Source organism: Thalia democratica, chromosome 2 (genome assembly GCF_965202585.1).
Source record: "Thalia democratica chromosome 2, ktThaDemo2.hap1.1, whole genome shotgun sequence".
Lineage (NCBI taxonomy): Eukaryota > Metazoa > Chordata > Thaliacea > Salpida > Salpidae > Thalia > Thalia democratica.
The window spans coordinates 9,082,980-9,155,068 of record NC_139166.1 but is presented as its reverse complement, the minus strand read 5'-3'; positions in this window follow the sequence as shown (position 1 = coordinate 9,155,068).

Genomic DNA, 72,089 nt, shown 5'->3' with positions numbered 1-72,089 from the left:
ATCGAAAATAGTGCTCAATCTAAAAAAGTAGCTTAAGCGTTACTTCTTACATAAAAAGCAAATATTAACAACATACTAGCTAGAATGTTAATTTTTTAGACCTAAAAGTGTGTTGATAAGCAATATACAAGTATAATTTTAAGCTTTACAAAACTTCTCAAACATTAAAAATAAAAACGTTTTAACTTTTTGTTTAACTTGTTTTTATAGATTGTTTTTGAACTCAAATTTTTAAGTATTAATCTTTTTGTAATTACAATTAACATGAAAAGTACTAATATCAGTATTAAATTTTTTAAACTCTCACTTTTATTAGTATGCTATTAAATGTTTATAAAGAGTTTACCTTTTCAGTATATAAAAGTCAAAAAGTATTATAAGTATAAAACAATAAATTTTAATTTAATTTTAAAATAAAGTTCAGACAGTTGTAAAGTTTATACAAGTTATTTTAAATAATAAAACTATTTGCGTAAGTCTACTTGTGCTAATTAATATATTGATTTTTATAAAAATAGGTTAATAAGTCATTTATAGATAAATAATCAAAGATTATGTTCTTAAATTTTCAGGTATATTTAAATATTAAAAATTCATTTAAAACTTACTAAAAAAAGATTAAAACTACTTTTTTATGTTTGTGTGAGGCGTATAGTTTTAGTTTAATTTAATAAGCGCTGAAAATTCAAATAAAAAAACCGAAAAAATTTTTACAAAAATTAAAACAATATTAAAAGTATTTAGAAAAAAAAGATAATCATTTAATTAAAACTTATTAACAAATCTAACCACTTTTTTTACTCGTTTATTTGTTACTATTATAAGTTATAACGACTAAAAGCTTTACAACTTCATATACTACAAACTTAAAATTTTTTTCTTCTAATTTATAGCTGACTATGATTTATAAAACCAAAAATATTTTTTACTGACTTTAAAAAATTGTTTTGCATAAAATATTGATTTGTTAAAAGGACTTTTAAGCGCTGAAAATTTATCTTCTATGACGACGGGATGCCCATGAGAATTAGATTAACATACTAAACTTTGTGAAGCTTTACTTTACGTTTGACGTCACTATGAAAGAAAAAATTAAAACTTATTAAGCTGTTATAGTTCTATTTTTAAATAAACTTACTCGCTTGATACTTAAAATTTTATGTAGTTACTGATGTTTTTTTTTAAAGTGAGCTTGAACACCAGGTCATTTGCTTCTTCCGAGCAATGTCTATTTTGATACAAGATAGATGACTGACTACAATTCAGTTTAATTCCAGCTGAAAAACTGTAAAAATTGTTAAAAAAAAGTTATATATTTCTAAAACACTTTGACATAAACGAAATTATATTTTTTTAAATATAAATTTCTGATAAGATTAAACTGTTTATATTTTAATTCTTAAATAAAACATCAAAATTTTTATAGTTTTTTATGTTAAAATTAAGTTTAGTAATTTAGTTTTTTTTTTTAACTAACTAAATTAAAATTTAAGCATCCTAAAAACAGTTTAGCTCAGATGCAAAACTTGTTTTTCAAAATATAGTTTAAAAACATAGTAAACAATGGAATCTAAGTGTTATAAAAAAACCGATTAATTTATTAGTAAGTTAAACTTATACTACAATGTACAAAAAAGTAAATCACAGTTATGTGTATTAGTTTTATTTAATTATTGTCAAACAGTTATAACAAAAACTATTTAAATTAAGAGCTATTTAAAAGTTATATTTTTATTTAATATTTTGTTTCAAATTTTAAAATTAACAACATAATATGCTACTTCTTTAAAAAAAAAACAACTTCAAAAAGCTATTATAATTTAAAGTAAAATTTACAAAGACAAAATATAAACTCTACTTAAACTGAAAAAATATTATAATAGAAATTATTTCACAATAAAAAATTTTTAAAATATTTAAACCTTAAAGAATTTTTTAACAGTTTAGAAATAAATACTTTAAATATTTTTATTAATATGTCTAACTTGTAAATAGTTGTTAAGTAAAAGAGAAAACAAACAAGTTTTTAATTAACTTAAACTTTAAAATAGTTACTTTAAAATTTTGATTTAAAATATTTTTGGTCTTGTTAATTTTGATTTTTTTATAAAGCTGTATAATACGTAAAGTAAAAATTCATCAATAAAATATATGTTCTCAAAAATTTTCTTTTTAAACTAATAAAAAGACTTCAATTTAAGTTTTACATTGTGTCACAATTAAGAATATAACTATTTCAGTAGTTGTTACAAATATTATTGAAGTTTTTAAGTTTGTATCAAATTGTTAAGTAAAATTAAAATAATAAAATAAAAGTACAATAAAGAACGTTTTAATAAAATAAAATGTTTTGAATGTTTTACTTTATTTAGAGTATTAGCTTAATATGTAATAATTAAACCAATAAGTTTTCAATAAATTCTTTTGTTAGTAAATTATTTACGAATTGTTTTTAATTCATAGTGTAAAAATAAATAAGTAAAGCATTTTTATTACACAAAAAAATTTTAAACTAGTTTTTCATTTGAAAATATATTTATTTACACACGATACAATTCATAAAAGTTTATATATTTTTTTTACAAACTATTGATTAATTGTATAATATTTCAGCTTTAACATGCTAAATAAAGTAGAAAACTCTTTGTCAATGTATAAAAATTGTATGTCTTCATTTTGAGAATTTTGAAAGTTTTATTTTACTTTGTATATTTATGCCAATTAGCATTGAATAATAAAATTTATGTTTTTAATTGTACAAAGGCGTGTACAGTTTTACTTATAAGATTTTTTAGATAACAAACTATATAAGTTTACATTTTGTATCTTATTAATAAATAGTCAATTCATAATATAACTGATTAAAAGGTAAAGTTAGTTTCGTAATAACAAAAAAGAAGTACATAATTATTTTCATCATCAAATACGTTAATTATTGATTTTGTTTTACGTTTTCAAACCTTAACTGTAATCGCTCAAAATCTCAAAATTAAAAAAAAAAGTTTAATTATCATAAAGTTCTATAATTATAATTTAGTTTTAATTACAATGATTTTAAATATAATTTGGATTTGAATTCAGATTAGTTAGTTTGTTGCTAAATTTTACATGAAATTAAAAATAGTTTTTTAAGTTAGTTTTTTCAAAGAATGCAGTAAACAATTTTTTTTTTTAAGTTTTGAAAAAAAAAATCTTAAAGTCCATATTTTAAAATAAGTCATGAAGTTAACAATTTGTGTTAGAAATGTTTGATAATAAAAAATAAAAACACCGTTGATGTAACTGAGGTTTACTTATTTGGTTATTTGTATATTAAATATTCTGTTACAAGTTTAAGTTACTACTAACATAATCAATATTTGTATTTCACTTAAGTTTCATTATTTGATCATTTTAAGCATTCTCAATATAAACTATTTTTGCATCTGAACTAAGCTGTTATTTAGGATACTTTAAATTTTTTGTGATAATAAACGATATTTAAGTAACTATAACAAATTGTTTCTATAAAATAATTATACTTAAAATCTAATGTATTTCATAAACATGATAACTTAAAAAAATCTAATGTTATCTGAAATTAAAAGTTTGTAAAAGTAAAACTTAAATTATTTCAAAGTCTTCCAAGAGTATAGAAAGTTGTTTAGTAATCTTTTAAGTTTTTCAGCTAAGGCTATAATGAATTGTAATCATTCGTCTATCTTGTACCAAACTAGACATTGCTCTCAAGAAGGTGATGATGTTTTGTTCAAGTTTGCTTTTGATAGACATAACGTTCAATACCATGGTTGTAGCTTCTTAAGGGTTGATAAATATGTGCTATCAAAACAAGAAAACGTTCAATCTGATTCTAACGACAAATTTTTCTTCAAAGCATGTTTCTGTGATTATTTATCTTCAAAAGGGGTAGTTTTTAAAAACTATCCAAATAACTATTTACACGATGATAAGAGGAGTACTATTTGTTTTTTCATGAAAAATTTGTACACGTTTAGTAATTATGGTATGCAATGTTATAAATACGATTTTAAACTAAACAAATGGTATGATATAGCAAGAATGAACAAAATCAGACGATACGGAGCTTGCACAGTTTTCGAAGGTAAATTATAGATAGTGGAGGTAAAGACAACTATAATTGGGATTTAAAATCAATAGAAGCATATGATCATCATGAAAACAAATGGAATGTCTTACCTGATATGATTAGAAGAAAATGTTGCCATTCTTCAGTGAGTATTGGCAACAAAATGTTTGTAACTGATGGGCTAAATGACAGCACCTGGGGAGTTATTGCTGATAGCTGGGAAGTTTTAGACTACATTACAAGGAACTTCACTTTAATTCGCTGTGAACTTGAAATTGACAAGCCTGCTTTTAGTGAGTATTGTGCATGTTGTTTCGGATATAAAGTTGTATTATTAAATGTCTGTTCGGACAACACTTATCAGCTTATTTTTTATGATACCAAAAATGAAACTTTTAGTTCCAAGAATTTTAAATAACATTGATAAGTTATCGAAGATTTATGTTTGTGACTGTTTACTGTGTAATGTATTTGTTTATAAATATTTCTTGCCAAGTTTTTGTTGTGCTTTAACTTTGTTTAATGAATAAATGTTTTTTATCAAATATAAGTATCTCATACTTTTTTTTATTTTAAGTATATAGTTTTGTAAGTATATAGTAGAATTAGGAATCTACTATATTTAAAATACTAGTAATCAGACAAAAAGAAAATTAATAACTGAATATTTAAATATATTCTAAGTAAACTAAAAATTTAAATTTAGAAAACTAATATTGTTACTATAGTTTTCTAATAAAGTAAGTTATTTATAAAACAAAGTTTTTCATTTTTAGACATGCTTATTTATTGCTTGTTAATAAACGATTTAAAATAGAAAACCACCTTTATCCTTTAACCAAAAAGTAAATTAATTAATTAATAATAAAATCACTCCCGCTTTACCATCAAATAATATTCAATTAGATATAATGTAAACAATTATAGTCCTTTGAAGAAATTTGTAATATTTATTTAATTATTAAATCTGAATAAATTTTTTTGTTTTTTTTTTTCATATGATGATAAAATGTCGTTTTATTATTACAGCTATTTGTTTATAAGTATTAAGCTAATGCAGTTTTTGTCAAAATATTACGTTGAAGACTATAATAATCCCATGGTTTAATTTATATATTAAGTAAATTACTAAATTATTAATATTTATTAATTATAAGTCAATTAAACAAAGTTCCTTTAATTACAGACTAGTTAGGATCTAAAATAAGCATTGTTTTTGCGATCAAAAGCTTTAACATATGCGCTGAATAATTGATAAGTAATGCACTAACATAATTCTTATAATATAGTAGAATTTAAAAGAAAACTGAAGAAACTAACATTTGCATTAACTAGTAACTTAGAAAACTCAAGAAACTATCAGAAACGTCATTAAAAGTTTTCATTTTAACTATATTTTAAAATTTAAAATATAAATTACTTTGTTTTGTTTATAAAGTCTACCGAAAACTATAAATATTCTTTTTATTTAAAGTTTATTCTGTTTAAAATAGTATAGAAGTATTCTTGATTAACGCTTATACTTCGCAAAAGCACAAACATTTAAACTTAAAATTTAACAGACTCTCGAAATTATCAAAAATCTAAACAAAATAAACAATAATATGAAAATAATTGTAAGACTTCATTTGAGCTACATAGTTATGTTTTTAATTTTGCATAACTTTCTAATTTGTTGTAAGTGCTTTTAAGCTTTTACATTAAATTATAGCACACAATGAGATGTTTATAAACGTTCTAATATTACATACAAGTTTGTGAATGTCATTAAGAGTTTTGTTTTTTTGTAAAAAGTTATTTTTTGTTGTTTAAAATTATGTTTAAGAAAAATATGTCATTGTTTATATGTTTCATGTCTTAGGCTTACTAGAAAGCTATGTTTTTATCTGTTTATGCCATTGGCTACTTTACTATAATGTTGATCATATACATTTTTTCATCCATAAATTTTATTCTTAATGTCGTCAACAGTAACTGTATTTAAATTAACTTAACTAATTTTTGTACGACGCCCCTAGCATTTAATACAAATATTTAGTAAACCTAAAGTTTAAGTAATGGGTAACAGATGAAATTTACAAATTTACAATTTTATCATTTTTTTTCTTAGAGCAACTACTGTTAGAATTTTATTTCTAAGGAAACTAGTTTAATGTTTAATGTATATTATACTTTGATTTATAAAATACATTAACTTCAAATTAATAACTTCTAAAGAATATTTATATGTAATGCAAGTAATCTAGTTTAAAATGAATTTAATTACTACATCATTTATAAGTTTGTAGTTACTTTTCTAACAATAGAAAATATTATAAAATATATAAGCTCTTTGTAAATATACGCAATACATTGTTTAAATAACATACTTACCACTTTACTAGTAGTTTTATATAATTTAATTTAATAAATACTTTCGTTAGTGACGTCATGCTAAATATACCTTTTTTTTTTGTTTTACTTGTATTTGTATACAATTACATAAAATTTTATTAAAAAGGGTAGCAATTCTGTTATTAAATTTTCAGTGCTTTAAAGCGCTTACAATTATACGATCTGTTAAGTAAAACTATAAGATTATATAATGAACAAATTTATTCACTACTTTTTAAACTTTTAGTGAAAGTTTTAAAGTACGATTATGTTTAAAAATTATTAAGTTTAGTATTTGTTTTTATAATACTTAAACAAAAAAAATTAGATAGTGACTTATATAAGTGTTCAAAATATTCTATTTTTATCAAAAACTATAAATCGCCAAATGATTCATGCAAACTGTTTTTTTTTTGGAAAAATAAATGACTAATTTAGATAGCTTAGTGTTAGCTATATCTTTTTGTAAATTATTTATGTTTTTTTATATACTTTTGTTAATTGTAAATACATATGTTTTCTTAATTTTCCTTGGAATTTTTATTTCTATCACTTTTGATAGACTATCCTACTGAGTAAATATTATTTTTAGTGCTTTTAGTTCTTGTTATTTCATTGAGTGCATAGTTACTTAATCTCGTTCCGTGTTGGGATATTTTATGCGCAATATAAACACATGCTGAAACTCCTATGAAAACATCACATTATATATTTTTATTTCTAGTAAAAGGCACCTACACAGTAAGTATCTTTTTTACAAAAGTTCTAGTTTTTGCAAAAAAAATTTTTGTTTATTTACGTGGTTGAAATTATTTTAATTTGTTTTAGTACATTTTTTTCTTTAACATAAAACTTATAATTAACAAATTTAAGGTATTTTTTCAATTTAAATGAAAATTGCGTGGTTCGACTAAAAATTGCGTACCATTGCAGTAGGTCGTACTTAAAAAAAGCGTACCTATTTGCTAAGCTACTGTATTTATTGCGTACTTTTTTCAAGCTTGTATCTGTACATTTTTTCCTAGTTTAAACACAAGTCTTATATTTTTCCGTGATTAATATTAAAAAAAATATTTTTAGTTTTTTTTTATACATTAGATTTCATAATGTGAATGACTTTTTTTACTAACATAAAGCTTTTGTTCACTTAAGTTTTAGCACTTTAAATATTGAATTAATACTTTATCTTTTACATCAGTTATAAAAGTGTACTGAAGTCACGTAATAATTGTTTTCTTCACTTTATTGTATATATTTATTTATTTATTTTAAATTAATGAATTAAACGAATTCTAAATTCCTTCATAGATAAAAACGCATTCTCTCAAGTATAATATTCAACTTGTATAAGCAACTAATATTGATAAAAAACATGTTTTACCATCAAAATTGACTTTAAAACTTACATGAACGTTTAACATAATTAAACTAGTGATCTACTGGACTCGGGTTTGACCGAGTTTTAATTTCAATTAATAGTTTCATTATTTGTTGCTTAAATTCGTAGTATTAAGAGAATATATAAAGCTAGACAAAAATGACCATATACGGAAGTAAATTCTTAAGCAGCCAAGTTGGACAAAGAGAAACGAGGTTTAATTACTGATAAAACAAATTCAAAAAAAATCATAAAATTATGTTTATCTAGGTTTACAAAGTGACCAAGAAAAATCGATAAAAAAATCAATATCAAATCTAAGGAGAAAGATTGTAAAATTAAAATAGTTAACATAGTTCTTATACTTAAGATATAAAGAAAAAAAAAATGAACATAACCTTCGGACGTTTAAATTACTTTTTCAATAAATCTAGGTCTCGTATGTATAGCTTATAAGTTTATAAGACTTTATCGAGAAAATTAAATGCTTAATGGATAAGAATTCTTATTGTATAGTTATTATTTTAACTGTCAAAAATATAAGTTTAATCGTTTGATAATAAAAGATTCTAGTGGAATAACTTGAAATAACTGAAATATAAATAAAAACAAATTGTATTAACTTTATATTGAGTTATAATCCTAAAAAAGAGCTCAACTAGAAAGGAGCAAATAAACATTAATTAGACAGTTTTAGATTGAGAGGTTTTTTCAACACGGTGTTTTATGCAAACGCAATGATCACGACCAAAAACTCTATAAAGCCATATATACCAAACAACACTAATCAACACTAATTATTTTTTTATTACAACTGATTAAATTAAATTAAATGAGCTGGAAAGTAAATGCCTTTCCAAAAGTGTTATATACAAAGCCACGGTAACACACAACAACAAAGAACACCATTATATTGGATCTACAGCAAAAAACTTTCAAACAAGATATAACGAGCGTATACACAGTTTTAGAAAGAAAACTCTGAGAGAATCGACAAAACTGAGCTCTTTCATACATGCTGCCAAATTCAGCAAAGAAATGACTAAGGAAAACGTTAAGTGAAACATAATACATAAAATTAATCAACGAAAATCGAGCAAAAATTGCTCACTGTGCAATGAAGAAAGACTTGAAATATCATTTGCCGACAAAAATATCGTCCTTTAACTCCAGAACTGAGTTAATTGGCAAATGCAGACACTTCGCTAAATTTTATCTAAAATAATAATGTTGGCATGTCCACATTTACAAATTTTATTAGTAAAATTTTTAAGTATTTTACACCCGTGCTTGAATTTTATTTTATTTTGTTTTTAATTTATTTATTTTGTTATTATTTTTTTTTATTGTATTATGTTGCATTTGTGTTTTCTAGTTATTTATTTATTTATCTATTTTGTACTTATCTAATAGGTTTTACTTAATTGGCCATTAAGCATTTTGGAATCTTGTTAGTTTAGCAAGCTTATTTAATACATTTCAGTTTAGTTAACTTAACTGTATTTTAGTTTACTTTACTTATTTTAGACTCAATAACTACAAAAATGTTATAGTTTTATAACTGTCGGGTTTAATATTAAGTATTTTACCTATTATTAACTATTATCTGTAGAAATTATCTTATTTTAATGAAAACATATATACACCAACTGTATTCTATGCATCTATTCTTTCATTACAGTAATTGTTTTTTTACAGAACCAAGTTGAAGTGTGTTGATTCGTTAACACACAAAAACATATGTTGGTACAATTTGTTTTTATCATTATTATATTATTACTTTTATATTATTATTATTATTTTTATTATTGTTATTGTTATTGTTATTATTGTTATTATTATTATTATTATTATTGTTATTATTATTATTATTATTATTACTATTATTATTATTATTATTATTATTATTATTATTATTATTATTATTATTATTATTATTATTATTATTATTATTATTATTATTATTATTATTATTATTATTATTATTATTATTATTATTATTATTATTATTATTATTATTATTATTATTATTATTATTATTATTATTATTATTATTATTATTATTATTATTATTATTATTATTATTATTATTATTATTATTATTATTATTATTATTATTATTATTATTATTATTATTATTATTATTATTATTATTATTATTATTATTATTATTATTATTATTATTATTATTATTATTATTATTATTATTATTATTATTATTATTATTATTATTATTATTATTATTATTATTATTATTATTATTATTATTATTATTATTATTATTATTATTATTATTATTATTATTATTATTATTATTATTATTATTATCATTATTATTATTATTATCATTATTATCATTATTATTATTATTATTATTATTATTATTATTATTATTATTATTATTATTATTATTATTATTATTATTATTATTATTATTATTATTATTATTATTATTATTACTATTACTATTACTATTATTATTATTATTATTATTATTATTATTATTATTATTATTATTATTATTATTATTATTATTATTATTATTATTATTATTATTATTATTATTATTATTATTATTATTATTATTATTATTATTATTATTATTATTATTATTATTATTATTATTATTATTATTATTATTATTATTATTATTATTATTATTATTATTATTATTATTATTATTATTATTATTATTATTATTATTATTATTATTATTATTATTATTATTATTATTATTATTATTATTATTATTATTATTATTATTATTATTATTATTATTATTATTATTATTATTATTATTATTATTATTATTATTATTATTATTATTATTATTATTATTATTATTATTATTATTATTATTATTATTATTATTATTATTATTATTATTATTATTATTATTATTATTATCATTGTTATTACTTTTATGAGGCTATAGCGTCCTATCCCACGCTAAGCCCAAATATATAAAAATAATTATCATGTATTAAAGTGTATTTAAATATTGAAACAAAAAAATCCAAACACTTAAAGATAATAAAGTGAAAAAAAAACACAGTTATCAAATAAAAATTTGTTTATCAAGTATTTAATAATAAAACATGAACTACAATATTCATCGTTATCTTTAAAACTTTGCCTCTTTACCTAGTTTGTTTAAACAAAGTTTGTTAAAACAAAGGTAGCTTCGTACAAGAAAAACCCCGAAGATATTTTGTTTCTTCACAAAATTCTTCAAACCATTCATTTTTATCAACATCATAACAAACTACTGATGAACTATCATTTTGAAATATTACAATTTTATTTCCAACAGAAAAAGCTTTGTTTAAGTTGATAAAAGTGCGAGATGGTTTTAGAGCGATAAAAACTTTGCAAACATCATCAAAAACTTCTTTACTGTATGTCTCAAGACCAATAACAAATAAGTTATCTTTGACAGTAACTAAACTATGACTACTATAATTATTTATCGTATTAGGCATTGATGACCATTTATCTGCGAATACATCGTATGATTCTACTGGGTTCAGATCAGCTCTGATATTTTCACCACCAGAAACTACAATACTCCCATGAAAAACTACACAAGCTGCAGATTCTCTTGCTTCTTTTATTCTAGCTATTTTATTCCAACTTAATTCTTTTGCATCGAAGTGTAAACAAGAATTAATTTTTTCACAGTTTTGACGGCTATAACCTCCAAAAACATATATTTTATCCATAAATGAACAAACACAAAAGTATTGACGACTATCAAACATATCAGCTACTTTACTCCATTTATTAGTATAAGGAGAGTATTTTTCAATTTTGTTTTAAACTTTTATTTTATATTATTTTAGTAGTTCCTTTTCCAAGTTTATTTTTGTAGCTTTTGGTTTTGAGTTAACTCTTTAAGTATATCATTGCCAGTAAAAGTTCTTGAAACAATATTTTGAGTGCTTTGTTTATCAAATGTTATTTTTATCGTGAATTTTCTTATCTTTATCATACTAACGCATTTGTTAACAAAAGTTGTAGGAATTTAAATAACTAATTAAAAACTGTTTTATCAATAATTATTAAATTCTATCGACGTCAAGTCACAAATGCTCTTTTAATATTATTCTATATAACAATGCAAAATTTAAAGCTTCACATGTGGTGATGTGATACTGATTTTTTTAGCGCAGTAAAGCGCTTTTATTATATGATAAACAAAATTTATAACAAATTTTCATTCAATAAATTTAATTAATTTACAGATACATGCTTTAATTATAAAGAATAAGTCAAGCAAGGTATTATTACGTAAAACTTAAAATGCTGGTTTTAAAAAGTAAAAATGTCCTAAAGTAAACACCGTAAACAGGTAGTTTAGCAAAGCTTACTAATCTGGACAAAACATTTTCTAAATATTTATAAATAGAAATAAGTATATCAGTTTTTTTCATAGTTTTGATGCTGTTAACTAGTTTAGTCATTAATGATATTACAAAGCTGTACTTAATGTTATAAGAACATAACAAACTAATAAAATGTACAGAAACTTCTTTAAAATACACTTAATTTCAAAATCTAACAAAACTTCTGATTGGTAAATTAAGCAAAAAATAAAAAAATAGTTTAAATACAAAATAAATAAAGAGTGAAGGAAAATTACAAACTATAATAAAGTAATAACAGAGTTTACTGTATAAAAAAAACTTGAAATTATAATCTTTGTTTGTAGAGATTTATAGAGCACATTCAGATATATATATATATTACTTTATGATTTATATATATAACTAAACTTGATACATAGTTTTTATCTGAAACATTTTTAGACATTTACGTTTTCAATTTATTTAAAATTTAAATGTAGTTAACAGGTTACTGACACGAAACTTATAAGCTTAGGAAAAAATTAATTTTGAAATTGATTTGATTAACAATCCTGCTTAAGATAGACAAATATTTCATTAGTTTAATTTTATTAATAAAAATATTAATAAAATAAAATTAAATTTTTTAATGACAAAAACGTTTATAAACTGGTTAAAAATTAGTTTAGTTAAATTTAAATCGAAACTGCATTAAAAAATGAATTCTTGATTTGGTAACCATAAACAGTTATTCCAACAAACTTTACATTTCAGATTAATAGTGCTAAAATATAGATAAAATAGCTATTAGTATACAAGTAGTTATATAAGTAATAAACTGTTTTTTATTAACTTATTTACATAAGATATCAAAAAACTCCATTACTTAATGTAACTATGTCTCAAAAGATATAAATTTTACTTTAAGCGTCTCAATTTGCAATAATAATCAAATGCTAACATTATTTCTTCTTGAACAAAAACAGCAGAGCAGAAGCCTGGACTCTTGTATGCCGTGAGACAAGCTCAACCGTTATTTTATAATGAATACATTTTGGTTAAATTTTCAAAGAAATTGTATAAAAAAAAACAAATGAAATCGTGCAATCGAAAACAAAATTTATTAAAAGCTTTAATTTAAAATAGAATTTATCAGCATATTTGTTATTTCTATGAACTTATTTAAATTTAAGTAATTTTTTTCAATACCATCTTATAAGGAATTGGGTTAACAAAATTGTTTATTTTAAAAAATTATTTAACTTACACTATGTTTATTTTTCAAACTTGTTTAACTTTAGAATTTTCGTAAAATTATTTCAAAGTTTACAAGTACTGAGCTTTGCCATGTAATAAAAAAAAAATTAGTTATTTATTTATAATATAACAAAGTCTTTGTTGTTTTATCTTAACAAACGTATTTATTATAAAATAAAAATTAAATATACTAATGTTTGACTTTACAACTGTAAAAAGATATTAAAGAAAATTGTTAGTTTTAGCCATAGAAGTTTAATAATTTTTTTTGCAGTAGTTTGTCTGTTGATAAAGTTTTGAAAAGATTGTTGGACATCGAATGAAAATTGTATTATATTTTTTTCAATATTTCAAATGTCGGGTTTCTTTTACATAATTTCATTTCAAGTTGTTTTTTTTTTTTTATTAATAACTCTTAAAATTATAAAAACACTTTGGTTATTAAAATCATTATTTTATACTAATTATAACAACCGTTAGTTGACGCATTTTGCTTAATGCATATTAGATTTAACTTCCAATCACGCCGGAGTCATGCTTAAATCAGCATGTAATGATCACAAATCATGCTTTGGCCAGGCGGAATTTTTATGCATTCTAAAGGTTTATAAGCAGCCGAGTGAACGAAAAAACAAATCTTACCGACTTCATGTCAAGAAGAAAGCAGCTCCACGCCACTTAGTATTTAGAGCGTAAGCCGCCATCTTAAAAAAAAACTAATTTATCTACAACAAAATTTTGATAATTGAATATTTATTTGTTTTGTCTAAAGTATTTACTTTGAACTTTACTTTATAAGTCGTAGTTTTTATATCTTAAAAAGTTTATACGAGAGTAGATTATCTAATACTTATTTTTCGGGCTTTCAACTAGATTCAAGTTGTTAACATGCCATAAAGCTTGTATTTTACAAGCATCGGGTACATAACTTAGTTTAATTTGTTAGCGTGTCATACACATAAGCCTACGCATGCTGTAGTTATCACGCTGTCCTCGACAATAAATTCCAGTTTGAGTCAATTGGATCAGTTAAAGTCTTTAAAAGTGAGAACACTTTTTAGCTTAAAGAACATTACATATATTAAAATTAAATTAAGAACGTATTTATGTAAAAGTTTATGGCTGTATCCATAATATAACAAAAACTTCATGACTTACATCTACTGCATAAAACTATTGTAATTTATAAAAATGTTGAAACAATAAGGCTAAAAAAAATTTTATGTGTATGTTATACATTTAATTATGTTACATTAAGTTTTTCAACTAAATTAAAACTGTTATCATATTTTTTATTTTGATATAGGTAGTTTTCAAAATAAGTCATCCAAAAATAACACCTGTTTCAGGTATAATAAATAAAAAAACTTTTATATAATTTATTTTAATTGTACTCAAGTTATTGGGCTCAGTATGGAAAAAAAACCTTAAATTGAATTTATTTTTAATTAAATAACATAAAAAACGACACTAGTATCAGTAGCTTTTAATTTATTGCAGTGAAACTCAATAAAACTAAAATAGACGTCTAGGTTAAATAGCAAGTAAAGAAATAAGTTAAGCTTCAATACACTACATTTAAATAACCATCAAATTTTAAGTAAATCTAGACCAAGAGGTGTAAAAAAATTAAAAGGAACTTTTTTAAACATCAGATTTTTAAGCACTACAAAAAAAGTTTGCGGTTATCAGACTTTACCATCAAATTTTCATTGAACTTCATGAGATCGAACGACTGAGCAGTAAAATTTCCTCTACAACTTGGACAATCTTTCTTGTTACTACCCAGAATATTATCAGCACATTTACAACACAACGGATGTCCACAGGATGGAACTACGATATGAAGGTTTTCATCAACTATCTCTTTGTAATAACTGAGGCAAACAGAACATTTGTTATCTTCAAAAAACTCCATGATTTCACTCTCCTTGTTAACTTTTGTTAACTTTTGTTTCAGTTCACACTGAGAGACTTCGTTTTCTTGTAGATCTTTCATGAAACTATCAACATTTTTCGTTTTACATGAGTAATGGTGTTCAAATTGTTCTGGTAGCAGCGGAATTTCCATAAAATCAGAAACTGTATTTGTTACATTTCTTAAACGCAGCTGTTCAAAACCTTGAACTATTTTTTCCTTGTAGTACTCCGATTTGTACTTTTTAATAAATTTTTTAGCTATTTTACTTACACTTCTTTCTTCAGTTAAACTGTTGCATTTATAAAAGTAAGCACTGTTAGTTGTTTTAACTTTCAGTACTAAATAACTGTACTGACCATTAGAAACTAATCTGAATACTTTTATATTTTCAAATGAAGTTGACATATTAATTGTTAAAGGCTGAAAAATATAAGGTAACAATTTCGTTAAAGTAACAATACTCACATTTAAATATGTAAAGATTATAATTAGTTGTAACTATTTTATATTACTTTTTTAACCAATTTAAAGTAATGTAGCCATCTAGGACAATACCATTTTGGACTGATTTGACTTAATATTCGACTTTAACTGCGAGAAAAATCGACCCGCGTTTTAATTCCACCCGATCATTTTTCCTAATTACTAAATTATTTTATACACTTATAGATATTTTTTGTTAAGTTTTTATTTGTTTTTCACTAATACTGTTATCCTTAACTTTTACTCTCAATCGGTAAGCAATAGCTTAATTTCACTGGGTGTATTTTGATCGTGTGTATTTTGTTCGCGGATAGATTTTGAAGGTGTCCCAAATTAATTAAGTGAACTATGAAATCAAAACAGCAAAAGTATAAAAATATATAAAAAAAATTTAGTATATATTGTCTTAAAGTAAAAAGTAATATACTGGTTAAAACGTTTTATGATTGTACTTATTTAACTGGTACCTTAAAGACTGGTAATTCTTAACCTGAAGGGTGCTATTTATAACCTACAAGAATATGAGGATAATAAAGTAGTCAACTTATATGTTTTTTTGCTATTAACATCCAAACATGTTTTATATCATTAAAAAAAAAATGCTATTTATTAGTGATAGAAGTTTTAATTAGATTAAACAAATTATAAATACTTAATCATAAATTTTACTTTTATGTTAGTTTTACTTTTTACATATCAAAAACCTTTCTGTGTTATTAAATTTTTTATTTTTCTAAAGTGTATATGACTTAAAGTAAGCTATATACTAAAAGAAAATTAAAGGTTGTCTATGATCATTTTTCTTTATGAAGGACTATTTGTAAAGATATTTCAGGTTTCCCACAAAAAAACCTGAGTCAGCCTGAGTTTATACTGTACAAATACTTATAGTAAACATTTATAGTTAATTGTTACTTGAAGACAAAAAATAATTGATTTAAAAACAGGTAATAAAAATTAATATTAACTTCAAAATTCTTCTGATATTGTTAATAGATACTAACTAACAATAAAATTTTTAAAGATAATCAGATGTATTAAGTAAGTAACTACAAGATAATATGTAATAACTTTTTGATAAACTTTTAAAACTATGTTATACCATTTTAAATAGTTTATGTTAAATAGTGAATGTTTAATTGTCGTTTAGTTATATTCAAATAACTTTAAAATATAAAAAAATCATAAAAAGTTTACCTTAAATACTTAATTAAATAAAAACCTCAATAAAATTAAGTTTCACTGTATTAATGTCATGTTGGATTATTTTTAATGACATGGATTAGTCAGTTTATGTAAACTATAACATGAAACCTGAAATATTAAAATGTAGCTAATGATAAAAAGATGGCCTAGTACGAAAAAAAAATTAAGAATTTTCTTTAAAATGAACTAATTTTAAATAAATGTATTTTTTGTATAAACAGAAGCTAACAATAAACAAACTTATTTTTACAACTAAAAACAAAAGTTCACTTTTAATAGCTATGTAACAGGGAGTAAAGCTTTTATTATCATAAAAAAGGTGCATAATATTAATTTAATTACACATACTGCCCATTTTAAAGTTTTCATCCAGTTATAATGCAAATCTATAAATATTTGTGACATTATAACTATTGTTTATGGAATTATTTAAAAAGCTTATAACACTATTATAATGTCCTAAATACTTGAATAATTAACCATCTCATATAAACTGATTCTAACTTGTGTACATCACATAATTAGCTTATTTAATTTTCACGAATTATTTACAGGGTTGCTAAACTTCTGCTATATAAAAAAATACTTTCAGGATTTTATAAGTACACACTTTAGGTCTACTTTTGGTTTAAAACTAAAATTTAGGTTACAAACAATATTTTGTGTTATAAAAACATTAAAAAGATTTTGTGTGTATAATATTTTTTTTTTATTGATACTAAAATAATTTTATATTTATAGTAAAATTTATGTGTCAAATTAGCATTTTAAAATTTAATATGTAAATATATTTTAGAATACCAGATTTTTTTTCAAAATTCCAGGTTTTTTATAGAATTTATCAAATTTATTTTTTTTAAGAATTTTTAGTCTTAATCGTCAAAATCAAGGTTTTTCAAAGGTTTTAGTTTTTTTGGCAACTCTGTAGCTATTATTGTTTTGAAAATTTTTTTTTGTTTATTTTGTGATACTTAGAGTACAAAAACTTAGCAAAACAGCTAAATTAAATAACTAAGTAAAACTTTTTTTAAACAAATAAAGCTTTTAATAAATTTTGGGCTACACAGCTTGATGAAAACTAATCTAAACACGACCCTGCTATTCAGAATCTTCAAAACAATTGTTTTTAATTTTGAAGATACATTTGTTTGTTTTAACTAAAATATTATGCTTGAGTAATTTATGTGGTTTTTTGTTATAAAAATATGCCAATAATGCCGCTGGTTGATTACAAGTTCAATATCAATTCAAGTTTAAAAAACTTGTAATATAAAGTTTTAATTTCTTATATAAATATTTAAGGATGAAAGCTTAAAATTTAAAATATATTTTTCAAAGAAAAGTAGGTTTTTCATAATAATAAAAATAGAAAAGTAAATTAACAGTTTAAAATAATTAGGTTTATTTTAAATAATTATAAAAAGGATCTATAAACTTATAGTTTATAAAATTTACTTAAACAATATCTTAAACTTTTATTCAAACTTTGGAAAAAAGATGTATCCATGTATTAATTAGACTAGAATATATATTAATTTTTCAGTTTTGCCATTTTTAGTTTATTTCTATAAACATAATCTTTTAATTTGAATAGTGTTGCATTGTCCATTAAAATGCAAAGCAAGTAGATTTAAATATGTAAAAAATTAGCTTTAGTACCATAACTTGTTTTTTTCAATTTACAGTTTTAAGTGCAGGTTTAAAAGTTTTAAACAAATTAATATAACAAGTTTTTTTTTTGGTTTTTATTGGTTTAATATTTATCTTAGTTATTTTTTATACGTAAAAACAGCATTATTTAAAATTATATCAGCCAAAAACATGAAAAATTTGAAATTAATATCAGGGTTGCTCCTTTTTTAGCACCATAAGATTTATCTCAAAACTAGCCAAAAATTATAAATAAAAAAAGTGAGTTTGCTTGTTCTTTTTACTATAAGCTTGTATGTATCAGTTTAATCATTAAAAGCATCACTAAAAGTACATGTTTTTATTAACCAAGTTTATAAAAACTTATAACCATACGAAGTTTAGCTATTAAAACTACTTTAATTATGTTTATAAAAAAATATTTGAAATTTAATTAGTTATTGAAAACTATATATTACTAATAATTAACATTTAAGAAATGTAAATCATTAAATTTATTAAAATAATTTACCAGTTGTAAAATTTCACTAAATTTAGGATATATTTCATTTCATTATATATAATCAACTTTACTGGACAATAACAATAAACAAAAATATTTAACATTTCAGCTCAAATGCTTGAATATTAAAACTTTTAAAAAAACTAAACATAAAATATAACTGAAATATTTTGTTGTTATGGACAACTTATATATACAAATTAATAAGTTTTAGTATTATTTTATTTTTTTTAATCATTTGAAATCTAGTCATTATAAACACTAAATAAGCAGCAACACAGTATCATTTCAGAATTTTTATAATTTTAATAGCCTATTTTTTATCTAAGCTATGTTTTGTACTTAAAACATATATGTTTAAATATTTTGAAGAAGACTCAGAAAACGTGGAAGAAATTTTCTTAAACTTCTTAAAAAAGTATCTATCTTTTTTCTATAAATATTTATGTTATAAAAATATTTTTATTTAAAATTAAATGATACTTTTTGTAAGTCATTTTTCTACTATTAGTACTTGAACACAACCAACAACTAAATGCTAACACTAATAAAGCACTTATTCTGATCTAATTTGTTTAAACACATGATTTTTGTTGTTAAATTAGCTAGTAGCTCTATCTATATACTGGGAACGGATCTAAATTGCACAAAAAACAAAATTGCACGAGTTCACAAAATTGCACGAAGCCAAATTCGCACGAAGCCAAATTCGCACGAAGCCAAATTTGTACGAGGGTACAAATCGCACGAGGGAACAAAATTGTAGGAAGAAATTTTTTCACTAAAAGTTTATTTTGCACCAGTTACGTTTTTGCACGAGAAACAACACAAAAAAAAAAACATAAATAAATAAAAATTAGATTCCTAAAAAAAAAAAGTTACTGAACGAGGGTAAGGATTAGAAATTATAGTGATAGAAAAAAAAAATATTTAACTAATAAAAATAACTTAAAAAAAAAACAATCGATAAGAAATCATATAAGCTATTTAACCAGGGTATATGTTGAGGGTAATAGTCATAGTTATAAAAGATAATTTTATTTATAACAAATAAATTTTAAAAAAAAAGTGTAAATAAAACACCAATGGTAAGGGTAAATGGTAAAAGTGATAATGAAAAAATTAAAAATGACTAAAAAATATTAATCTGTGCAAAATTGTCTCCGTGCAAAATTTTCTGCTCGTGCAAAAGTGACCCTTCGTGCAATCTTGTACGCTCGTGCAAATTTGAAATCTAACCCTAATATTATCTATATTATGTATTTTATAGTCTGAAACTCATATGTCTAGTGTTAAGAATTTTTTGTTTGTATTTTTTTAGGAACTTTAAAAATTGTATTTATTTTAGTAATGTAAGTTATTTTATCTTAACGACATACTGGTAAGTAATAATCTTTATAAGTAATAAGTAAAAAAAATATTTGAGACATAATTAGCTAAAAAATTAAAAACTATTAACTAGTAGCTCTATATGAAGTTTATAACTCTAAAATTAGTTTAAATATATTTTTGTTTGTTACTTTAATGGAACTTTTTAACATTTAGTTTTTTAAATTAGTAGTTGCAATGAAATGTTTAGATTTAGATAGTTTTAACTAGGATTTATTATTCAGTTATTCAAGCTGGTAAAAATAAAGCTACCAGAAAAAAATAATTCTGAATAGTCAATACTTGTTAAAGGTGTTTGTTTAATTATAAAGTAACATGCTCGACTAGTTTTTTGTGATACTCTATTTATCATTCATAAATTAGGTTAAAAATAGTTGGTCCTAAACCTTGTGCACGAAAAAACCTTTCGGTTATCGGTACCAACTAACATCTTGTCCTGGAGAAAAACAAGACTTAAATTTTAATTGAAATCTAACATGATTTTTTGAATTTATGACTAGATAAAATTTTAAGAAAAGGAATAAATTATATATTATTTTATTTGAAAAAATTAACAAATCTTAAAATTATCAATGTCTTTTAAATTTTGCTCAAAAATTACAAATGAGGCTATTTTTATTGCACTTAAACAATATAAATTATAGGTTTTAACTTAGCCTAATAAAGAGGTAGCTAAACAAACTTAACTATTATAAGTGATAAAATTTAAACCACAAATTAAAATTTTATAATAATATCAGTATTTGTCTAAAATATAAGTTGTTATAAATTGATATTTTAACTGTAGATACTATGAAGCTGCTTCACTTAATAAAACAATGTTGCAAAACCTATAAATGCAGGAACGTGTATGAATTGCACGAAAACAAATTGCAGGAGGTTACTAAATTGCTCGAGTGTACAATATTGCACAAAGCCATACTTGGACGAGGAAACAAAATTGCTCTAGGCAACAAAATAGCACGAAAACAATTTTGCACCAAGGATCAATTTTGCACGAGTTGCACGAAAGCAAAAATATAAAAATTGAAAATAAAAAATTATTAAAATAAAAAGTTACTGACCGAGGATAAAGGTTAGGCGAAACAGTGATAGTAAAAAAATACATAAAATTTTATTAAATTAAAAAAAAATATTTAAAAAAAATTCAATTTAAAATAATTAAATAAAAAAACCCATGCAAAAATGTCTACGTGCAAAATTGTCTGCTTGTGCAAAAGTGTGCCTTCTTGCAAAAGTATCGTCGTGCATTTTTATCCTTGTTCAATTTTCTCACTAGTGCAAAAGTATCTTCATGCAACTTTATGTACTCGTGCAATGTTGTCTCTCGTGCAATTTAGACAACTACCCATAAAATGAACATTAAGCAGTTTAACATGCATAAAAACTAAAATCTAAATATATTTCTTCTTGATTAATTTTCTAAAGAGCTTAAACAAAAACAATTTAATTAAACTGTAGAATATAAATTGAACTCATTAAGGAGTTTTTATTTTATCACAGTAAACTTTACCAGCAAATATGTTATATCTAAAAAAAATTAAATTAGAGTATATTTTTTAAAGCTATTTCCGTATATTTAGGTTATTTTTTTTTGTTTTAAAAGTTATTTAACTTTCAATGTGTTAATTTTTTAAATTTCTTTCACTAAAAATTTTGTTGACCGATTAAAATGTAAACAAGTCTTACATTTTACCGTAAAAAATTTTAAATAATATATTTAATTTCTTTTTTATCAATAAACTGATATTGTGTAAGTTCATTTCATTCAATTAAAATTTCATTCAATTCATTACTAACTATTTTTTAATAGTTTAATTATCTTATTCTTGCCTTTTATTTACTGACGTCATTCATAGTTGTTCGCTTCACTTTATTGTATATAGTAAGTTTAAGTTTTAAGTATAAACGATAGTCAACGTAATTTAAATTTTCAGTGCAGTAATGCGCTTACTAACAAAAAATAAAGAAAAGTATGAAAAACCAGAAGCTGAAACTCTAGTGATTTTTAAAACTAAGGTAATTATCAACTTTATTATTAATAATCAGATAAACTTTAATTAAAATATAACTTTGAAAGTTATCTGGATCTTGGCTGGTTTTTATTAAACTTATGATATAATCTAGATGTATAGTTCATAATCGTTAGTAACTTCTAAGCAAGAAAATATTGAAACAATAAGTATTCATCTTAAAGAAGTTTAGAGTGAAGGCTTGTTTTTAAATGATATCACTAAAAGTTTATTGATACAATTTTTTCAAAAACTAATGTTCTATAAGTAGATGAGAAAAGTAAATGTCGAACCTATTTGTTTAAGGTAGTTGAAATAAATCTTTAAAAAAGTATAGTATCATTAAGTAATATTTAAAAACGATTACTAAATAACACAATTGCCGATAATTTCTTATACATACCTAGTTTTTTTTATATATTGTCTTAAAACTTTTAAAGACCTTTTTTAGTTAATTAACACATTTTAGGCACTTTTACAAATGCTTAAAACTAGGAACAGGAAAAAAGAGTTTATGAGAAAAAAATTTGTCAACTTATACAAATTATTGAAGTTAAAATTTCAGGTTAATATATAAAACAGTTATCACATACATCTGATTTTTTTTTAGATTTACTGTTTAAAGCTTACATTAGTATTTTCATTTTAATTTTTTGTTTCATTTCTTATCTAAAAGATAAAAAATTATTAACTAAATAAACCATAATAAGTTTCAGACTTTAATAATTGACAAAATAAAATTCAATAAAACTTTAAACCATATTTTTTTGTAAAAACTTCCTTGTTATCTTTAAACTTAATTATGTTTTTATAATGTGTCTAAACTTAGTTAGTTTACTAAAGAACATCATTTCTTATAGAATAAAAATCAAATGTATGTAATTGAAAGTTTGGTAAATGAAAAAAACATTAACAATAAAATTTGCTAGATTTTGCTACGGAAATAAAATAGTGTTTTTATGTAAAAGAACTTCACATTACAACTTATTGTTTCGTCAAACTAAACAATTTTAACGTACAACTCTTGATAAAAGGTTAAAAATCTAAAAGTTAATTGTAAAAGTTGTAAAAGTTAATTATCGTTTAAACGTTTGCTTTAAGAATACTTTATGTACTATTTTGAATTAATTGACGACTGCAAGTTTTTTCAGTTGTTATTGACTGATAAGTCATAATAAGCACGAAACTTTTCTCAGTCTACCGAAAGCTTGTGATTTGATTATTGAACTGGCATAATCAAACCTTTGCTAAACTTGAGCTTTTCTCACGGCAAACGAAAATCCGGGCTTATGCTCTGCAGACTTTCACCGATGTTTTTGTTACTAATGATATGAGTAAAAAACAGTTTCATAGACATTTGGAAGAAATAGCATTAGTTATAACTTTCTTTGTTCAATTTTTAATATTGTACTTTTCTATTTTAAAATGAAATTAGTTATGTCTCTAAATTTCAGTAAATAACACTAAAAAATGCAAGCTTAATCAAAAGTTTTCTTTTATTTAGTCTACTCAAATTAAACAAACACATTTTTTATGCTTAATTAAAGGTAATTTTAATTCTAAATTAATTTTGTTCGTTAGAAAAATATTATCTATCCTTTTTAGTACTTTTAAGCGCTAACTATTGTACAGTAACCTCTCGCATCTTTACGCACTCGTGACGTTACGCACTCTCGTTTAGTTACGCATTTTAGAACTCTAAAAAATTCTAAAATAAAATTTTCAATTTTTTTAATATTGCACAAATTAGGTTTATTGTCTAATTTTAATTTAAAATATGTTTCTCTCTGATCTCTCAATATTTTAGACTTTGTAAACTTCTGTTCCTTGACTAATTGATAAAAATTTAGTTATACCCCAGTATATTAGAAAGTTTGTTAACAATAAGAGATCAAATTAAAACTCTAAATGAAATATGAGTGTGTTAAATAATGAAATAATGAGAGTTTAAAACACAATGAATAATACAGCACTCTTGCCTTATATATGAATAAACATCTACAAATAAGTCTAATGAATTTTCCTAGCAAAAAGTAGCAGTGATACTAAATAAATATAGAGCTTACACTTAACACAAATCTCAATTGTTTTTTAATTAAACATATCAATAATTTTCATTTGACACTTTTTTTTTAGTTTAAGTTATTCTTCTGTAACACTTGCTTTGCACAGCAAGCGTTGAAATTTATCTCAGGTTGCCTTTAATTCTTCTTAGTGCTAACCAGTCACCAACACCCTTTTTTTAATATATGTATAGTTTTATCTTTTGTTTTCATATTCATAAATAAAGTAAACAAATTGTTAAAATTTGGAAAGTCCCCAGTCTACTTTTAACTAGAAGCAACATCAAAAAACAGCCATTATAGTAAGTATATTTAGTACCTCTCGTATCTTTACGAACTCTCATATCTTTACGCACTTTTTCTGTAGACACAATGTACGTAAATAAGTGAGAGGTTACTGTACTAAATATTGTTTGTTATTGAAACAAACTTGTTTTGTTTAAAAGAAATCGCGGCAAAACAGTTGAAAAGGATTAATACAACTGTGGTGCGATAATTTAAACTACTTATAGTAAATACTAACAAAGCGAAAGTGTTAAATATAAATTTATGTTTAAATGGTGGCAATAAAAAGTGAAAAAGAAACTAATTATTCATTTTTTTTTCATATAGTAATAAAACACGCTTTACAGACGCTAAATAAATAATTAATTAAGTTTAGATTGATTTTCGTGTTATTCAAATAATATTTTTAACATTTAATTCGTATATTTCTAAAGAATAAAGCTAACTTTATAATGTAGATATTTTGATAAACGGTTTTTAAAATTTCTAAAGAATTCGAGGAATTTTTTTATTAACTTTAAAAGAAGTTAGATTGTTGATAGTACAACATAAGGAATTTAAAACTACATAGAAGAAAAACATAAAGTAAAAATTAGAAATTATAATTGATTCTATACTACCAATATTTTTTAATACTTCAAATTAACTAATACAATCGTTATATCACATAAAAGATTTTTTTAGAACAATTGATGACTATAAAGACTTTAAAGAAATTGATTATAACCCTAGTGCTAAACTTTTACTACTTTGCTAATTAAAATGCTTTAAAATGTTTTTAAAAACGCTGAAAATTCTTTGTCATACTTAAATATACTAACTTCATACTATTTATAAACTTCTAACAGTCAAACTAATAAAAAGCGCAATTTTATGCGCTGAAAATTTTAGCAATTACAACTTACCAAAGTTTACAACTTGGTTTATTTATATAAAGACTAATGAAGAAAACATTTCTTGGTTGAACTCTATGTAACTTTAATTAACGTTAGTTACCTAATTGATAGTTGATAAATTTATATATTTTTTCTAGTTTTGAGATTTTAATTTTTAATAAAATTTTTATTTGCAATTAACTTAAATTTTATTTTCTGCTGTAAAATTTTAAAGTTATTACTTTATATAAGCTTATGTAATTGTTCTACATAATATATTAAGGTTATATATTTATAAGTTGAGTATGCCTTTTGTTATTAGACTAATAGAAAATAAATATTTTCAAAGATATTTCTACTAAAGCAAACATTTACACCTTTTTTTTGAAACTTGATTTAAGTTTGAATATATCCTTTAAACTACAACAAGCCTTATTGTGAGTTTTTACCGCAAAGCCTTAATTTGATGCTTCAAATATATTAGTTTTGGTTTTCTCCTGTTAAAACTTAGGTATCAAAAGTATGTGGAGTGATCCATTTTAGAATAAATAAATAAAAGCTTATATTTGTCGTTTTTTGTTAATACTTTGTATCGTAACAAATTCAATAATATATAAAAACGATGAAATTAATGTTGTATGAACAAAAGTATTTTTTAGCAGCATTGCTGTTTACTTGTAAATATTTGCTATATCTAGTTTTAAATAATGGTGTGTTTTACAATAAGTTTAGCTGAGAGATAATTGTTAATTCTTTTAATAATTTCTTAAAATTGATATATTTTTTTATATTTTAAACAGTACTATTTTATCAAGATCTGGCCGTATCCTAGCTTGAAAAAATGAGCGGGAATCGAATCAAGTTTGTATATACTTTGCTATCATCGATTACCTTCTTTTCAGTTTTTACTAAAAATTAAGTGTTTAAACATTTCTATTCGTTTTTATATACATGCTTGTTAAACACCAAAATTTCAAAACTCCTTTCACTTATGTTAAATTTTAAAAGCCATTAGTTTTTAAATGTTGAATACAAAAAAGCTATAATAAAGTTTATTTAATTTTTATTTACTGTTTCTATGGTATTAAAGTTTGGACTCAATACTTTATATAGATAACATATCAATTTTATTCTGTAAATTTCAAAAAAATAATACAATAGGTTGTATACTATTATAAAACGCTATAACGCAATATATAAATATTTATTAGTTTAAATTATGCAAGTTACAATTCTAAAATAGAACAATAAAAAAATGAATTCACTTACACTAATGTTGTAATATGTTTTTAAAGTACAACATTATTTTTATAAACAAACTTCATCTGTTTTAAATAGCGTTTATTTGATAGTTTTCATGAAAGTTTAAAATTTACATGACACAAATTAACACTGTTGTTAAATTATTTTTTTGAAACTAGAACAACATTATGTGTAAACTTATGCATAGGTAGTATCTAAAATCATGCTATAAGATTACACAGCACTAGAAAATTTAGCTAAACTTTATAAGTATGAAGTTAGAATTTTATAATTATACAAACAACACAGTTTTGTTAGCATTTAAAAGAGTTTTACAAAATTTAGTTCTGTAAGCGGTTTACAGCGCTTAAAATAAAGGTGGAATAGGCCAATGACTAACATAAAATTATGATATAATATATACAATAAATAAGAAGCTAGGATCTACGACTTTAAGATGGTGTTTTGTGTAAAAATATTCTTTTTTAAAAGTGTTTATGATGTTATAAAAGTTTAGGCCAAAAAAAATGGAAATAATTTTTTTGATAATAAAATTAAATTTGATTTTTCGTAAGTTTTTTGAATTTCCTTAAAAATTGTTTTTTTATACACTTGTTTACTATCGGATAATTTTATAAAACTGATTATATAAGGGTTGCCACACACTCAAGATTTTCAGGATACTCTAAATATTGAAGTTATAGAAATCGTCTGTATGACTAAGTACAGCTCAGGATATTATTGAGCTTTTTTAAATAGTTTTGTTTAATATAAAAAACACAGGACAGTTTTTAGACTATTTAATATTTTTAGGCCATTTTTTCTAGATATTGAGTTAGGTTTAGGTGATTCAGTTGCAAAGTTATAATTTTATTTCCAATTTTGTAAAAAAATAATTTTTTTAGTTTTGAAATAATGGAAGTATTTATTAGGGATTTGTAAAACTTAATAATGATTTATGACCTTAAAGATCACTTAGGACGGCTTTTAATTAACTCAGGACACCTTTTTTGTCTCAAAAAATGGTACCTAGTAAATTTAAGCTTGATTTTTGTTTTCTTATAAAAAAGTATAGAGTAGTTTTTGACAAATTATATACTAATTTTTCATGGTTATCATCTAGAATCTAGATTTTGATAAAACAACTATGAAAAATAGTATCAGTAATATTGTATAGAATGTAGCAAAACTTAAATTAAAAAAAAAAAATTTTTAAGTTTAAAAATATCAAGTTGAAAAATAGCAGACCAACACCAGATGTTTCATTTGCTAAAATAATATGAAATTTGATCTATTCATTTTAGTAAAATATTATCTATTTTATACTTTTCGATCTACAAGTTTTTATAGTTTATTTTTAAACAAAGCTTAAGAAAACTACCTATGAAATAAAAAAAGTCTATTAAAACAAGTTTTTACAAAATTCTTTTCATAAACAATATAAATTTCATTATCTTAAACTTCTTCTTTCATTTAAAAAAAGTTTTTTAATGTTTCTTTTTTAATTATTAATACATTTTAATTTGTAAAGGTTATTTGGCAAACTTTATTTTTGTAAGTTTCCCAGCAGTGAACTATTTTATATATTTGAAACTCAGTCTAACTAAATTTTACTTTTTGATATTTTAGTTTTTATTAGGTTTTCGTTTATTTTGATTTCAAGTTTTTTATATAAGATTAAAATTTAGTTTAAATTAATTTAATTCTTTTAAAGTGTTTTTTTATTATTTTAATTTCTTAGTTTGCAATTAGTGAACTGTTAAACAAATTTCTCTATGTTTATTATGTCTCATCAAAACAAATTCTGCCTAAACTCTGCCTTCTATATTTGAAAACTAGCATCAATACTAACGTAGAATTAACTTGAGAAATGTTCTTTTTTAACCATTTTCAAATAATAGCTACTTTGCTTTTTAGTTAGTTAGGGTTTGTTTTGTATAAAATTTTATGTACTATACGCCTAAAACATTTAAAAATCAAACTTTTGTAATATGTTGGTTCACGCGCATTATACAAAACAATAATTTTGTATGTTACTAACTAGAATTTAAATTGTAACTAATCATTGCATTTAAAGTATTTTACAAATTTATAAAGTTTTAATTATATAAACAGATACTTACTAAAGGGAATATCGGACTGCAAGTTTTTTTGGTTCTTTAAACAAAAGTCCTTAATATATGTTTTATTATTTTTTTATTTTTAAACAAATATAGAATAATAATATTAAAAATTAAAAAAGTATTTAAAATATGGACAAAATTAAGAAAAAAATTAACTGTTTAATTTTCCTTTCTTTTACGAGTTGAAGTTAAAATTAATTTTAAAACTTTTTGTCGTTAAAACACTATTTTCTTAAAAACTTTTAAACTAGACATATGAACAATTTATTTTACATCAGAAAAATGTTTTATCGTACTCAAAACTGAATCTCTTAGACTCAAATTTAAACTAGTTTAGTCAATAATAATGAAAACAATTAACCACTTTAAAGTAAAAGAGTAATAAACAAAAGATGCAATTTGCTGTCCAAGCTACAATATTTAATTTTGAGTTTGCAAACTCTGTATCGCTAAAAATCAGGTACACAACAATTCAAAATTAGACAATTCTGAATCTTACACATTTTAGTTAAAAACCTTAAAAATATAGTTGTTACAAAGTCAAGTTATATGAAAACTTTATGTAAATCATAATTCAAAGTCCTCTGAACTTTTAAATACTGTTATTCTTCAGGATTTAGAGAAACAAATACCTTAATAAAATTATTACCAGAAATTGCTTGTTAAACAAAATTACTCTTAGAAATAATCAAAAAATTTTGAATTTGTTTTAAATCTAAAAAAATTTACAGTATTGGTTAAACGAACAATGCAGTTTAAATTAGAATGTGAATTTTTATTATTAAAGATTTAAAAAATTCTATTTGTTATCGCATGTTGAAAAATAGACTAAAAATACTCAATTAAACTGAATGTGTTTCATATAGAAAGCGCCTTTAACTTCGTTATAATTTTAAGAAATTAAGAATAATTAAATAGTTATTAATTTACAGAATTTTTTGCAATACAATGATGATAAAATTTAAGGGTAATGTCACTAAGAGTTTACCTTTTATCTATTATTTAAATTATAATAATAATAGATATCATTAGTATATATAACTTTGTATAGTAAGCTTTTGATACCTATATTTTTTGTAAATGTTAATTACGTGTACTTGTATGTTAATTGATAAAATAGAATTAAATTTCATTTTTTTGCAAGACTGGAAAAATTAAAATTTAATCTAAATTAAAAACTCTACCTGAAATTAATAGAATATTTTATTAGGCTACCGGTCAAATTCGCACAACCATAAAAAATTGCAGGAGGGGAAAAAATTGCACGAGTGCACAATTATGCACGGAGATACTTTTGCACGAGCAGGTAATTTTGCACGGAGACACTTTTGCACGTGTTGTATATTCTTTTTAAAACAATTTTCATAATTTTTTTAAGTTTGGTTTATTTTTTTTATATAAATGTTACCCTTAACTCTTATCCTCGGTCGGTAACGTGTTATTATTTTTTTAATGGTTTTTTTTATTATCACTGTTACCCCTAACCCTTACCCTTGGTCGGTAGCTTTTTTATCTATTTTAATGTTATTATAATTTTTATTTTAAATTTGTTAATATTTTTTTTTATAAATTTTTCTTATAACAGTTTTTATTAGTATTTTTTTTTTATTTCATTGTAACCTCTAACCTTTACCCTCGGTCAGTAACTTAAATTTATCCTTGGTCTAAAATTATCTTCGTGCAATTTTGTTCCCTCATGCAAATTTTTCTACGTCCAAATATATCTTCATTCAATTTTAGTCCCCTCGTGAATTTTAGTACCCTTGTGCAATTTTGTCTTCATTCATTTTGACCCGTTACCATTTTATTAAATGTAATTTAACCGTACCAGTAGCAAAAATATAAAACACTTATTCTTCTTATTAGTTATATACTACATTATAAAACTTATTAAAAGTTTAATCATCGAACGTTCTAAGAATTAATTATTACTTTGTTACTTTTTATACAGAGCTGAAATTTATTATTTATAATGAAAACAATAAATTAAATAAAAACCAAAATATAAGAATTTCTTTTATTTTTTGTTTTTTTTGACGCCGACATTAGAGTCAGTTAAGTAAGATAGCAAAAAAAAAAATTAAAATATTAATTTTATTAGTAATAACTAATAACTATTAACAAAGCAAGTGTAAAGAAACATCTAAAGAAAATTTCATATTTTTTCACTTTTTTTCTGCAAATTTTTGTCCTTTTAAAGAAACATTGTTTTAAGAAAATTTAGATCGACTTCAAAGCAAAGAAACAACAATTCATTTTATTTAATGAATTTTACAAATATCATCGGACTTTATATTTGTAAGCGCAGCGATGCACTAAAAATTCAAAATTTAAACAAGTATTCGCTCATTTACAATACTACAAGTTTATATATAAATTATTTGAGCAAGCTTTTGTAATTTTTCAGTGACGTCACTAAAAGTATTAAATTTATATAAAATTTAATTTTTAGATATCGTACTAATATAACTACTTATGCATTAGTTCAAATAGAATAACAAAAATGTTAATCCTGCAGTGGTAAGTTTAAAATATGTTTAATATAAATGTTATTATTCTCAAAAATTTATTCTTAAAACTTCCACAGATGGCATGCCTACGTACACCTCTTTACTGTTGGTGTTGATTAATTTACTTTAACACTTAGTTGATTGGTTTTACAAATTTTAAACTTACTAAATATCCTTTTGCAAAGATAAAAAAGTTGATAAAAACTGATATAACACTTTATTAATCTCTCAAATGTAGACAAATGTCTTTTTTAAGCAATTTTTTTTTCTAGAAAAAAAACTGAAAGGCCTTTATTTTTTAAAAGTCTTTATGCTTTAAAGTTAACTGTTCTGTTGTTTAAATTATTTATTTAAACATTACAAACATTTAAGTTTACAAATAAAGTATTAAAAAAAAAGTAGTTTTTATTTTTAAAAAGGCTTTGTAAAATAGCTAGCGCATAAATGCGCTGAAAATTTAAGACATGACCAAAACAGAATTTTTAACAAACAAAATTTTATAAAATCAATTAAATGAAATCAAAGTTTGTTGGTTTTAAAATGGCGTCACAAAAATACTTTTGTTGAAAATATAATTGCATATTTGCTTAATGTTTATAGGTAAGAATTATTTTATTAGAACTTTTAGATTTATTAGTTAAAAAATATTTCGAATATATATAAACTAAACAGAATAGTAGAAGAAAAACAGGTTTTGTTGGCTTTTGGTTCAATAAAAAAAAAAAATTAAAATTATTTTTTTTCAAGGTATTTTAACAGTTATTATTTTTTAACTGACAATTATAATTTTAAAGTGCAAACTTATTTTGAAATTAATGACAGCAAAAACTTTCTAGAAAAATCATCTTTACAACTGTTATTCTTAATATAGTTTCAAATTTACTAAGTTGAAATTTTTACTGAATACAGCATAACTAATTATAAAAATAATAGTTTGTAATTTATATGTAACTTAATAAACATTTTATACAACAAAAGTTAAACCTAAACTAAAATCAATTTGAATTAAACAATATGGCAACTAGTTGATTTATTTTTCGTAAGTATGTAACAAACAAACTTTCTTAGTGTTGTGGTTTTTTAATAAATAAAACATCATAAAACATCTTTAATTTTTTATTCACCTGAAAATTATATTGATAAAAGAAACTTAGTGACGTCACTTTTATCTCGCAAATGTTTACTTTAATAAAATAAATTAATCAAACGTAACTGTAGTAATCAGGTTTTTGTCGTTTCTTTAATTTTTAGCATCTCAAAGATGCAAACGAAAAAAAAGTCAATCAATATATATATTTATACAACAATACATCTCATTTTTATATATGCATCTATTTTATTTAAGTCAATATATTAAAAATCTAAGAAACTATTACTTTTTAAACGAGAAAAAAAAGCAATGCTTTAAAACTTTATAAAAGTAGCGATTAATATGAAAACGATTGTTAAATTATTATTTTCCTTTATGTTTGTAAGTGATAATGTTGCCTGACTTAGGACGATATTTTAAATATAAAAATAGTTATAACATTTTTACAAATGTTCAAAGCGGTAGTACTAAAATAATATATAAAATTCGAGCGCTAAGATCAGTATTAAAGTAAATATATAATTTAAATTGCTTACAAAGCTTAACAAATGATTGAAATTCTCTGTTTAAAAAATAATTATGAAAATTAAAGTTTGTATTTGCTAGCTTTATTTTATATTATGAAGTAATAAAGATTTTTAAAATGCGTAAAAACTTAGAAAACGTTTCTAGAATTTTACTAAAGCGCATATATTTAATAAAACCTGTTTTTAATTGTAATTAGTACTAAAAAGTACTGAGATATAAGTAATTATATATAAAAGTAAGACATATAATACACTCAAATTATTAAAGGACTTTAAACATAGCAATAGCTTAATAACTTATGCTTTAAAAAGTGAGATAAGTCCTACTTTTATTTAAAGGTAAAATTTTGTATTAAGGCTCGTAATCTTAATACTCATAATTTGTTTTCAATACAGAATTTTATAAAAAAATCACAATTATTATTTAAGTTAGCACATAATTTCGTTTATAGAAAGTAGTAACCAGAAAATTTGAAAAGCTTTTCGTTATTTTTATATTAAATTTTCGATAAATATAAAAGTTTAATGACGTCAGGTAAAACTCGCAATTGTTTGCACGACCACAAACTAAATATAAACTAAAGCAGGATAATAACATGTTGCGTGTCCTTCAAAAACTTTTATTTTTAGCGCTGTAAAGCGTTTACAACTAATTTTCATTTTATTAGTTATAAAACCATAAGCTTTACTAGATTAAGGGTTCTATGTATAATATTTAAACGGAAGCTTATTTTGTAGGAAGCTTTATTAAAACTAGTATTTTTTTCTTGAGAATAAACTAAAAGCTGTAAAATATATTAAGTTTTAACTATTATTCTAATTCTTGATAATAACTTATTTTCTATCAAAGAACATTAGTCTAGAGGAGAAACAACAGTTCGCTACACTTTTTTGTATAAAATGAAACAGAACATCTACAAACAGTTATTACAACAAAACACTTAATTTTCAGCTCAGTAAAGCGCTTAAAATTGAAGTTAAAGTATCAGCAAACATAAATTTCTTTATGCTTAAAAGATTAGTGTTCCTGTGTACAATATTTATTTGAAAATTTATTGTAAGAAGCTTAATAAAAATGACAAACTTTCTTGAAATTAAAAAAAATATCAAATTAAAAACGTCTAATTTTTTTAATATTTTCATTCATTTTGGTACTAAATATTTATTAAGTAAACTTTTTTACCGTAACTTAAAATCTATAAAGGCTGGCTTATTTTTGTTCGTATAAGTTTTGATAATTTTGTCTAAAATTACACTAAAAGTAGCCGTTTATAGTGCTTTAAAAACGACATACAAACATAACATAATTAGTCTACGAAATAGTAAATTAAAAAGTACCTTTGACATAATTTTCAATTTTAATCAAAAATAAGATAGAAAAATAAGATAATAAAAGGAAATGTAGATAAGTTTAGTTTTATAGGTTTTTGAGATGTTAATTAATTTTAATTTCAATCAAAATTTCAACAGAAAAATTTTACTGAGCTTTTAAATGGTCATAGTTTTAATTTACAAATGATTTCAGTTAATTAATTAGGACTAAACAACTTAGCAATAAAAATTATAACTAGATGCAAAACATGCTAATTTAACTTCTGATACGTATTTCTAATAATGCTTAAGTATTGTTATATTGAAAAAATTAAAAAAAACTATAAAGTTTTTACAATGTAAACGGATTTTTTAAACAACTGTTTTTTTAAGTTATTTTGAATATTTCGTCTAAAGGTTTTAATTTTATTATTAATATCCTATAAAGAAAATTTGTTTACTAAAAGCTTTAATTAATTTTACATACATTGTCTGAGTGAATTTTTTTTTATACAACGAACAAGTAGCAATATTTAGTAAAAAAAAATCAACGTTTAATACGCTTATAAAATAATTATACTAAATCATTTAATATTGTATTTTATAATGATTTTACAAAAAGATCTTAGTTTTTATACTTAACTAAATCTTGTTATTTGATAATTTTTGTGATGCATTTTTAATAATAGCTTATATTTTGATTAACTTTGTAAACCTTAGTGTGAAAAATAAATTAAAACCTTTTTTTGCCTGTTATGTAACGAAAGTAATTGAAACTTATTTATGACGTCAAAACCCGTAACTGCTCGTTTCTCTTTTTTATTTGTATTAATTAAATGCAACAAAAAATTTATCAGTTTGGTTCAACTAAATATTTTTAGCGCACTCACAATAAGTGCTTATAGAAAATAGAAAAACAAATAGCTAACTGACATAGAAGTAATTTTCATATTTCGTTGTGTATAAACCATTGATGGTATTTTGTAGATAAGAAGTATTTTATTTGTAAATAGTGAAAATTGCTAATCTTATTGTAATAATTAAATCTGTATTAGAAATTTGAAATTCTATTCACAGATCATACAACCAAAACAACGGTTCAAACTTAAATCAATTTTTAAAAGATCGTCAATTGTTAAAATACTTCTAAAAAAGTTGAAAAATATAAGTGTAATGATTTTTTGCGTGACTAACATAATCATTACAGATCTAAACTAATAAAACATTAACACTTTTGAAACTTAATATTAATATCATATCACAGTCAAAGATCATAAACATTTTAAATTAATTTTTCTTGTGTTAAAATTTAAATAAAATAAATAACAGTGATTAATGATTGTTTAAAGTCAAGAAAAACCTAATTAATTTATTTATGCTTCAATTATTTTTTGCTTCTAGTTTCAAAAGAATTACAGTAAAATACCTTAAGACCCTATTTTAAAAACTAAAAATGCAAAAAAAATAGACGACTTACACAATTATAAACTTTTCATACTTATCTTACTTCAAATTTTAATTTAGAACGGAATCATGTATCTGATAACTTTTCAAAATTTCTGAAATTTTCAAAAAAGGCTAAGACATAACTACTTAGAACCATAGATTGTAGTGTGAAAAAAAAGTTTTGGTCAATTAAAAGAAACCCTTTATTTTTTAAAGTGTACTTGTAGTTGTGAGCATTTTTTATGTCTTTTTATTCGAAAGTTTCAGTTTTAATTGACTAATAATTTGAACTAAAACTATTGCACATAGTAAAAATTTAGTTTTTATTGAAAAAGAGGGTTAATTTTTATTGTTAATCGATATAAAAAAACTGAAAAACAATTCTATCTAACATAAGATTTGTGAAATTTAAGAAGAATAAAAAAAGTAAACTTTAGAGTTAAATGCCGACAATGTGCTATCATGTAGTAAAATAATAAATTAAAAAACTAGTCCTGCATGATACTTTATAAGTAAACAAACACCTTTAATAAGTATTCACTATTCAGAAATTTTTTTTTCTGGTAGCCTTTTTTTACCAGCTTGAACAACTGAGAAATAAATCCTAATTAAAACTATTTAAAATTTTCATAGCAACTACTAATTTAAAAAACTAAATCTTTAAAAGTTCTATTAATGTAACAAACAAAAAACTATTAAAATTAATTTTATAGTTATAGATTTTATATAGAGCTACTAGATAATTTTTTTTTTAATTTTCAGCTAATTATGTTTCAAATTTTTTATTTATTTATTACCTATAATGATTATAACTTACCAGTGTGTTCTTAGTATATTCTTAGTATGTTCCAGTATGTTTACAGTAAGATAAGATAATTTTCATAACTTAAAAAAAAAAAAGTGTTTCAAAGTTTTTACAAAAATACAAACAAAAAACTCTCAACATTAGACATATGAGTTCTAAACTTTAGAATGCATAATATAGATGATATATAGGGGTAACTTTCAAATTTGCACGAGCGTACAAAGTTGCACTAAGGGTCTCTTTTGCATGAGCAGTAAATTTTGCACGGAGATAATTTATCAAGGTTTTATTTTTTGATTAATTATTATCTTTTTACTTTCACTGTTACCCTTTACCCTCAATGTTTTATTTAGCTTTTTTTTAATTTTTTGTTTTTATAAAAAAATATTATTTTATTACTATCACTATTACCCTTAACCCGTACCCTCGTTCAGTAGCTTTTATTATTTTTTGTTCACTTATTATTATTTTTTCTTTATTATTTTTATTAGTTTTTTTTTCTACCAATGTTATCCCTAACCCTTACCCTCGGTCAATAACTTTTTTCTTGAAAAATTATTTTTTATCTATTTATACTTTTTTTTGTGTTTTTTCTCGTGCAAAAACGTAACTGAAGCAAAATAGTCTTTTGGTGTAAAAATTTTTTAGTATAATTTTTATTCCCTTGTACAATTTTGTGCCCTCGTACAAATTTGGCTAAGTGCAAATTTGGCTTCGTACAGTTTTGTGCTTTCATGAATTTTTGTTTTCTTGCAATTTAGACCCGTTCTCAGTATATAGATAGAGTTACTAGCTAAGTTTAACAACATAAATCATGTGTTTAAACAAATTAGATTAGAATATGTTGTTTACCAGTGTTAGCATATATAGTTGTTGATTGTGTTCAAGTATTAATAGTAGAAGAACTTGTAATTACTTATAAAAAATATCATTTAACTTTAAATAAAAATATTTTTATAACCTACATCTTTATAATATAAGATAGCTACTTTTTTAAGAAGTTTTAGAAATTTTTTTCCAGGTTTTTTGAGTCTTTTTCAAAATATTTAAAAATATATGTTTCTAGTACAAACATAGCTTAAATAAAAATGTGCTATTAAAATTATAAAATTCTGGAATGATACTGTGTTGCTACTTATTAAGTGTTTATAATGACTTAACTTCAAGTGGTATAAAAACTCATAGTAAAACTAAAACTTATTATTTTGTATAAATAAGTTCTCCATAACAACAATATATTTCAGTTTTTATTTTATATTTAGTTTTTTAAAAAGTTTTAATATTTAAGCTTGATTAATAAACAATCGTACTTTTAGTGATGCTTTTAATGATTAAAATAATACAGAGAAGCTTACAGTAAAAAGAACAAGCTATCTAATTTTTTTTATTTTAAATTTCTGGCTAGATTTGAGACTAATAGTACATATTTTTATAGTGCTAAAAAAGGAGCAACCCTGATATTAATTTAAAATGTTTCATGTTTTTGGCTGTTATAGATTTACGTTATGCTATTTTTATGTATAAATAAGTAACTAATAAAAATATTAAACTAATAAAAACAACTTGTTAAATTAATTTGTATAAATTTTTTAAACCTACACTTAAAACTGCACACAAAAAAAACAAGTTATAGTACTAGAACTAATTTAAAATATACATTACATTTACCTGATTTGCATTTTAATGGACAGTGCACCACTATTTAAATTAAAAGACTGTGTTTATAGAAATAAATTATAAATAGCAAAACTGAAAAGTTAATATTTATTTTAGTCTAATTAATACATGGATATATCTTTTTTTTTCCAAAATTTAAATAAATGTTTATAATATTGTCTAAGTAAATTTTGTAAACTATTAGTTTTCTCATTTTTTCTAAACTATTTAAAATAAACTTAATTATTTTAAACTGTTAGTTTACTTTCATATTTTTATTGTTATGAAGAACCTACATACTTTTCTTTAACAAATATATATTAAATTTGGAGTTTCCACTCTTGAATATTTTTATAAGAAATAAAATCGTCAGATTACAAGTTTTTCAAACTTTGATAGTTATTTAAATTGAAATCAACCAGCGGCATAATTGGCATACTTTTACAACAAAAAGCCACATAAACTACTCGAGCGTAACATTTTAGTTAAAACTAAATTTTTTTTTTGAATTTTTGAAGATTCTGAATAGCAGGGTCGTGTTTAGATTGCTTTCCTTCAGGCTGTGTAGCCCAAAATTTATTTGTTTAAAGAAAGTTTTACTAAGTTCAGTAAATTAAGCTTTTTTGCTAAATTTTTAAACCACTATGTTTAAGTAAAACAAATTAACAAAATAAGTATATAAAAACATGAATAGTTACAGTGTTGCCAAAATACCTAAAATCTTTGAAAAACCTTGATTTTGACGATTAAGACTAAAAAATCTTGAAATAAATGATTTCGAGAATATCTGTAAAAAACCTGGAATTTGAAAAAAAAAAAATTATAAAAAAATCTGCGATTCTAAAACATATTAACACGTTAAAAAGTAAAATTCTAACTTGACACTTAGATTATACAATAAAAATAAAGATTTTTTTTATCTTCAATTTTTTTTTTGTAAAAAAAAATATTATCTTTACAAAATCTTTTCAATGTTTTTTATACTACTAAACATTGTTTTTAACTTAAAATTTAGCTTTAAACGAAAAATTTTTTATTAATAATCACAATTATACTCACTTCACAGTATCTTTTCAATGTTTTTTTACTATTTATACAGTTTCTATATTATTTAGGTATTAACCTAAAACTTAAAATAAACCCAAAATTGTCTACTTTTAAAACCTGGAAGAAACTTGGAAAGCCTGGAAAAAATTTGAAAAAATGAGTGGCAACCATGAAGATGACATTTATGTAAGGACATTTAGATTAATTAAGCTTTTATTTAATTAAGTGTTTAAGGTTAACTTTCTATGATTTTTATTTGTTTTAAAGTTATTTGAATATAACTAAACGACAATTAAATATTCATTATTTAATACAAACTATTTAAAATAATATAACATAGTTTTTTTTGGTTAATCTAGAAATTATTACATATTGTCTTGTAGTTAATTACTTAATACATCTAAATATCTTTACAGATTTTATTATTAGTTAGTATCTATTAACAATGTCAAAAGAATTTTGAAGTTAATCTTTAATTTTTATTACCTGTTTTTAAATCAATTTTTTATAGCCTTTAAGTAACATCCAACTATAAATGTTTACTATAAGTATTTGTACAGTATAAACTCAGGCTGACTTAGGTTTTTTTAGTTGGAAACCTGAAAAAATTTATTCAAACAGTCCTTCAATAAAGAAAAAATGATCATAGCCAACCTTTAATTTCCTTTTAGTATTTTGCTTATTTAAAGTCATATAAAATAAAATCTTGAGATAGCACAGGCATGTTTTAGATAAGTAAAAAGTAAAACTAAAAATTATAAATAAGAATTTATAATTTGTTTAATCCCATCAAAATTTCTATCACTAATTAAAACAAAAAATTTTTTATTTTTATGATAAAAACACTTTTGGATGATAATAGCAAAAAAGCATTTAAGTTAACTATTCAAGTATCCTCATATTCTTGTTGGTTATAGATAGCGCCCTCCAGGTTAGGAATTACCAATCTTTAAGGTACCAGTTAAATAAGTAAAACCATAAAACGTTTTAACCAGTATATTAGTTTTTATTTTTAGGCAGTAAAAACTTATTTTTTATTATATATTTTTATACTTTTGCTGTTTTATTTACATATTTTATTCAATTAATTTGGGACACCTTAAAAATCTATCCGCGAACAAAACACACACGATCAAAATACACCCAGTGAAATTAGGTTATCGCTTACCGATCGGAAGTAAAAGTTAAGGATAACCGTATTAGTTAAAATGAAATTAAAACTAAACGAAAAAAGTGTATAAAATAAAATAGTTATAACGGAAAAATAATCGGGTGGAATTTAAACGCGGGTCAATTTTTCTCGCAGTTGAAGTCGAATATTAAGTCAAATTAGTCCAAAATTGTATTGTCCTAGACGGCTACGTCACTTTAAATTGGTTAAAAACGTTATACAACAAAATTACAACTATTTATAATCTTTACATATTTAAATGTGAGAATAATTGTTTTAAAGAAATTGCTTATATTTTTCAGACTTTAAAAATTAATATGTCAACTTCATTTGAAAATATAAAAGTATTCAGATATGTTTCTAATGGTCAGTACAGTTATTTAGTACTGAAAATTAAAACAAACAACAGTGCTTACTTTTATAAATGCAGTAGTTTAACTGAAGAAAGAAGTGTGAGTAAAATAGCAAAATATTTTGTTAAAAAGTACAAATCGGAGTACTACAAGGAAAAAATTGTTCAAGGTTTCGAACAGCTGCGTTTGAGAAATGTAACAAATACAGTTTCTGATTTTATGGAAATTCCGCTGCTACCAGAACAACATGAACACCATTACTCATGTAAAACGAAAAATGTTGATAGTTTCATGAAAGATCTACAATAAAACGAAGTCTCTCAGAGTGAACTGAAGCGAAAGTTAACAAAAGTTGACAAGGACAGTGAAATCATGAAGTTTTTTGAAGACAACCAATGTTCTGTTTGCCTCAGTAATTACAAAGAGATAGTTGATGAAAACCTTCATATCGTAGTTCCATCCTGTGGACATCAGTTGTGTTGTAAATGCGCTGATAATATTTTAGTTAGTGAGAAGAAAGATTGTCCAAGTTGTAGAGGAAATTTTACTGCTCAGTCGTTCGATTTAAAGAAGTTCAACGAAAATTTGACGGTAAAGTCTGATAACCGCAGACTTTTTTGTAGTTTATAAAAATATTAAAAATAAAAGTTGCTTTTCATTTATTGTATTTATTAGTCAAGATTTACTTTAAATATGATAGTTGTTTAAACGTAGTGTATTGCAGCTTAACTTATTTCTTTACTTGTTAATAAACCTAGACGTCTAATTATTTTTAATGAGTTTCATTGCAATAAATTATAAGCTACTTATACTAGTGTTATTTTTTATGTTATTAAATAAAAAAAAAGTTAACAAAGAGTTATTTTTTATACTTAGCCAAATAACTAAAGTACAATTAAAGTAAATTATATGAAAGTTTTTATTTTATAATACCTGAAACAAGTGTTGTTTTTTGATAAAATTTTTTTGAAAAATACTTAAATCAAAATAAAAAATATCATAATAGTTTTGTTTTAGCTGAAAATTAAATGAAACATAATTAAAGTTTAAACAAATGATAGTAGTTTTAAACTTGCACATAAAAAAAATTTTTAGCCTAAATATTTCGATTTTTTTTTATAAAAAACAATAGTTTTATGCGAAAGATGTAAGTCATGAAGTTGTGGTTATATTATCGATTCAGCCATAAATTTTAATATAAATACGTTTTTAATTTAATTTTAATAGATGTAATGTTTTTTAAGCTAAAACTATCTCTCTTTTTTAAAGACATTGTAAATTAATAGGATTCGGCCGAATATTAATTTTAAATTTAGATGCTCATCCGGTTGGGTCATCCTTAAGAACGACTAGGATTCGGCTAGATACTAAATTTATGGATTCATTATCCACCACTACTTCGAATATATTTTTCTTGTAACCGCTCCGTAGCGGTATAGAGTCGTTTCTATTTAGGTGCTTTTTATGTTTTGTTAATAATTGAATCTTTGTGACGATATGAAATTCAGCCACTCGATTGCCACTCGAATTGTTTTATTTCTAATTTGTTAGTACTTTTTCTGTTGTTCTCTTGTACTGCACAAGCGGTAGAGAGTCGTCTATTTATTTTCTTCTCTTCACTAAAGCTTCCTATAAATTTAACGAACGCGTTTAAGACTGGCTTTTTAGTCGCTTACACTTTAGTTGTTTATAAGTTTTGATGTGACTTAGAAGCCATGGGTTGCGTTTATTAAAGTGTTTCTTTATAAAGTGATGTATTTCCCATCATTACTAGCGTATTGATGGCGACAGTTTTTCATCTTGACTTTTAAGTCAAATTAGTTTATTTTTTGTTATTTTTTAGCAGTTGTTCTATTTTGTCACATTTTTATTTATTGTAAATACAGCTTTTAATTTTTAGACTCGATTTCCTTTTACCAGTAGTTTAATCATTTTAACAATCATTAACATTTAAATAAGTCTAAGTTTAAGTATCTAACTGCTTATTATTACATAGGTATATTTTGTGGTCAGAGCATTCTTTTGAAAACAAAAGTATTTAGTTATTGAAAAAAACACTCAAATTTGTTGTTAAATCAAGTGTTGTGTACTTACTGTTTACCGAAAAGCACAAAAAAATTAAAGATGTTTCTTTACTTTTTAACTAGAAGAAAAGTTAGAAATGAAGTTTTGATCTTATAAACCGAAGTTAGAATATTATTCTTTTCTTCGGTTAAATTTACAAAGCTTAGAATATTCAAGTTATATCGATAATTGTAACGAACGTATTTCATAAGACATAACAATTTAAGACATATTCTTGTAACAATCTCTCCAAGATTAAAATTTTTAATAACAATAAACTATTATAATTTAAAAGGTTATTACAAGTAATATATTAATAAAAAATTAATAAAAGTTAATTGACATAACTAAATAATAAAAAGTTTCGATAAACAGTCATAAAACTCAAATTTCTTCCGAAACTTAAATTTTAGACACAAAAAAGTGTTTAAAATAAAATTTAAAAATTTAAATAATACATTAGGCTCGCTTTGTGAATACGTACGCTTTGCAAATAATCGCTTCATCTTTCTGTATAAAATATTAAAAAAACTATAAAAAAACCTTTACATTGTTCTTTTAACTTTTAAGCACACTTAAGCGCTTACAACTTAATGATTAATAGTTAGATGATTAATAGTTGGTATTTAATTGAATTTATGCTAATCCTATAAGTTAAGTTAACCACGTGATGTATGCAGTAGACAAAATTTAAAGTGTAAAAGAAATGTGTTCTAACAATCATAAATATTTATGCTTTTTTAAAATAACAATTTTGAAGGAAAAAATATTTCAATTGTACTACTTTGTAAAACTTTATTGTTTTAATGGTAGTTATGCTGACTCGTAACTTTATAAGACAAATGTATACTTTATTCTTTGCTTTCAAAACGAATTTGATAATAATGATGATATATATAGATTATAGGATTCTATCATACAAACATACAATTACTTTAACTACTAGGGTTTCAGAAGAATCTTTTGTTAAATTTTTATAAATTTTAGTTAATTTTTCAAATTAAATCATTTTGTTAAGCTATTTAATAACTGAAAAAAATTAACTTGTTTTTTTTCATAATGGCTTTTATTTTAAATTTTAAATCTTTTAATATTAAACCTAATATTTATGTCTAATAGTGAAAAATACGGTAAGGCTTTTATGCACAGAAAATGGAAATAGTAAAAACGTGCTTTTTTTTAACATCTGCTTTACTTTATACTAAAAATTAACAAGTAATTGCTAGGTTAACTTAATGTCTTTAAAGTTTAATTTTTATATGTATTAATATTATATTGTTTATTGTGCAATGTTGGACTCAGGCATCATAACCTGAGCCACTTAAACAGGACACACGAAAAGAGAAAAAGAAAATAAACTTATATTCAAAACTTTAAGATAAATTATATATATATATATATACAAACATAATTTAAATGAAAACACAAAGTTAAACACAATATGATAAACAAATGATCTAAATTGAAAATTCAGTTCAAAAAATTCAAATTTATATATTACTTAGTACACACAGTAAAGAAGTTTGTCTAAAATCATGGCTTATAAAACAAAGTTCATAACTACAAAATATATAAGTAAACTAATAGTTTGTAGGGGAAGGCGTAGGGAAACGAATATTTTTTCTTTTGTTACAGTGGAAAATTAGTGAATTTTACTGGTATTTATCGTATTTAAGTCAAATCTTTTTAGCTTTAAACGAAATTGTTCTTCCCTCTCACAAGATACTATATCCTGAGGTAGTCTGTTCAACATAGTTTTTGCTCTGTGAAAAAATGCGCCTTGCCACTGACTGTTTTGAAAATCATGTTTACATTTTATTTTCAAATTATTTCCTCTTAGTTGATATTAATTATCGGAAAAATTAAAAAATTGGTTAAAAAAACTTATATATTTGCCATTGATAATTTTGTAAAGAATTAATAAATCAAATTCCCATCTTCTATATTCCAGTGATTTCAAGCCAAATGTAATCATTCTATCATTATATGACGTGTAAGATATGTTGCACGACTACAAATATGACGGTATAAAACTGTAAAAATATTGATTTATCTGTTTTGGTATGGAAGCTTTTAAAAATTATTTAATCTTTGCAATAAAAGTTAAACTAAAATACTTTAATTACTTAAAAACAATATTAGTCACAAAATATTAGTTTTATATTAACTACTAATACTACCTAATATCATTGTAATCGATTCACTCGCTGAAACTTACAGTATACTTTTAAATAAAGTCATATTGAAATTTTGTATTATTTTATAAAAAATGATCCGAAGAATTGTTGTCTCTGTATGGCGTCAACAAGTTTTTTTTTTATGAAAATATCATTTACAAATATAGTGTTTTATGTATAACGAATTTTTATTAACATACTCAAGTGTTTACTTCTATAACAAATGAGAAATTTCTTTAAAGTATTTCAATAGAAACCAAATAAGAAGTATCAAAATTACGATCTTTTGTATAATCTTTTTATGTAATAATTAAAGTTAAAATAGGTTTTATATCTATCAAAATAAAAAAAAGATAAATATTTAAATTTTAATTTAAATTACCTGCAATAAATTAAGCACAACAATTCAAAAAAGTTACTTATTTCTTTGCTTGTTATATATTTGTTATTATCTATAACCACTAATGAATTACAGATATATACGTAAGCGCCTTACTGCGTTAAAAATATTTTCGAAAACCAGCTTAGTACCTTTGCAAAGCTTTTCTTTTATATAGCCAAAAAATCTTAAACGAGCAGTTACCTGTTTTTGGCGTCATTAAATATTTTAATAGACAATTACATTTGTAAGTTTGTTTAATAAACACCTCTATGTTTTTAACAATCTAAACTATTACTACTTTAAATTGTTCTTAAAATTTAAATATAATAAATTAAACTCAAAAAAAAAAAAAAAACTAATTTTACTAATCACTAAGTTTTAAACTAATTTTACGTACAAGTATTGTTAAGTTTAATCGAATTGCAAAGCGCTTTACTGCGCTTAAATATTTTGAGAGGAAAAACTGTATTTTTGTCAAAGTTTCTTACCTATAAAAGCAGTAATTGTATAATTCTCTATTTAACATATATTTATAGAAAAGTGCACAAAAAGTATCAATATAAGTTAGCAATAAAAATTAGTATAATCAACTAATAAGGAATTATTATTCATGACTATTAATAAAAAAATTATTTTAGTTTTAGATATTGTTTTAATTTATAATTATACTATTAATTATTTGAGTTAAGTTATATGTTTAACACATTTAAGTTCAGTCATCTTCAACTTTATTAAATATTAGAAACTTAACATTATATATATTTAATTTTATATTATATATTTAATACAGAAATTGTACAAAAATATATTTTTTTATAACTTTACACCTTAAGTGTCGTCACTTACAACTCGTCGTAAACGTTTACTTTACTACATTACAACAATTTCATTAACTTATACTATATTACCACTTTTTACTGATCTAAATTTTAACGCACAACAGTGCTTGCAAAAAAAAAGTTACAAAAATTTTATACTTTAGGTTGTTCAGCTTATTGAATCTTGTTATTCTTTTACTTTTAAATTCTTCAAGGGTTTTTTATTATCTAAACTAGTTTACGTCGTAGTTTAGAAAATTTCAGTGATGATTGCTAAGCAATATTTTATAGATGTATAATAAGTTTGCTAGTGACGTCACTTAAGTTATACTTTGGTATTTTAGGCCTTTTGCTGCAACTAGAATACCCATAAAAAGACTGACCCATTGTAAATTAGCTATTGGCATAAATGAATAAAACTTTCTATTGGAAGAAAAAGATAAAAACATATAAGCTACAATTGCCTTTTCTTCGAAAAATTATCATAACAAATAAAAAACAAATGTCTACTGAAAAAAATTCTTAATGACGTTTTCACACTTGTATACTTTAAAAACATCTGATTTTCTATTATTATTCAATTTTAAAAGCTTTAAAGCTCTTAAGAATAAAATTTAGAATTAAATTAAAAAGTGCTAAGTATCTCCAATTTAGTCAATAGATTAACTTATTTTTGTAACTAATATTTATTTTGCTAAAAACTACGATGAGCTATAGAATCAGTTAATTTTAAAAGATACCTAATTGTGCTTTCTTAAGGTTTAAGCGTTAGTTAAGATTATTTAAATACTATTTTAAACAGAGTAAGGACAAAATGAAACGAATATTTTAAACATTTTGGAAAATGGTGTAAAAATATAAAAAAGTACATTATACATATACAGTTTACTGAACGACAAAAACCCTCAAAATGTTCGGTCCTAGGACCTAGTGCACGAGATAATCTTTTGGTAATCGAGTCGCAAACCACTGATACTTTTTCTTCTAAAGTTTGTTCTCATTCAAAAATTAATATAACTATTGCAGTATCAAGTGTTTCTTGTAATTCTTGGTAAGCCAAATGATCTTAAAAAATTTACCCTCAAGAAAATAAGTTTTTTTGTAGTTGTTTTAATATGATGGTGGTATGTAAATTACTTGCATAAAAAAAATTTTATTAACAAAAGGTATAATGATTTGCTGATTATAGCATTTAAATAATTTTCAGCGCATTTAATAAGAGATAAATAAAAATGTGAACGCTCACAGCTATGGTCAATGGTTTGGTGTTAAGAAAGACCTTTTGGTCATCGAGCCCAAAACTATTTATTTTGTAACTATTTTTGAGCAGTTTTAATTAAAAAAATAAAAAAATAAACTTAAGATCAACAAAAATTAATAATATTGTTGAATAATTTTACGCATTAGCTATTGATGATTAACCATTTAACGCATTTAATTAACCTAAAATAATAATTTCAATTTTTTTAGCGAGGCTTTCAATTTTTATATATGATAGTTTAAAATAATGGTTTCATATTTTTACTCGTAAAAATTTTTGTTAATTAATTTTTGTTCTTGCTTTAAATTTAGAAAGGTTAAAAATCTATCTAAAAGAATTATTTTTTTAATAAAAACCAACCAATATTTAAAAGCTTAACAGGGCTATTTCTTACTTCAAAATATTTGCGATAATTTAAGCATACATCTGATAATTACCTAAACTTTAAAAATCACTAAAGTATTACTTCCTGGTTATTAAAAATATAAATACCAAATAATATTAAGCGTATTACAACGCTGAAAATAATAAAAACACATACTTCCACGTTTAGCTTAAAATCATGCATTATTTTAACAATTTATTAAAGCAAACAGTTATGAAGTGACGTGTGTGTACTTTTATAAATATCGTAAAGACAGCAACAAACTCGAATAATAAACTAGTACAAATTTTGGTTATTTTGACGTTTGTCTAAATAGAAAGATATATAACTTTTACAATATCAATATATAAGTGAACAAAAAACTAAAGACAAAGCTTTTGTAGTTTTACACGGAAATATGTAAGACTTATAAAGCTGTAAACTAGTATAAATTTCAAGTTAAACAAGTTTTGAAATAAAAAACAGTATAAGTTAAACAGTTTCATAAAACAGACAGTGCTAATAATCTCAACATTAAAGAGTTTTAAAACACATTATTAAAGAACTTTTAATTTGATATAACATTTTTCTTAATAAGCTTATGCCTAAATAAAATAAAACTCTTAATAAAAGCATTTCAGATTGCGCAGTTTATTTTTAGGTACTTGTATTCAAACTATCTAAAACCTTAATCCAGCAGAAATGCTGTTAGCTTTTTAAAATTTTATGCTTTTGCTAAAGCACTTAATGCTGAAATCGGCAGGTTGGAAGTAATCGCAGGTCAAATTTCAAATTTGAAGTATGTTTGCGGGCCGCAGTTTTAGTTTGAATCACATATTTAAATTTACTTAGTTTTAGTTTTGATTAGTCCGATATATCAGTCACTCTGAGGGTCTAATATACATATAAGGCTTACTATTAAAAGTTAAAATTACAAATTTCGTCTTAATTAAATAACTATCTGTCTAATAATCTAATACTTTTGTTCATTTAATTTAACTACTTAATTTTCACCTAGCTCTGAAACAAATAAGCAAACTTTTAATTAAACAATAAGTAATCTAAGCTTACTTTGTTTTATTTTTCTTATATTTTTCTTTTTAATAGTTATTTTGTAATTTGGTTATAATCTTATTTTACTTAATATTTCAACAATTTAATATTTGATAAAGCTTAAATTTTTCAAATTAAAATAATAATTTACCTTTTTGATGTCGATCTATCGAGAATAGTCCTGAACTTTTTTTCCTGATTTATCCTGAGTTTGCCGCACAGTTGAGTAAACTTTTAGTTGCATAGTAGGACTAGGTTATAGTTAGACTAGCTAAGAGCTATGAAATGTTTTCAAATATTTTTTAACTGCTTAAAACATAAATCTAACTGGACAAACTGACTTTACACGTACTGAATCTTTTATTTTTTTTTATAAGGCTAAATGTGTAGCAACCTAAAAAAACCTTTTTTTCATTACACAATATAACCGTTTTATATTAAACAATGCATTATAAATAATAAAAGATCATATTTTGTTTTTCTGCTTTAAACTTTTCTTTACTTTATAAAATGACGTACAAAGTCAACCTGCCTATTATAAACTGCTCTATTAAGAAAGGTGTTGCCATTGTCTTGACCATTTTAAAAACTTCTTGTTTATTTTTATTGGCTTTATTTTTTTTATTGATGTCCATTTTTAAAACCTGGTATGTTGAATGTATCAAATTTTTATAACTTATTAATAAAAGTTATAAAAATTGTTAAGCACCTCATCTAAAACAAAAAGTGTTTAGATTAACAAATTTTATAATGTGGTTTAATTTAAAAAATCAAACATAAAAGAACTCTTTTATATTAATGTTCTTAAAAACTTAAAAGTAATTAAACTATCAAAAAACTTCAAAAGTTTTAACAAAAGCTTTTAGTCATACTTTTAATAACATTGTTTAAATATTCAAAAACTGATTTACTTGACATATAAATGTTTTCGATAACTAAACTAGTTTTGAACAAAATTTACATGTAAGTTTTGTAATATTATTAGGTCAAAAGAATGAAAAATATTTCAAAACTTTTCAAATCACTTAAAGTTTTCAAGCAAAATAAAAACTTAAACATTTGTGTCAAGCAAAAATATTTTGTATAGTTTGGTTTTGGTACTGCTTTTTTTCTAAAAAATTTAAACATAAGTCACTTATTGTAAAAAGGTTTATTAATTAATATCATTAAGCTTATCATTAGTATAAGCTTGCTAAAAACTAATAATATTACAGCTAGTATCTAGCTGTTTTGATGATAAATTTCAATGTTGTATTACAAACAACTTCAAGTTTTTAAGTATAATTCAACTTTAATTTAAACATTTTAAACATACTTTTAAGCTTTAAGACGTAACAATTTTTAGTAAAGTATTTTTAAATTACTTTTTAAACTAAATTTACACTATAGTATTATTAGTTTTTAACAAGTTTATTCTGATGATGAGCTAAACTAAATTAATTAACGAACCTTTTTAAAATGAGTGATTTTTGTTTAAATATTTTAGACAAAAATAACTGTGTTTAATATTGAAACTTTTTCAAAATCTTTTCTCGACCGAAACTGTCCGGATAAGTGAGGTCCAGATAAATGAAAAAGCATTGTATAGAAAAACCTTAAAGGCCTACGAAAACATATAAATATCTGCAATGTTCTATATGGCAAATAATCATAATTTTCTAATAAATTATACTAAAAAAAGAACTCACATAATTGTTTATAAAAAAAGAAATAAGTATAACAACAATTTGAAAGAAAACTTATTATATACGGTGTTTCAATTTGTTTTATAGAAAATTATACCACAATTAGACAATTTATAATATTCTATAAATTAATACAGTGTCCCAAATAGTGAGTGCTTACAAAACAAAATTACTATGCTCAAAAATTTATAAGGAAGTAAAAATGAGTTCTTAATAATGCAAATTTTTTCTTTTAAAATCGTTTATAAGGTACAGTAAAAAAATGTTAGAATATATAAACTTACTGTTGAATGAAATAGTTCGTGTGTTTGTAATAACATTATACTTAATTAATGTGCAAAGCTAAAGTTACACTTAAAACTACTAATTTTTGCATTAGTAAACAATCTTAAATTAGTACTAAATCAGTAACTTACAAAATCAAAAAACAACTGTAAGTAGATCAGTATTCTATAGATTTAACTAGTTAATATTCACATATGTTGAAAATATATTTTGATGTTTTAACTGTGGAGAAATACCCATAAATAGTCAATCTGTCTTTTTGATTTTTTAAGCTAAACAGTAAAACTAGTAGAATACTTTTGAAAAGGGACATGAAATAGAATACGTAAAAATACAAAATTTTAACTATAAGAATCTACTCAAAACACAAATAAATTTTAGTCAGATCATCATGCTTGCAGGTCCCAGATCATGCTTGCGGCCCACCTTTCAGGGGCCGCAGTTGGCCCCTTATTTAATATAAAAATTATATTTTGTGCGGCATTGTTATAATAATTTAAGTAGCTTTAATACAATTGCAGTAGTTAAGTTAAACTAGAACAATTTATTTCTCAGACAGGAGCTGATATACTCATATTTATGTCATTAATGGTTTAGATTTTTTAATGTAAAATAGATAAGTTTGCTCAGTTATCTTTTTATTTTTATTTAAAATCTATAATCTATATTTTTACAAAGTAATTAAGTAGCTTTTACTAATCAAAATATTAATTAACTTATAAAATTTTCTATTAATAAGACTAATTTCAGCTATTTAGTTATTTTAAGAAGGAGTTATAAATCAAAAACATTTTGAAGAGAAATAGTCTTGAGCTGAAAAGTTTCGTTAGCTGATAAGGCTAATAAAATTGCTTTAATAAATTGTTATTAATAATTTTTAAGCTAATACATTATAAATTATATTTTAGACATCAGATTCATTGTTGAAACAAAACAATAAAATAACATTATAAAATTATAAAACTACAATCTAATACTTAGCTCTAACTAAAGTTTTTCTTTTTATTTAAGACAATTAGATAAGTTTTTTTATTTAACAGTCTACTATCATATTTACTTAAAATCTGATATACTATCAATACAATTTCTTCGCTTAAGTTTTTTTCATAAATATATATTTTTACTATTTCGGGTAAAATTTTAAATATTATGATAGGTCTAATCTTTAAAATGTAGACAAATGTCTTTTTCAAGCTAGTTTTATCAATTTCATTAGAAAAAATTGACAGGCCTATAAATAAATTTATTTTTAAAGTCTCCATATTTAAAATTTTACTGTTTTTTTGTTTTTATAAATTATTAAAACAAACAAACATTAAAGTTTACAAATAAAGTATTAATATAGCTTTAATTTCTAAAAACATTGTCAAATAGCTAGCGCATAAAGCACTGAAAATTTAAGAGGAAACAATAAAAATATATTTATAAACACAATATTATTACATTAGTAAAATTAAATCGAAGTTTTTGGGTTATAAAGTGGCGTCACAAAAAAAAGTTTTGTAAAAAGTGTAGATGCAGACTTACTTATTGATTATAAGTAAAAAGAAGTTTATTAATATTTTTAAATTTGTAGGTTAAAAATATTTCGAATATATTTGAACTTAACAGAATAGAAAAAGAAAAAAAAGGTTATGTTGGCTTTTGATTCAATAAAAATAAAACAACTAAAATTATTTTTGTAAAACGTATTAATTCAATTTTTATTTTTTTATAAAGTGATAATTATAATTTTAAATAATAAATTTATTTTGAAATTAAAAACAGCAAATAGCTTTCTAGAAAAATCATCTTAATAACTGTCTATCTAAATATAGTTCTAAATTTACTAAATTGAAATTTTTACTAATTACAGCATAACTAACTATAAAAGTAATACTTTGTAATTTATATGTAACTTCAAAAATTTTTTTACAACAAAAATTAAACCTGAATCAAAGTCAAATTGAATTAAAAAATATGGCAACTAGTTAATTTATATTTCGTAAATATATTACAAACAAATTTTTTTTAGCGTTGTGGTTTTTAAATAAATAAAATATCATAAAACTTTTAAATTTTTTATCTACATTTGTATTGTTCTGCAAAACTTGTTTTAGTAGCTTTGTTTAATGAAAATCAAAAAACTTTCTACATAGTTCGGTGTAAAAAGTTAAGTTTACTTAGATTGTCGTTATAAGTTATATGTGATATATATATTATATAGTAGATTAGTTAGCTGTTTTTTATAAAATTTTTATTTACATTTTCAAATAGACTCAAAGTCTTTAGTAATATGTTAAAGAAAATATCGCATATAATTATGTCAAATAGATGTAACATGACTTTTATTTTATAAAATTAAAAACTTTCATCATGTTGTTGTGTTTAGCTTTTTGCTAAACTTTTGAAATTTAAAAGTTAACTCAAGTGTCTTGTTGTAAATTGTCAAATTTAATTTACCACTTTAAAGAAAAAGTAGACTCACCTTTATAATCTTTATAACTTGTATTTGTTTCTCCAACCTATTTAAAGTTATTTTTAATTCATTTCTTACGTATTTATGAAGACAATTTAAAATACATCAATAAATATTAAAAATATACAAAAAAAGTTTACTGTAATTTACTTTTACTCACAATAAGTCATTGCAAATATTTTTATATGTTAGTGCTAGGTTTTAAAAAAAATGGTTAAGAACAGGGTCAGTATTTTCAGCGCTTAAATACGGTTTTTAAAAATTTATGTTATTTTATTTAATTATTAGGAAGTTGAATCATTAAAAACAAAGGATAGTTGTTAAACCAACTAACAACCAAATCAAAATAAGAGTACAATAGAATATCAGAAACTGTTGTCTAAGCCAATAAGTTGATGAAACCATTTTAAAGTGTTTGTTCATGAATAAAGTTATACTCTTATGTTCTTATGAAAATAAAGCAGTTAGAAATAATTTAGAGAACGATAACAAATATTGATGGAATTTGTACATAAAGTTTATAAGTACCTTGGTTTTTTTTTTATGATTCTCTTTACTGTTTATGATTCGTTTAAGCAATACTAAATCGTCTGAAAACAGTACGACGATTAAAATTTTTCAAACACACTTACATTTTTATTAGACGTTTTTTTCTATAACCAAAAACGATTCAATGCTTTTGTTTTAATGTTTTAATAAAAATAGTTTCGCTTTACTTTTCCTTTTATTTGCTTGTTATCAACTCGTAAAAGCATTAAACTCAATCGAACTATTGTTTTAATTACAAAAAGGCTCCTTAAATGTGAATCTCCTTAGCAATTTATTGTTTAAACCTCAAAAAATTGTATTTATATCTTCAAAGATACGATATTAAATAAATTAATTAACCAAAAAATTACCAAGGAACATATTTTTACTTTCTTATAAGATAGTCATAGCAAACATTTTGTACTAGAGAAAATGTTAGTATTACAAAATTTTACTATTAAAAATGTTTCAACAGCTTTCTAAAAAACTTAATTTTATAATTTGGTAATTGTACAACATTTATTTTTTGTTTATTAAATAATAATAAACATGCAAAGTTGTGTTGGAATGTTTCTGAGTTCTATACTTTTATTTTAAAAACGTTTAACTGTTTGATAAATGCAAATAGTTATTGAAACTTATTTTTTAATCTGCTCAAAACTAACTAGTTTAATAGTAAATATAAAATAATCCTTTTTATATAAAAAATGGTGTTTATAGGGATATAGAAATTAGATATGTAGATATACTGAATAAAGATTTTATATAAATTTGTATTAATTTTAAACCCTTATTCCAAATATGAGTTATACTTTTTTGTATTATGCATCTTTAAGACGCTAAAAACTTAATGCTAATATTGTGCAGATTCCTGCATTTATTCCTGGCTAAATCTGTCTTACTAAAGTAAACGTTTGTAAGCAAAAATTACGACAGCACATTGTTATGATTGCTAAGTTTTTTAAACATTTTAAAACAAGTCTCATGTTTTTATGCACAATAAGAAGCAAAAATTTTTTAATTATATGGCCTAATAAACTATCCTTGAAGGTCAAATTGTTCTGTTTCATTGGTTAGTAACTTGTTTAAATAATTTTTGTTATCTTGTTTGAAGAACTAGTATGGCTGGTTTTATTTGCTGATGGTCTAAAACTAGTTGTTTTAAACTGATAATTTTTTTGTGGTTCTGTTTTTTCTCATATTTTCTAGGTCTCCCCCTATAATGTTTATGGTTCCTTAACTTGCAATGACCATTTACAATATAATGGATTTTTCGAGGCCTTTTAAATTGCTTTTTATAGCTTGGCCTTCTGTGCGGGTACTATTTAGAAACCTATACTGTTTTATTAATTGGTCCTTTCACGTTCGCAGCCAGTGGCATGATTTTTATAATCATCACTTCATCAAACTGTTCAATATCATCTTGTGCAAGTGACCTGGTTATTTTTTTAATCCTGTTTGAACTAAGTTACTATTTTAATACATTAATATTTTAATATTTGTGATTGACTAATATGACATTCTTTTTATTTTGTAAAACTTAAGCACACATTTTTTGAAAAAATATATATTTAAATATTTACATATTTGGTTTACTTTTTTTCTAAAATTTTTCTAAAAATTAAGTTTGAGACGTTTAAAAATTCAGAGTTAATTATTAATAAAAATTAAACAAATGTTTGTGTTACTGAATAAACTAGTACTGTAGAAATGGAATAAAAAAAGTTGTATTAATTAGTTTTTGTACAAAAATTGCAAAAATTGCTTTTAGTATATGTTTAAAAAAAGTCATTTCAGCTTTATGTATATTTTGTTGAATATTTAAGACTAGATATTATACTTTAGTGATGTCAACTAAAACATTTGGTTTGAACTTATTCACCTTATGTATGTAAACGATTATTGATAAATGGTTGCATTACTAAACCAACTTCATAGGTTTTTAGTGCAACAAAGCGCTTAATTCGTTTAATTATGTAAGAGATCAATTACAAAGTAAATATTAAAATAAACATATCTATTAATATTTATGATTTAAATAAAAGTTGTTATTTTGATACCATATATACTGTCCGATGAAAAACAGATTTGTAAAGCAGAGTGGTGATAAAATAAATTTTTTTGAATTTAACGGTATTAAGCTATATACTTTTCTTTACTTAAATTCATCAATATATGAAGCATAACGATTTATATAAACAAAGTTGTTATAAAAGTAGTTTTATACAAGCTTTATGTATACTTTTTAAGTTATCCTTTTAGTTCTTATCTATGGCTGTTTCAGCATGATTAAGACAAATTTAAACATTATATCAAAAACAAAGATATAAAAAAGTTTTTAAAACACCTTTTGTACTAACTAATTAAGATACATGTTTCTGTAAAATTATTAATATTTATAACCATCATACCTTATAACTATTTTTATTATTATTATTATTATATCACCATTCAGAGCTATTATTTTGTTATTTTAGTTTAACTAAAAAACAATACTTTTTATGCTACATTAGAGTCAGTTACATAAAGTAGCATAAATATTTCAAAATTCAAATTTTTTTTAGCAGACTGATTACAAAATATAAGGTAAAACATTAGTTTAAAAATTAGAAACAAGTATAATAAGAACAAAGTATATAAACTAAAGTAATTTGTTCATTCTAATGTAAAAGTTTAAATAAAATGAGTTTTTTTTCATAAAAAGTTAATAAAATAAATAGCTACATTGTGTTTAATTACACTTTTCTATTTAAACTACACTATTTTCTACCGTAGTTTCAACTTAATAAATTCTAATTGATAATAAAGTGTTTAGTAACGACTACATGGTAGGGTAATTAAAACTGTCATCTACCCAAGCTTCTAATTAAACAACAAAAATTTTATAAAAAATACGCTTAGAAACATTTTTAGGTAAAATATAATGACCTTAGACGATATATAAATAAGTTAAACAAATTCTATTGAAAAACAGAATAACAAGCTGTTGTTAACTTTTTAATTTATATTAAAGTTTTAATTGTTTGTAAAAATATTAAAAGTATTTGCTTATTCTTAAAAAATAATTAATTTTAGATATTTATGTTTGTAATACTATTGATTTTTTTTTTTCATTCACCATTCTTTAAAACTTAGAATTTTTATATTTTAAATTATAGTAACCGGTGTTATATTGTGAGTCTTTTATTGTGCTGAATATTTAATCTTAAATAAAATCACAGCAGCTCTTGAAAATAAGAATTAAAATTATTATTAAAATAAACAAGCATTTATAATAGTTAAGTAAGTATTATTAAAATATATCAAGTCTTAAAATATTTCTTATAATACTATCATCTTAAAAGTTAACATGTTTGTGAACAAACTTGTATGTTTAGTTAGAAAAATTAAACAAGTTAACATAACATTTCGTACAAAAAAACTACTAAAAGTAACTTTTTGTTTATTCTGAAAAATGTATCTTTATATGATTTAGACTTATAAAATTAGAATATGACAACTTTTTAAGTAATATTTTTTTAATTTATAAAGTTATCCTAAACTATTGCTATTAAATTTTTTTAAGTATTAAAACTAGTATATCTTAAATAAAAAACGTTTATATTATTAATACAAAACAAATATGTTTGTGGTAAAACTAAATATTTAAAAAAGTTGTTTTAGAATAGAAATCTAACAACTAAATATTTAAACAATTAGGAAGCGTTTTGAATAGAAACATAGTTTCAAAACTAAAATAAACGTTTATAGTAATACAAAAATAAAAATTACTAATGTGATCGTTTGTTAATGTTCAAAATCTCGTTTAAAATCACCTATTTTGGTAACATAACTAAAACAAACAAACGGTAAAGTCATTAGAAAATAAAGAGTTGTCATTTTGAGATTTTATACACTATAACAACTTAATGAAGGCATTTGTTTTATGAATGTAAACTTTCAGTAAAATTAAAAGATGTTAAATAAAAGTAAGAACAAAAACATTAAAACTGCTGCAATTTATTTAGTTAGTGTTTATTCTAACTTTTTGTATTTCGTACTCAAACCTTACAAACTTAAAAACTTCGTTTAAAATTTTAATTGACTAGATTTATGTTTTTGTTTTTATTAGTTATTGTGTTTTTCTTATCTTCATGTAGTGCCTTTTTGTTATTGTTGAATTATGTGTTAATGGTATTTAATGTTGCTAAAAGTTATTAATGTAACTTAATTAACTAATTACCTAATTACCGAGATATAAAAAGTTTATTTATTGCTACTTGTTGGTTTATTTTCTTGTGATCATCGTGTAATCGAGAAGCAGTTGTAAAGAAATAAATTTAATAAAACTTTTGTTTTAATCTATACACAGAACTATACTCAATTATTTCATATTTGAACATTTCTTGTATCTTGAGGTTCAAATAGTTAAAGTTCATATAATACATTTGTATTTTTTAAATGTATTAGTACAAAATTTGAAATAATTTGATACTAATCAAAACTAATATTTTATCTTAAATAAATAAATACATAAACTAAAAAGATTATCTTTAACAATTATATTTTCTATTTAAGAGTGTTCAATTTAGAAAAAAAAATAGATTAACTAAAACTTAACATTTTTACTACTTTTGGTTTCAAACAACTGAAATTAATTACTCTATTTTACAAAAATGCTTTTAAAAAAGAGCCCAGCAACAACTCTTTTAATTAAAACAGATTTAAATCATACCATAATAAACAACTGAAAATGAGTACATTTAAATAATAAAAACAATTTACAGAACAATTTGACACTAACTATATATACACCTTTTTTTGGCATTATTTAGTTTTTTTTAAGAGTTTTTTTCTAGCAATTTCGTTTATCTTTAAAGTAAAGAAATTATTCTATAACTTTGATTTTGATTTTGTTTAAAAAATTTAAATATTATACTTAGGCTTCATATTTGTACGAGCAGTGGTTGAATATTAAACTTCGTGCCAACTACGCGTTGCTATTATAGTAGTGCAATTTTATTTATAAAATATTATAACAAGTTTTTGTGATCTGTGATTGACGTCACAAAAAGTATTAAAATTAAAAAAAATGCTTTTACTTATTAGATACGAACTAATATAACTACTAATAATTTAAGATCATATAGAATACATGATAATATATAAATACCTAATATCACTTTTAATGATGCGGAACAAAACATTCATATTTAACTGGTTATATGATAAATTTATTTAATTTTTCTATAACACTTTCGATTATAAGATTTTTTTTTTAAAACTTAATTCGAAAAATATATTCTTGAAAGAATAAGTTCATATTTTAAATAAAGTCTAACTTTTTTTACGAATTTTAAAGACTTGTTTGTTTGTTTGATTCCTATCGTTTTCTAATAATATATTTTTGTAAATTAAATCACTTGCATTTTTCAAATACTATTTTTAATACAGAAACCTAAACAACATTAAAAGTATATATAAACTAAGGAAGTAAATTAAAAAATTATAATTAGTTCAAAAATAAAATGAGTAATTACTTATAATTATTAAAACTTTTTAGTTAACTGTTCCCAGCGAGTTATCAAAATATATTGAACATTTAAAAAATCGCTTAAAACCATTTTAAAACAACAATAATAGCTTGGTCATAATAAAAATCAAATTTTTTTGTTGACTTCAACCATGACTTAAATTTAAATGTTGAAGTATACCTTTTAGTATTTTATATGCACTTTTTCAGGCACTAAAAATAAAATAAAAAATTTTCAAACTATTTTGTTCGACAACGAGGAGTTGATATTAATTACTATCAAGCAAACATTTGTGAGTAAAAAATGACGTCATTAAACTGTATGATAATTATTTTATGAACTTTATTAGTTTTTGAAAGAATTTCGTGACACACACTTTTAATTTTGTACTAAAAGTTGTATTTCTAAATTACTATTCGAACAAATGATTATTGGGTTTGTACAAAATTTTAAGTTTAAAAGTAAAAATAACCTGGTAATAAAAGTTTTTACTCTAACAGACTAGTGCTAAACATTACAGCAAAGCAAGTCTTTAATTAGTTTGTCTCAGTTTTATTTTGTTTAAAAATAAGCCTGTCATTAAAACACTTCTTCATTGTTAATTCTAAATATCTAAAATCTATCTAAAATATCTTAAAGATTTTTGGATTTATGTTATAAAAAAATTGATTATAAAATAAACATTTTAAAAGCTATTGCTTAAAATGACGTTACGTGCAACTCGTAATAATAATTCATTTTCTTTCTATTAAAAAAAACAACCTCTCTTAAGGGTTTTTCAAATCTAGCTTTAAAATCAACTAAAATTTTGAACAGTTGTTTTTCTTACATTTCAATAATGTGCGTGTTTAATGTTGTAAATAAAATAAGCTATAATTTTGTACGCTTAGCTATAATTTTGTACGTTTAATTCTACAAAAAGTACATTTTACTGGTAAGCGCTGTTACCTGCGCTGCGAAATAGAGCTACTACTCAATTCTTATATCTGAAACCTATATTTAAATATATTAAATTTATAATAAGCATACTTTTTTTTGTATATTTTTGACGTTACTAAAAAACTTATTATTTTTAACTAAAAAAAAATTGTATATTTTTCGGAAGTTAAAAAACTCTGTTTTAAAATTATTAATTCATTGTTAGTAGATTTCAAAAAATGTATTATATGATTATATATAACAAACTTAATTTTCTTTAAATTTTTCAATGTTTCTAAAATGTTTTGTTGTATAAAAGGTTCAAGTTGTTAGAATACAAATACTTGCTTTTTCTTTAAAAAATCTGTTTAAATAAACTATTAAAAACTTTATAACTAAATAAAATCAATATGATGTGTTTAATAAAAAAACCTAAATCGAACATCTTTACCCTAAAAATTTGTTGTTTAAAAATGTTCAATTTTAAAAACTGTTTTGATGTTAACTGATTTTGAATTTTTTTTCTTTAGATTTCTAACAACTACTATCAATTAATTTTCTAAACTTTATTGATCACAGTTAAATCGTTTACAAACAATTCTTACAAAACAAAAAATTCTTACAAACAATGGTATAAAATAAACAAGTTAGTTGTTAGCAAAATTTAGTTAAAAAACTACTAGTTTGACGAGGTTTAACGTTAAAATAGATTATTTATTTTTTTCTTTGAAAAGAAAACATTTCTAAATATAATACTAACTTAATTACTGTAAAATTTATGTAAAAGCGATTTTAAATGATTAAGTTTAAAATCATTTACTACTACACTGTAATTATATTTGCCTAATTTAATTATTTCTATATGTAAGCACTAAAAAATAGAGTATATTCTTCAAGTTTTGTGAATAGTAATGATTTCTTAATATAGAAAATAATTAAGATGAAAGATTACGGTTTTTAAGTGACGTCATTAAATTTTGTAATATTTTCACTTTCGACTTAATTTAAACTAACTGTTTAATCAAAAAAAAAAAAAAATTATGTATATTATATTTAGGAAAAAATGCTTTAAACAGAAAAATGTAATAAAACTTAAACAGTATTTAATTGTTCATTATTATTTACTAATAAAATGTACTACTGATACCTGAGTGTTTAAAAAAACGTAAAAATTAAAATCACTTGGATTTTTAAGACACTTGATACCGTAGTACATCATAACGATTAACAGATAGGTGTAATTTTTTTTCTGTAAACATTTTTTTTACTAGATATATTTTATTTGTTTTTATATCAATGTCTAAATGCTCACTAATCTTATAATAGACAATATTAAGTTTTTTAACAAAAAAAATATTTTTTATTTAAAATTCATTTTAGTATTTGACTTAACTTTTTATTTGTTTATCATTCACAGTCTATATAAATCAAAAATGTTAAGTCATTTTTAAATAAGTTCATTGTTGTAAAAGATATTTTATTCTATCTATATGCTTTAAAATGTATAACAAACAAAAATATTTAATAAGCCAATAATTAGAGTATAAATTAAAAAGTAGTTTGAAAAATTTAGACTTGGCGTCTAAATAAATGGTCTTAAAATTAACAAAAACATCTTTTGATTATTTTTAAAATTCAGTTTTTCATTTTGTTTCGTGTTATTTTTTTTAAACTCGGTATTTTTTTAGTTGCCGATTTAAATAGAAAACGAGCTTAATGAAATAAGTATTCTTTATTTTAATAATGCAAACCAGATGTTTAACAAAAATTAATACTAAAAAAGAATTGTAACCGAAGCATGAATCCATTTAGAGAAAATCAATTTAAATTCGTAGTGACGTAGCGATGAAAAGAAAAAGCATTATTAGGAAAAATGAAACAAAATTTCAGCAAAACTATCTATATATTATGAGCTCGACAAACAAATACAAACTTTATATTAGTAATGGTAGTAGAAAATATTTATAATACATCATTAAAAATAAAAATCACAGTGACGTAGCTCGCAAACGTTCGCTTCACTCGATTATACTTGTTTAAGTAATTTATCTTGTATTAAGTGCAAAGAGGATTACTATTTTTTTAGCGCAACTAAAAGCGCCATAAACATTAAAAATTTTATCATTTTTTGCTCTTAGCTTTTAACACGTAAAAATAAACATACTAAACTATGCTAGATCAAAATTGTGTAAGTTTGGTAATACATTTATAACCGGACATAAACATTTATTTTAAAATTGTGATCTATCAGGAAATAAAGAACCAAAATTAGGGTTACTTTGATAAAGATTATGTTTTTCAGAACTAAAATTTTTAACAAATATATAAGAAACAATTAAAATTATTTAAGTTTATATCTTTCATTAATGTGTATATAAAAATGCAGTTGATATGAATTGATGGCTAGAATAAACTTTCACTATTATCATCGTGCAAAGACTTATTAAAATTATATATAATATAACTTGTTGGATTGTTATTTTATAATAATTTTATTAAGTTTATTATTATAAAAACTATTTGATATCGGTATGTGTAAGAAAAATGATTTTCTTTGAAAAGTTATATAAAATTTAATTATTAAACTTCTTTTATAATAAAACCTACAAGCCGTGTGTATTTGAAGTGTTGACCCTAGCTTATGTTATAAACTCGATTAAAAAATTTGATTTCAGTAAAATTTATATGAAGGTAAAACAACTCTAATTCAACTGATATATGACATTTTAAGCGTCTAAACACGGCTACAAACATTTAAAATAAAAAGTGGGATAAAATGTTTGATGGTTTTTAATTCAACTTTTATGAAGTTTTATGTTTTTTGATTTTTATATAGTTCGAGTTCAATTAAATTTCGACTCATTGTGCCTTGATTTTATAATATATTTAGTATTAAACTTTTTAGTAAACTGACAACTTTTTAAATTTTTGGTCCATATAGCTTTAAAAATTCTGATATATAAAGTGAAGTGTGCAGTTATGAGATTTTAATCATAATTTAAAATGCGCTAGTAATTTCATTTTTTGAACAGTATGATATTTGTAAGCGAACTTTTAAATTCAGTAATTTAATAGTAATAGTAATAAAAATAAAATCTAAGAGTTTATAAATAATGTTACATTTAATACAACTCAAGTTGTTGTAAAACTGTAAATGATAGTTAAATTTTTGTATAATAAAGTCATTACTAAATAGTATTTAATCTTTAAAATTTTAAAGGTATAAAGTTTACTTTTAAAAATTGTGAAGTAAGTTATGGAAATTTTTTAAAACTTAACTTTCATCATTTAAAAATTGTTATAACAATTGTAAAACTTTTCTGTTAGTTATTTTAATTTATAAGTGTAAATACTATTTACCTACATTTATAAGGAAGAACGAGTAGAATAAAAGTGTAAAATCAAAATATATGAAAGAATTAACAAAATGTTTTGAAATTTGTTGATAAATTGTTGTATGTTAATTTTTTCCCCACAAACGTTCTTTTGACTTAATATATAAAGTGTATCAGCGCATTTAAACCGCTTAATACCATAATTAAACTATTTTAATTACTTTCAACAATTTTAATGTGCTTTTGAAAATAAAAAAATAAAACACAATTTATTAAACTGTTAGCTAACTCCGTTCGAATACTTTAAAAAAAAAATTAATATCGGTTTTTATGAAACATCTAATCTTGTAGAATTTCATTCTAACTAGAATGCTATTAAAATTTTTAAATGGATTTCCCCTCATTCTTACCTTCGGTCAGTAATTTTTATTACTATTTTTATTTTTTTATTATTCAATTAATTTTTTTTTATCTAATAGTTTTTATTAGTTATTTCTAGTTTTTGATTTTTACAACTGTTATCTCTGACTTTAACCTTTGAACGATAACTTTGTTAAACTTAAAACACTATCATAATTCTATTATAAAAAAGAAATGTTGGTTAGTTTTTCTTTTTTGTTCTAACTACCGGTGTTAATGCTAATCCTAAACCTTGGTCGGTAACTTTTTTTTTTATTAATTTATATTTTTGTATTTATGTTTTAATTATTCTATTTAATAAGTATTTTGTAGTATTAATTTTTTCAAGTTTTAAAAATTTTAAATAAATACATTAAATTTTAATGTACTTAATGTAAGCGTGTTTAAACGCTGAAAAGTTTTAAAAGTTTTTAGGTTTTAAAAATTTAAGTAAATAGTTAAGATTGTGTAACGAAACAACGCAATAAAAATGTAAAACTTAAAGACTATCAAAACATTTACTTTGAAGGTATTTTTAAATTTATAATTATTTAAAAACACGTGTTAACTATATCTTAGTATTAAACTATATTAACTATATCTTAGTATTTAAGAAAAACAATGTTTTTAAAAATCAATAAAATTAATTTTCTGTGGAAAAAAACATGCCAAAAAACAAATAAAAAATCATTTTTGTTTATTTTTAAATATTAATTATGATTCCTATCGTTTTCTTGTTGTAGTATCATATTTTTAATAAACTATACCACTTGTTTTTACAACAATTCTTTGCTAAAATTTTTAAATAAACATCGCTTAAAATAAAATATCTTCAGTAAGTAGCTAAACTTAAAACTTTTACAAGTCTATACTAATATGAGAAGTTACACAAATTTTATAAGCATTTTACCATAAGTTTTACCAAATGTATTGAAAAATAAAAGTTACTTTAAACTCAACTGGTAGCTTAATCATGATAAAAAGTAAAGTAATTTAAGATTTTTTTATTACTTAACCTTTGAATTTAAAATAAATATTGAAGTATAGACTAAACGTAAGCTTGCTTTCTGTTTATTGTATGAACTTTTGAAAGCGCTAAAAATTTAAATGACTTATAAATGATACTGCTATTGACATTTAACAATTATGTTTCATTAGCAATAAGCATACATTTATGAATAACAATGACGTAACTAAATTATATGAATATCTTTTTTGAACTCTTTTGGTTTTTAAAAGGTTTTTCCAATGCTTTTTTGATTTAGTTATATAGGTTCTGTTGTTAAACGACTGTTAAAATAAACTTATTTAGTCTATGTAGCAAGTTTTCAATTTTGAAAGTAATATAAAACCAAGTAAACAAAATTGTATTTTTAAGATACAGTAGACTACCCTTTAAATACGCAAACTGAACCCGACCAAAAAGTGCGTACTTAGCACGGGTAGTGCGTACTTTTTGACAACATAGTATAATATGAAATTTAGTTGTTTGTTTTCTTTCTTACAACTAGCCACCAAATAATTAAGCCAAATAAACAAGTCTTTTTATATTAAATAACATTTGATACATAATTCTAATCTGCAAAATTTTTTAAAAGATTTTAAAATTATTTATTTTTTCTATAAAAAGTTTCTACATAATGCTAGTCAAGCTAAGTTTAGTTAATACATTTATTATAATTTTCCATTAGCTAAAAAGTGTTCGATTTATTTTTATTTGAAAGAAAAACGTTTCAGGACTGTTTTTGTAAGAAAGTTTATATCAGTAGAAACATTTATAGTATAAGTGCACAACGATAAAATGCTCATTATTGTTTAACAACTTTAGTTTTTTGTTGTTGTTGCTTCTTTTTGTATATTTATTTTGATTTTATAAAAATTGTAACTAGTTTTGTATTATGTTACATTAAAACTAGCCTTTCTTTTGCAGATATTCAGAAAGTTTTTGAATAAAAATGTTTAGAAAAATTAGAAAAACTTAAAGAAATTTAGAGCTATGGATTGAAAGCGTCAGAAAATGACTCTAAGGAACAAGTCTTTAGAAAAAATCTAAGTCTTAGAAAATTTAGATTTTTTTGTCTTTCTAGGTAAGTGCGTACTTAAGACGAGGTGTGTACCAAAAAAAGTGCATACTTAAGCGGTAGTCTACTGTAAGTGCTAAACATAACTGAAAAAAAATAAAATTGTTTAAATATTATATTTTTAATTATAAGCCTGTAATAACAAAAAACTTTACCATATATTTGTTTCTTTTAAGCTGTCTTAAACTTTTCGAAATTTTGTTATAAAATTGTTCATTCTAAAAGTTTTATAATTAAAAAATAACACTTTTAGTGACGTCTCGTGCAATTTTCAGCAAACGCTGATTATTTATCAATAAAAAGAATATAAAAAGAAAAGTAATTTTAAACATTTAAATTTAATATTTTTGCCTATCACAGCATTTACGAAAAGTCAAACAAAGCATCTAGTAAAATGTAGAACTTATTGAATAAAGTTGTTGGTATTTTTCAATATTGAAGTACCTTGAAGAAAGTTTATATATCTATGCGTTTAAAATTTAAACGTTATCTAAAAAGATTTTTTTACTTCTTTATTGATAAAAATAGTTTTATAATGAACATTTTTTTAAAATAATTGTTATAAAGTTTGCATCCATAAATTATTAGGAACAAAGTAAAACATAGCAAGTTTATTATTTGATTTATTTACTTTGCATAATTTAACTTTTGCTTCCTGTTCATGCAAATAGTAATTTAAAATTATTATAACTGTAGCAAACAATTAGAATTGAGTTCTAACTATAAAACGAACTTAAACATCTTAACCACCTATTTAGTAAACACTTGTTTATAATTAAAAGCATACTTCCACCGATTACCTTTTTTGCCAACAAATGTTCGATGCACTAATATGTTATTTAGTACCCAATCGGTACTGTTCCTTAATTTTCAGCGCATGGAAAGGCACTTTAAATAGTATACGAAATTATGAAACTATTAAATTAAATTGATTGAATATTAATTTTATTAAAACCGCAGTGATACAAACATTATAAATTTCATTGAGCTTAAACGAAAAGATAAAAATATATGCAACTTAACAAAAATCACATTAAACTAAATTATTTACTGACAACAATACTCGAATTTTAATTAAAAATATTTCAAACTTAAAGAACGTTTTTGAAATTCATAATAAAATACTTACTCAAAAATGAAACGAGTAATATTAAAAAAGTGAAGGATTTAAAATTTATTGAAAAAAATTAATTGTGAGAAATATTCAGCGTTAAAATGTTTTAGAAATAAACTTTTCAGCATAAGTCAAATCAAAAACCGTTTGAACTATTAAATTATAAAATCAATTTTTCTTATCAAGCTAATTTTAATTAACTTAAATTTTAGTATAAGTATTTAAGAAAATTAATAACACTAAAACTTTTATAACACAATAGGTCACTAAATAAAGTTTTTGATTTAATGTGAACGAAATCTACTTACAACAACAGATTCTCAATTAGTTATACTTTTTTTGTTACGTTAAGATTGAGAGAATCTACAATAATCACTAGAAATATATCAAAAAAAATCGCTAGTTTTCGATCAAACTCCAAGTAATAAGTTTGTTATTCTAAAGTATTCACAATAAAATTTTTAATTAGAATTAATTAAAAATAAGAACGAAGCATTAAATATATTCTATTTAATTAAAATATAGAACTAGTTTTTAATTATAATACGCGCGTTTAATTTTTGGTAGTATAATTTTTAGTAGTAAACATAATTGAAGTTTTTTTATTAATGAATAAATAACAAAATTACTAAATTCAAAAATTTAAACTACTAGTGACGTCACAAAACACTTGCAGTAAAAGTTCTTTTTAGTGACTTATATATAAATATGTTTATATGTAAACAACAAGTTTGAAATTCCACAAGTAGTTTTTAGTGCATCACAGCGCTTACAAGTGATTATTCTTATAAAACTAAATTGTTAAGTTAACAACAAATTAAGTTACGTTTTAGTGTGTTAACTTACTTGAAAGAAAGTGGTAGTTTCATTTACAAGTTTATGATAAAACGAAACTGGTTTTAAAAGCAAAGTGAGTACAAATAACGTATAAGTTATTCTAATCAAGCAGAAATACTTTCAGCTTTTAATTTTTATTGTATGTTGAAGTGCTTGTTTTTCACTTTTTATGTTTGTCAACATTGTTATAAGAGGTAATGAAGCTTTAGTATATCTTAAATAACTAAAATAATTTAGAGAAATATGTTATTAAGACAAAAATGTCATACTTATGATTTTCATTTGTTTTTACAAACTTTTCAACTAAACTAGTAAAACTTGCTTAATTACCTGCTGATGGTGCTAAATCAAAAACAATTAGTTAAACCTAACATAGTTTAGTTTTAGGCTTTATACTAAACAAAATATTAACCTTAAATTTAGAACTATCAATATTTTCATTAAAGAGATTTTATTGACAGAATATTTATTTTTTTATCAAGAACTATCGATAAAAATACATTTAAATGGATTTTTTTTGAGTTTATTAGTTTTGTTTTAATAAAATAAAAAATATTGCTATAATTTAAAATTATTTAATTGTATTCTACTATATTTATAAATTGTTTCAGATCGAGACTAAATATCAGTTTTGTATATTTTATTTAAAATTTCTTTTTGTTTAAAGTTTCTAAAAGACTAAAAAGATACAAAATATTAATATTTTCTAATTATTAGATATAAACCAACCTATCTTAAGACATCTCAATATAATAATTACTCTAAGAGTTTTCTCGATCAAAAAATTACTTGAGTTTCAATTCGAAACAAATGAATGGACTGTACATACCAATTGGTTATTAGCGGCTCACTGCGCTGAAAATTTTGACGTTACAAATAATTTTTTTTTTTTTATTCTACGTTTATATGTAAAATAATCTGAATCTTAAAGTTATGAAGTAACGATAAGAAAACTGTGATAAGTTTTAAAAGAGCATAATCGAATTAAAATATGAAACGTTAAAACTTTAAAAAAAATTGTTTACTTAAAATAAAAACTCCTTTCACAATATCGATCTTTTGATAGACCTAAAAATATTAATGGTTAGGTCTAAAACATTTACAATAAACATAAATATTCAAATTTAAAAATTAATTGTTTGCTAGTAGAATTATTTAAGATTCTAGCGAGGCAAATTAAGTGGAATTAAAAACAATAACTTTCACAGTGCTATTTTGTTATTAAAATAACATTTTTCTGTGTGTTAACAAGTTAACGAACTTCAACGAACCATTGTAAAAATGCTTTATACACAATCGACTCCAAAATGAGGAAACACACAGAAGCATAAGTAAATTTATAAAGAAAGAGTCCTACAAACTTAAACAATTCAAAAATTAAAAAAAAAAAACTATTAAATATACGATTCACCAAATTTAACTCACTAAATTAAACATTTTTGAAATTAAAATCATGTAAATAATTTTTAATACAAACTTTTTTTTGTTTTAGATTTTACATTAATGGTATTAATGTTGAATTACTTTTAAAAGTTTAAAATGTTGACTTGCTTTGTAGTCAAAATACTAAATAATTCAGATCTTTAACATTTTTTATTAAACTATCAAAAACTTTTAATATAGCTAAGCAAATTAAATTAAACATATTATGCTAATAAATAATCTTTTTTTGTATCTTAAACTAGATATCTATCAGACCGACTTAAGAAATAAATGATTAAAAAATACGCAATTTAAATCTAAAACATATTTTCTATTTTTATATGTTATGATACGAGCCTGTCATAAAAAAAACAACGCATGCTTCTTAATAGCTTTCTTAAAACTATCAGAAACTTCTTTTATAGTTTCTAATTATAAAAATGAGGTTAATCAAAAATTATTTTTTTGTGCACTTCACATGCAACTCGTAGAAAAATTTATTTAGTTTGTTATTCATTTAGTTTTTAGTAATATGGTATCTATTCAGTACAGCTTATAGTTCTTATTTTCAGCGCATCTCATCGCTTAAAAAATAATTCAAATGAAATAAATTGTAAATGTACAAAATATTGCATTTAGTAGGTAGTGTTTTTCATTTTTGAACAAATAAGTCATGATTTGCTTTGAAGAAAGTTAATTTATATTTTCACTTAAAATTAAATTGTAATTGAAAACATAAATTTTTCTTTTATTGATAAGAATAAATAACTTAAATTTTTTAATTTATTATTAAAAAAATATACATAATTGTAAACGCATTACTGCGTTAAAAAACTTCCAATTAGTATCATACATAGCACAATATACTGACGCAATTAATTGTGACATGCAATATTAAAGGCAATTGTCAATTCAATAATTAGCATGCTAAGTTATTTTTAAATGGCGTTAATTTTGAAACTAAACTTCTTTTACAACTTTAATCTATTCACAATTAAAAATGTTAGATTAAAATGTTACACGGAAAAATTTACAGTGCAAAAAGTAAAAAAAAATAATATCTCGTTATTTATTTTATAAAACCTATTTGTATTAAAAAAAACTTACAAGGATATGGCTTACTTAAAAAGTTTATGAATAATTTAAATGATTTTGATAATAGTTAGCTAGTTTTTTCATACAAAATATATTTAGTATAACTACTTTAATTTCATAACACTAACATCAAGATTACATTTTGTATATAGTTATAACTTCTCTAAATTCTAATGCTTAAATTATTATATTTCTAGGTTTAATAAAGCAAAGTCGTTCAAAATTTTGTTTTAGATTAGAAAAAAAAACATCTTTGCTAGAACATTTTTTTTCTTTAGAATACTAACTTTCACTGACATCTGCTTTTTTATATAATAAAGTTAAAAAAGCGCAAACAAGCAGGACTTTGATGAATTAATATTTTTTTCAAATGCAGCTCTATATAATTATAATAAGATATGTACAGTAATTCTGATAGGATTATCCCTTTTTTGTATAAAGGAACAAATTATACATTAACTTATTTTTTACTCCATTCTCAATTAATATTTTTTTTATTAGAAATGATATTACAAAAAAAAATTTGGTAATAAAAGTAAATCTAAACAGAAACACATCATGAAATTAACTTATTAAGTTGTACATATTAAGGTTTATAGTTTTGTTTTTGCAATAAACCATAAGTTTTAACTTCAGAGTTCATAATATTAAATTAAATATGTTGTTTTGATCATTCAGTCTTTCATCTTTATTTCCTGCAAATTTTAAGGGCAAATGAGGTAGTTAAAAACATACATTGTTATTTAAGCATACACTGTTATTTATGATTTTTTCTATTTTAATTAGTAAGTGAGAAATTAGCAAAAAATATTTAATTATTTATTTAGCGTCTGAAAATTGTTATTACTGTTTGAAACAAAATTAAACAACTAGTTTTATGGTCCACTTTTTTTTACCATCATAAAACATAAATTTAAATTTAACACTTCCGCTTTGTTAGTATTTACTATCAGTAGTTAAAATTAAAGTTAAAGTTAGAAAAAAATACCATGTATTTTAAGATTTTGATATTTTAAGAACAAAACTTAAAGCATTTTTTTAACATTTACTTATACAAATAATTTTTTCATCTATAGTAGTCAGTTTAATATTTTCCAAGTTTATAAAACATAAATATTATTTTATTGTAAAGTAAACTCAAAGTATTTGTTTGTTTTTTATAATGTATTCTTTAAAGTCATTTAGTTTAAAA